The sequence below is a fragment of the Onychomys torridus genome, chromosome 5, assembly GCF_903995425.1.
Source record: "Onychomys torridus chromosome 5, mOncTor1.1, whole genome shotgun sequence".
NCBI classification, from domain to species: domain Eukaryota; kingdom Metazoa; phylum Chordata; class Mammalia; order Rodentia; family Cricetidae; genus Onychomys; species Onychomys torridus.
The window spans coordinates 12,447,484-12,514,944 of record NC_050447.1 but is presented as its reverse complement, the minus strand read 5'-3'; the positions used below and the strand labels follow the sequence as shown (position 1 = coordinate 12,514,944).

The window sequence follows — 67,461 nt, the reverse complement described above, 5'->3', positions numbered from 1 at the left end:
TGGAGGTATTAAGTACCTGGTAGGTTTTTGTGATAAGGGTGGTAATCATATCTTTGGTAGTTGGTGGGGGAGGTGGGAACATGGGAGAAAAACCCATGGATGTCTGAGATAATTGGTTGTAGGAAAATCATTGTTGCCAAGAAAAGAGTTGGGACCATAGCAACAGCATTAGGGGAATTGACAGACTGTTTTTAAAAGTTTGATGAAGAAGATGACACCTGAATTATGGCCATCTTGGTAGAGTAAGAGGCCCCATTCGTAGCCCCGCCTCCCAACTGGTAGCCTTCTTTCCGGGGTCAGTAAATCGGATCCTAAGAGCATGACACCATGAATTAACGCACTCAGGTCTAATAGTCCAGGGATTCTTAGGGCGGGAGTAATTGGCCCTAACAGTTATAAGGTCCCAGGACGAGGAAGGGCCCCAGTATGTATCACCGGTGGTTTCACAGCCCCAGGCCTTGCAATGGCGCTCAGGGCGACCACCACAGGTGTAATGACTCGAGCGGGGACAATGGTAACTGGGGCAGACATAGAGGGTGGGTCTAGTGAGGCAGGAGCGAAGGAAGGTGTTGCTACATCCAGGTGGGGCACAGGCCTGTAGGGGGCGGTTAGGCGGTGTGTGGGGAGGCGGGGAGTCGTTTTCTAGACCCCAAGGGGCCGTAGAGCCTGATGCGAGCTTACAGAGGTCTGGAAACAGGTCTGGCCACCAAGGGCCAGGGGTGACTAGGGAGGTTTGCCAGATGACATCCTGTCGCTCCGTCAACACCTGCCAGGTATAGTTTAGAGGCTGGTGCGATTGGTATTTTGTGATGGGCCAGAGAGGCTAGGCTCGGGAGGAGGAATATGAGACCCCAGGCAGCCAGCTGACTCACAATGGGCAGCTTCGTGGGTGATCTCCATCTCTTTGAGGTCTCAGTTCTTATTGTAGCTTTAGCATCTGAAAGAGAAGAAGGAGAGTCCTCAGGGGAACAGCCTGTCCCCTGGGATGTTAGGTAAATTTACAGATCTGACCAGGCGCTCAGGGAGCCAGCGTGGGGCATCATGTGCCTGATCAAGGATGCAAGCAGAGCCATGGCCCCAGATAAGTACAGGATCTGGACCATTCCAAACGCCTGTAAGGGGGTCTCGCCACATGGCCAAAGGGTGACTGGCGTCTGCTGAGGGGTGCCAATGACGGTCAGCTGCTGATTGACCTTCACCATCCAGGGTGAGAAGTTAAGGACAAAGAGAGCATGGCACAAGGGTCTCGGGGGGAGACAAAGGAAAGCTCGGACATCTTTAATCGAGAGAGCCAGGTTTTTAAGTCTGGTGGGCTCGTTCTACAATGCCCTGACCTTGAGGGTTATAAGGAATACCAACAGTGTGAAGATCTCAAATTGTTGGAGGAACCGTTTAAGTCCTCACTGGTGTAGGCCGGGCCATTGTCCGTTTTTATGTGTTTGGGGACACCCAAAGTAGAAAAGCAGACCAGGAGGTGAGCAATAACATCCTTGACGGCCTCACCAGATCTTCAAGCCTGATTTGGTTGACTCCTGCTGGCTTTGCTATCATTCTGCCCCACCATTTTATGAAGGAGTGGCTGTTGATTTAGATTTCTCCCTAACCACTGACCCACATGATTGTCGCTGGCAACAGCCACCCACATCTCGCCTTACACTCTCCCAAGTTATGGGCTCAGGCCACTGCCTTGTCACCCGAGGTGCTATCATTCCCCCTGTTTATCAACCACTTTGCAATGTCACAGACAACCTAAGTACTTCCCTTAAGTCTGGATATCTTCTCCCTGCCAATGATACTTGGTGGGCCTGTACTGATGGCCTAACACCATGCATTTCTCTTCATTTAAATAATCCCTCTGCCCCCTTATTTTGTATATTGGTTCAGCTTATCCCTAGGCTAACCTATTATTCTCCAGATCAATTCTCCAGAAGATGGGAAGAGAAGACTCTGGCAGAGACAGCTGCCCTCGCACCCCCCCATCGCTTGAAAAGGGAGCCTGTGACTGCAGTCACTTTAGCCGTGCTCCTGGGGGCATAGCCTCCCTGGTCTTATCTAATCAACATTATTCAGAGCTTAGAATTTCCATAGATGAAGATATAGCACAGCTTGAGAGAGGCATTTCCGCCCTTGAATCCTCCCTCACCTCCCTTTCAGAGGTGGTCCTTCAAAACCGCTGAGGGCTTGACCTCCTCTTTTTACAGCAAGGAGGCCTCTGTGCCGCTCTTAAGGAAGAGTGTTGCTTCTATACTGATCACACAGGAGTAGCAAGAGATAGCATGGCTAAGGTCCATGAAGGCTTAGAGAAGCGCAAAAAAGAAAGGGACCAAGAGTTAGGCTGGTTCCAAAATTGGTTCTCTGCATCTCCCTGGCTAAGCACCCTCCTGCCGTCCCTCCTGGGACCCTTGGTTGGCCGCATTCTTGTCTTGATATTCGGCCCTTGGGCTTTGTCTCGACTAACTCAATTTGTGCGCAGTCAGCTGGCTGAACTTCAGGCAAAACAAATTCAGGTTCATTACCATCACCTTGACCTCCGTGAACGAGGTCTCAATGAACCAGATACAGACTCCATATCAGCACAGACCCCTCTGCCCAGGGGAGGATGCACCTGTGCCTGGGAGCTGGAGCCCACTGCTTAGGGGATTGAGGGTGCAGCTGGGACTGCAGAAGGCAGGGAGACTAAAGTGCTCCACCATCCTGGGTGCCTTGGATGACATGCTCCATTGCACGGCGGTTATGCAGACCCTATACTCTTCCCTCCCGGATTAAAACCCGCCCCCTGTAAAAAACTGCATTGTTCCAGCTTCCTTCGGGACATGTGGGGACGCCTACATGAACCGATTGATAAACAAAAGAACTCAAACTCAACAGGGATGGAGCCTCTGTCACCCCTCCCCCATCATGGCAAAAGATTTGGGCCTCCTTTCTTTGTTTTGCTATATGTATAGAAGGGGGAGATGTTAGGGACCAAGATGTCAGGAACCAAACATGAACCATAGAAAATACTAGCTAGACCAGAGAACAAGTCATAAGCCCCTTCCCAGAGCAGTAACCAGAGGCCTCCCAAGGTAAGAGAACATCCCACAGTCGGGTGCCATGACAACCGAAGATAAAGAGCATTCCAGGGTCAGGCAGTCTAGCAACAGAATATACTGCCCCTGACCAGTGACCTTAGCCGATATCTTGCAGGTGCACTATCTGCCTCACACGTCTTGCACCCCTTCCATGTTCTACACGCCCCTTTTCCCTTTCCCTCCTTCCTGCCCCTTCCCCTCTTATGCTATATAAACCATGTGGAGAACAATAAAGATTGGCGGCTTGATCAGAATACTGTCTTGCTGCTGTCTCTTTGTGTCGCCCTGTCCTTCCATTCTCTCCCACAGGATTGGTGGTCCCGTTGACACCCCGCTGGCCGGGGCAGCAAGAAATTTAGAACAACAAGGTAAACTCAGAGGTTTTGAGATCTCCCAAGATCAAATACTTGGTGAGGGTTGTTTCGCTGAGAGGAATGTACAAGCCATTTATGATGAGCATACAATATCCCTATGCCATACAGCAGCTCTAAATGCTTGGGAAAAAATTCCAGAACCTGGAAAAGCAACTGAGGTATACACAAAGATTTTTCAGGGACTGCACAAACCCTTCACTGATTTTTTATAAAGGCTGAACACAGCTATAACAAAAGCTGTGTCAGATAAAGAATTAAGAAAAGTATTAACTGAGTCCTTGGCATTTGGCAATGTTAATGCAGAATGCAAAAGAATACTTACACCATTAAAGATCAGATCAGCTCCTTTGGAAGAATGGATTCAGTATACTAATGGTGTTGAGTCTCTTAACTACAGTAATGAGGCTTGGATAGGAGAGACAAATCCCAGAGGTGAAAGAAGGCCCTGTGGTACCAAATGTTTTAAATGTGGTACACCAGCTCATATAAGTAAAAACTGTACATGGGGTAATCGTAGAAGTAATACTCCTAGGAATAGCCTAAACAGGAGACCCCAACCACCTCCTGGATTATGTAGAAGATGTGGCAAAGGCCGACATTGGACCAGTGAGTGCAGATCAAAAACAGATATACTAGGCAACCCTTTACTGGCAGAAAACACCTCAGGGGGCCTCTTGCAGGCCCTCTAATCAAATGTGGTAAGAACATTCCCAGCCACTGTGGAAGACATTCCTCTCCAGGACAACTGAATAAACCAATGCCTAATGTAAAAACTGATACTGCAATGGATGATAAAACAGCTCTGATAGATGAATCACAGATTACATAGAACACAATAAAGCAAATATTTTAGCAGACTTCCATAAATGAACAAAGACCAAAGCTTAGAATTTGAATTAATGGTTTGGTTCTGGAGGGCCTGGTAGACACAGGTGCAGATGTGACTATAATTACCCCCAAATCATGGCATCCGAATTTGCCTCTTCAAGAGGTAGATATCCAACTTTTAGGAATTGGCACCCTATCTCAGATAAAACAGAGTTCGAGATGGGTTGAATGCATAGGCCAGAAGGACAGAGAGGAAGGCTGAAGCCGTATGTAGCAAATGTAGCAGTAAACCTATAGGGTCGAGATCTGTTACAACAATGGAATACCCAGATTAAAATTCCTACACTCTCAGAAAAGGAATACAGGCCAGTGCATGTTTCTAGGAATAATATCATAACATGCTATAAAAAACAGTCACCATCCATTCAGGCTGTACACAAACAGAGCACAAATGCTATTGAACTCTCAGAAGTACCAACTGCCTTACCTTTAAAATGGCTAACTAATAAACCTGTCTGGGTTGGACAGTGGCCTTTGACAAAAGAGAAGCTACAAGCTTTAGAACAGCTGGTTCAAGAGCAGTTAAATCCTCAACAAATTGAAGAATCTACCAGCCCTTGGAATTCTCCTATATTTGTTATTTAAAAAAAAGTCTGGTAATTGGAGAATGCTGACAGATCTGAGAGCTATTAATAAAGTAATTCAGCCAATGGGCTCCCTACAGACTGGGATGCCCTTGCCCTCTCTGCTACCCAAAGAATGGCCTATAATAGTTATTGACTTAAAAGACTGTTTCTTTACCATACCCTTACAAGAAAATTTGCCTTCACAGTTCCTAATTATAACAGTTCTCAGCCAGTCAAGAGATATCAATGGAAGGTCCTCCCACAGGGAATGTTAAACAGCCCTACCTTATGCCAATACTTTGTGCAAAAACCATTGGAGATAATTCATGTGAAGTTTCCACAATCCATAATTTATCACTATATGGGTGATATCCTATTAGCTGATCCAAAGTTAGTCACATTAGAAAGCATGTTTGAAGAAGTAAAAAAAGTTTTGCCTCGCTGGGGACTGCAAATTGCTCCTGAAAAATACAAAGAGGAGATTCTATTAATTACTTAGGATATAAGATAGAGTTATCTGAGGAGAGATCGATTAAAGACTCTAAATGATTTTCAAAGGTTGTTAGGAAGCATTTCCAATTTATTGGGTATCATGGGAATACCCAAAGATGGACTACAAAATTTGGCTAATACTCTAGAAGTGGACAAAGAATTAAATAGTCCAAGAGAATTATCAGCCGAAGTTGAGAAGGAATTGGCTCTAGTAGAAAAGACAATCGAGAAGCACATGTGGATCGTGTGGATCCAGAACTTAAATGCATTCTTGTCATATTCCCCTCCAGACATTCCCCCACAGGTATTTTGATGCAGAGGGAAGATATTATATTGGAATGGATATTCCTACCACGTAAACCAAATAAGATCTCTGATTTGATTCAAAAAGGTAAATTAACACTTTGTCAGTTGATAGGAATGGACCCAGCAGAAACTGTAGTACCTTTAACTAATGAGGAAATTTCATCACTATGGAAAGATAATGAATACTGGCAGAGAGCCTGCAAGCGGGACACAAGGAAAGCGACCACTGTACTTTGCCAAGACAGGGTAAGATGGTCTTTCAGAATTCCTGCTTCTGAAAATGGTCTGTCAGATACTCTGGGCCTGTAGCCAATTTGAATGCACCAATGATGCTGAGAAACATTAGGTGACTGTCCAGGCTGCCAGCTGTCTCTGTCTACTCTTGCAAAACTCCCGAAAGTTGCTTACATCCTTCTCCCATTTCTCAGGTATTATTATATTCCTTCTCAGGTCTTTGATAAGGTTGAAGACTAGCAGTTTTGTTACAACTTAGTATATATACATATATAATATCTTAGATAGAATATATTAAGTATTAGACTCAGGTTCTTTATGGTAGGACACCTTTTGGAATGATCTTTGTAACATGCCACCTACCCATGCTCTAGACTTCCCTGGATTTTACTATGTGTTTTTGCTTGATATTGTTTGCTCTTATTGTAATTCCAACTTATCTAGGTCATTATCCCTCATTACTCCTGGACAATATTTGATAACCATCTCTTTGTATATAGTCTTGTATTAGGTTAGAACCTTCTTATTTGGACAAAAGGGGGAGATGTAGTGGGTAGCCATCCCAGCATTGGCCTGGAAGTTCCAACCCCCATTGAGGCTTCGGTAATGGTCATGCCCACAAGGCAGGGTGGAGGAAGGAAGCAGAAGACCCAGGATCAAGAGGAGGGCTCTCTTGGTTCTGGGACGCTGGACGCAGGTGGTAGACCAAGCAGAGTTCTCCAGAGAACACCACTGGACTGCGCCATACCTTTCCCAGACGCTGCAAAATTACCCCACAAAATAAACCTCCCTTTTAACTATGTGGAGTGGTCTTAATAATTTCACCAATACCCACAGCTTATCTTCTCCTGCAGAAACAAAAGCAAAACCTTGTCCCCAATGTAACACATCTCTTGGTTTCCATTCTGAGGTCAGCACATCCTTGAAGTATATAGGCTGATTTAATTCTGCAGTTTTTTTCTATTATCCAATGTCTCTCTGCAGCTGTTGTTCCTTTCTCATTAGCATTCAGAAAATTCAAAGTTAATAGAGAATTGTGCAGTCTATTTCTGGAGGTTTTTGTTATCCCTTTCTGTTTATTTATCATGTCCTTCAGAGTTCTGTTGGATCTTTCTATAACTGCTTGGCCTGTAGGATTATATGGTATACCTGTAATATGCTTTATATTATAATAAGCAAAAAACTGTTTCATTTTAACAGAGACATATGCTGGAGCATTGCCAGTTTTAATTTGTACAGGTACACCCATGATGGCCATAACTTCTAGCAAATGAGTGATTACAGAATCAGCTTTTTCAGAACTCAAAGCAGTTGTCCATTGAAATCCTGAATAAGAATCAATGGTTTGGTGTACATATTTCAATTTTCCAAATTCTGCAAAGTGAAACATGTCCATCTGCCAGATTTCATTCCTCTGAGTACTCTTTGGGTTACATCCTGCTGGCAATGGAGTATGATTGTAGAAGGAACAAGTAGGACATTTCTTTACTGTTTCTTTGGCTTGTTGCCAGGTTATGGAAAAATCCTTTTTTAAACCTTTACTATTGACAGGATGGTTTTTTTTTTATGAAATTCTGAGGCCTTCAGCACATTTCCTATCAATAATTTATCAATCTCATCATTACCTTGTGCTAGAGGGCCTGGCAGACTAGTATGGGATCAGATGTGAGTTATATATAAAGGATGACTCCTTTTCCTGATTGTGTCTTGTAATTGAATAAGTAGTGAAGTTAATTCTGAAGCATCAGGGATTAATTCTGCAGTCTCAATATGTAATACCACTCTTTCAGCATACTGAGAGTCAGTAACTATGTTGAGAGGTTCTGAAAAATCCATTAATACCAACAGAATAGCATACAATTCTGATTTTTGAACTGAATTATAAAGACTTTGAACCACTTAAATTTTCTGATTTGTAACCTGCCTTTCCTTGTTTGTTTGTATCTGTATAAAATGTACAAACTCCAGATATGGGTTTTTCCCATACAAGGCAAGATCCAATCTGCTCTCTTTGTTATAAGATCAATTTTATTGCTTTTGGGATATTTGCTGTTAATTTCTCCCAAAAATTTACTGCAAGCTCTTTGCAAAGGTTCACTTTTTGTCAATAATTTTTCAATGTCCTCTTTAGTTAAAGGTACAACAATTACTGCTGGGTCTATTTCTGCTAATTGATGAAGTCTCAATTTTCCTTTCAAAATTACATTGGAGATTTTTTCCACATAAGTTTTTAATTTTTTATTTGGTTTATTTGGCAAAAATATCAATTCCTATATATATCCTATATAATATCTTCTCTCTGCATTAATATTCCTGTAGGAGAATGACTAGAAGGTAAAAATAACCAAAATGAAATCCAGCTTTGGATCGATACAATCCACGTGTCCTTCATGTACTTTCTGTTCTACCAAAGCCAATTCTTTCTCAGCTTCAGCTGATAATTCTCTTGGACTATTTAAGTCCTTGTCACCTTCTAAGGTTTTGAACAAATTATTCAGTTCATCATTTTTTACCCCAACAATGGTTTGTAGATGAGAAATGTCCCCAAATAATCTTTGAAAGTCATTAAGAGTCTGTAGTCGATCTCTCCTAATTTTCACCTTTTGGTATCTAATTTTTTTTGTAGCTCTTATATCCTAAATAATTAATAGAATCTCCTCTTTGTATCTTTTCAGGAGCAATTTGTAATCCCCAGCAAGGCAATATTTTCTTTACTTCTTCAAACATTCTTTCTAAAGTATCTGCATTTGAGTCAGCTAGTAAAATACCATCCATGTAATGATAAATTATAGATTTGGGAAATTTTTCATATCACTTCCAATGGCTGTTGTACAAAATATTGGCACAGGGTTGGGCTATTCAACATTCCCTGTGGGAGGACCCTCCATTGATATCTCTTAATCAGTTGAGAATTATTGTAAGTAGGCACCGTGAAAGTGAATCTTTCCCTGTCTTTTTCTTGTAGGGCTATTCAAAAGAAGCAGTCTTTTAAATCAATAACTATGAGAGGCCATCCTTTAGGTAACAGAGTAGGCAAAGGAATCCCCGATTGTAGAGAGCCCATTGGCTGAATTACTTTGTTAATTGCTCTAAGGTCTGTTATCATTCTCCATTTACCAGATTTCTTTTTAATAACAAATACAGGAGAATTCCAAGGGCTGGTAGATTCTTCAATATGCTGAATATGTTCTTCTACCAGCTCTTCTAAAGCCTGAAGTTTCTCTGTTGTTAAAGGCCATTGATGAACCCATACAGGCTTGTCTGTTAACCATTTTAAAGGTAGAGCTGTTGGTGTCTTTGGAAGATCATCAGTTTTTGTGCCCTGTTCTTGTATAATATGGATGGCTTGTGACCACTCATTAGAATAATACCTTCTAATATTTCTCTCAGAAACATGTGCTAGTTTATGATTTATTTCTGAGGTTGGAGGGATGTTAATCTGAGTATTCCATTGTTGTAACAGGTCTCGACTCCACAGGTTCATAGCTATGTTAGCCACATATGGTTTTAATTTTCTTCTCTGTCCTTCTGGACCTATACATTCGAGCGATCTTGCACTCTGTTTCAGTTGAGATACTGTTCCAATTCCTAACAGTTGAACGTTTACCTCCTGAAGAGGCCAAGTTGGATGCCAAAATTCTGGTTCAATTATGGTCACGTCAGCACCTGTATCTACCAGACCAGACAACAAAACAACATTTATTTTTATTGTTAATTTTGGTCTTTGTTCATTTATAGAAGTTTGCCAAAAATTTTTCCTTATGGTTCCTCTTAAATTTTCTGTTCTGTCTCAGTTGTTCCATTACTCTAAGTAGCCTGGTTTATTCCAATAGGCATTTGGTTATTTAATTGCTCTGAGTAAGGGTCTCCTCTACGATTGCAGGAAAGGTCTGAACTGGATTCACTGTAGGGGCCTGCCTGAGGCCCCTCTGAGAGTTTCCCAAAGACTGAGGCAAAGTATTACCTTGTCTGTCCCTTGTTGATCTACATTCATTGATCCAATGTTTTCCCTTACCAAACCTTCTACATACTCCAGAAGGAAGGGGCATTCTGTTGCCACTATTCCTTGAAGAAATATTGTTTCTAGAAGTGCCTTGTTTACTGTCCCTTTTCAAATGTCCTTGCTTTCCACATCCAAAATGGCAGGCATTGCATTTAATAGAGTATTTTTTTCTCTCTCCTGGTCTTGGGATTCCTGCTCTTCTTAATTACTAAGAATATGGGCCTAAGTGTTCCAAATAAGTTCATAAATTTTAACTTCTGTTCCTAGTTTAAGTTCCTCAACAGATTTCCACTTGACTGGCAGTCACCTTCAAGCTTCAGTTGCTGTCTACACTGCTCCAGATGACTATGAACTCCAAACTTGCTAAAAGCTGACATGGACCAGCCCAGTCAATGTGATTGTTTCCTGTTTCTACAGGGTCAGATAGGCACATGCTTCTGACAAATACCCCATTGCCCAGCCTTTGACTAGCCTTTCAGTCTTTGACTAGCCTTTCAGCCTTTTGGGGGCCCTGGCAATGGTACCCCAATGCCAGCTTGCAGCAGTTCCAGAAGAGAATGTATCATCCCATGTTCCCTGTTCAGAATAAGGCTGAAATACGAGGTCAAAAGGAAACTCCCTGGCATAAAGTCAAGATGGCCAACTAAAATGCTCATTGACATACTAGGGAAGGTAAAAGATAACATGGCCATTATTAGAGAGGAACTTGAGAAATGAAAGTGCAACTGAGAGACCAGCCAGGGATGGGTCCTGGTTCAACAGCTATCCCTGATTAACTACTTTAATTTCCACCTTAATAGACCCATTAATAGTCTTGCTTCTGGTACTAACCCTCGGGCCCTGAATCCTCAACTGGCTGCTCCAATACATGAGACAGAGACTGGGTATAATTTAGCTCATGGTACAGAAAACACAAAAATATATGCCCATGGAGACAAGGGACACCTACAAGCTGGCCATTAGAAACCCATGATTGGGTTCCATTAGGCACATGAGAAGGGGGAAATGAAGAACCAAAGCACCTCCATTTTAAGCAAGCCCCTCGCCCCAGTTTGAAACAGGCCTGAGTTTTGAATTCTCAGAACTGCTGATATAAATTCCAGGAACCAGAAAGTACAAAGTCAGGATGTCATGAGATGTCATGAATGGCCATCTGGCCATCTGGTGAGAACTGATTAATGAGGTCCTGCTGTGGCTTGAACTGCTCCAATAAACCTTGCTTTTGCATTTCGATGAGTTTATGTCTCTGGTGGTCTCTTTGGGGGTCTTGCTACTTGGGCACAACACCCAGCCCCAACAGAACATCCACACTTAGCTTTTATGTATAAGGCTATTCTTTTATTTGCTTGTTGCTTGTTTTTGAGACATTGCCCAGCTGTGTATAAGAATATTTAAGTGTATGAATTATATACACATACAGAATTTATTAACAAATAAGGGAAATGAAGTTCTTGTTACATTTTCCAACTCTATTCTTAGAGGTGGCTACCTGAGCTTTGATATGGGAAGCAATCCCCCTAAAACAGCAAGTTCCAGTAAAATACAATGTGAGGCAGAATTGTACATTTTAAATTTTGAGTTTTAGTGTTGTATGGGTGTAGGTTCAACTCATCCATGGAAAGAAGACTCAGCACACTTTTAGGCTGTGTAGCATGAGTCTTAAAGAGACTTATTAACAAAATCAAACCTGAGTCCAGTTATTGCGGTGAATGCTGGAAGATCAGAGAACCAGAACAAGCCACAGCTTCTTCAGCTGGTCTTCTTTCCTCAGACTACAAGCTTCTGAGTCCTCATCCAAATGAATCTCAGCTGAACTGTGCTGCTCAAAGCCTAACCAGCACATGCTAGTTTCTGGTCTCCATGCTTTATTTATCTTTCTGCTTTGTGCTATCACTCTCTGGAATTAAAGGTGTGAGTCACCAAGCTTTATTAGCGTGCACAATATTTCAGGGAACACAATGCCACCACAAGGATGTCTTAGCCTTTCCAGCAGCAGGGGTAATCAGCCTCTTTCGGGACTGAGACACCTTCTCTTAGCCAAGGACATTTTTATTGTTCTCCAAATTTACACTTTTAGCAAGTTGATTTACATATCCTCAAAACAGCCTGACTGAGTCTCCAAAGGGACAATGCCAAATGTAAATACTCAATTAAAGAATATCACAGATTGCTACATTTTTCCCCATTCAAGTTTTGCATATGCTGTTGGGAAACTCTCAGACAAGATCACATAGAGGACAAATGAGAAACAGCAGGTAACTGAGAAACAAGGTGGATAAAGGCTAACTAACTGCTCCCACTCTGGAGTCAGACTAGGTGGATAAAGGCTAACTAACTGATCCCACTCTAGAGTCAGATTAGGTGTATGGGTGTGTGTCACCACCCCCCCAGCCCTCCTTTCTTTTATACAACAACTGATTATTTTGGGGGTTATGTAGCCTCACAACATACACAGCTTTTCCACTATCTTTCTGTTTTACACTCTTATGTAGGTAAGCCAAAACACATTTGAAAGCTAATAAGTTTACTAATGTTAGCACAAGAATAACCCAGGTTAAATTAAGAAATCTATTAACATGATCTACAGGGTTAAATGAAGCTATCATATCTGCAAGGCTTTCTATAACATCTGCTCATGTCATGTCAGGTGACATTTTTGTAAAGATTTCCTTAATTCTTGCTGTAAACAAATCATAAATCATTTGAGAAGTATTAGAGTGACCCATAAAATCCATCTTAGCCTTTTCCCAATGTTAGTTATTTAGCGGCGCTCTTACCCCACAAGGAACACGTCCTGAACATGACAAATCCACAGAAGAGCTGTTTATTAATATAGGATAGAGGAGAGAGGTGACAGGCCTGTGTGAAGCACACATGTGAGTGAGGAGAGAAGAGAAGAAGAGAGAGACCTGTGCAAAGTGGCGCCTGCTTTTTAAAGAGTGAGCCGCACATGCGTACAGGACCACATGTGGCTACTCCATGCATGCGTGTAGGTTACATGGCCGTGCACGCTTTACACAACCATGTAAAGCCACGGAGTCCTAGCGAGATGTTCTGACCTGGAAATGGCTATTTTGAACCAGAAATAATTAGGCAGTCCTCCGGGCAAGCCCAACCATGTGGACATGTTGTAATTTTCTATCATTCCCAACTCATTTGTTCTTAAAAAAAGAAAAAAATGTGGATGGATGTAGTTAGAGTTTTCCTGCCTGGCCCAGTCAGGACAAATCTCTCTTACCCACCAGTCCCACAGTCGCTCAGACCCAACCAAGAAAGCACACAGAAACTTACATTGTTTACAAACTGTATGGCTGTGGCAGGCTTCTTGTTATCTACTTTTTCTATCTTAAATTAACCCATTTCTGCTTATCTATACTTTGCCACATGGCTTGTGGCTTACCGGTGTCTTTACATGTTGCTTTTCATGGCGGCAGCTGGCAGTGTCTCTCCCCAGTCTTCTACTTCCCAGAATTCTCTTCTCTCTTGTCCCGCCTATACTTCCTGCCTGGCCACTGGCCAATCAGAACTTTATTTACACAGAACGATATCCACAACAGATGGATGGGTATGGAGCGTCGTTTCTCTCAAAGACTGCTTCAGGCTGAATGGTAGACGTCAATTGGTTCTTGGGGGAAATGGGGAAGCTGCCTCCTGAAATCCTGGAATGAAGTCCTGCATCTGTGTCCATCCTTCATGGTGTGGCTGGTCCTGGGATGAAGTTCTGTCATGCCTTGTTCTGCAGCTGTCCGTCCTTTATGGTGTGGCTGGGAACCTTCTGTCTGACAGGACACTGGTGACATAAAAGCTTAGAGAAAAGACTCATTATTAATTTTGTTTTTGGAGTTGACTTTTATCAGAGGTAGATCTGGCCTGTCTGGATGGAGACATGTAAAAGGTGGCTGTGATGTTTTAGTACTCTGCTTGATTTTTACCTGAGACAAGCATTATTTAAGGCAGTTTATTTAAGGCACCTGTTTGTTTTGTTAATTTAGCATTTACACAGGTGATCAGTTGCTGAGTATTGAATAGTGATAGACTGTTACATCCTTACTGCCTGGATATTTTGATGGTCCCTTTTGCCTCCAGCTCTGTGTGGCCCTAGTTGGGAAAAGAAGGGGTGATACCTTATTCCCCTGGAATTGGTGACAAGGCAGTGGATCCTGGTGTCCTCTGGAGCTTGAGAGTGGAAGAGAACTTACTTTTTTGAATTAGGGACAAGGCAAAGATCATGGGCCCTGTCTGTATGCACATGAGAAACACAGGCGGTAACTTTAAAGTGAGACAATGAACTCTTATCTTAGTTGGAAATCTTTCTCATTAAGTAACTCTGAAAGTACAATTAAATCTGGTGAGGTAAGTAAGGCTGTCCTCTGTTCCTGACAATAGAAAGGAGGAGTGACATCCTAAATCTCCCAGGACTGAGTCAATGGCTCTAGTGTCCAGAAGGAAAGAAACTGATCGCTTCCCTGCTGAGTTCTGGGTTCCCTGCTGTGTCTGTAGCCAAGCCTAGGTCTGCTGGAGGTCTTAGCTTGATGTACCCATGCGTCTTGGCGCCTGCGGGCAGTCAGCTGACTGGTTGTCTTTCTAGGCAGCACAAGGACAAGGCTGTTGATGGGCAGGGCATTCGCTAGCCCATGACCTTTTTCACTTAAAACAGGGACCCAACAGCTTTTGGGAGTCAGCGAGTGCCAGCATTTGGCAATTTTGTTTTCAGGCTTCTGTCTTTTCCCTGGCACACCTTAAATGCCACAGATGACTCTTTTGCCTGTGGGGTCAGGAGCCTTGTTCTCCAGATACTTAACTTTTAGCCGGGAACAAGAGATGGATTTTCCTCTGTGTCCTGAATTTTTTTCCTGACGATTGGTGGCTTAAGGACAGCTTTTGGAAGATCTGCCAGTAGGCAGACTGTAAACCGATCCTTTGGAAGACTTGCCTGAGGCTATAAGCTGATTTTTTTTTTTTGGCTTAGGAGCCATCCTGATTATTGTAAACTTAATTGTTTAGATCTCAGCTGCTTTTAGACCCATCTGTGGTTCTCAAGGCAGTTTGAGAATGAGTGAGTGGAGTTAAGGTGAGGTAGGGCAAGTCTTAGAAACCGCCCAAGCCCACGCATTTGAGCCCGCCCACCACCAGCGCGAAAGTCAGACAGAAAAGGTTACACGTGGCAGACGCCGAAGTGGGAAAGGAGAGAAAGGGTTTAGAGCTTTAGCAGAAAGCTTGGAGATGAAGCAACTCTTATTTTCTCATTCACTGGCAGAAGTACCCGCCACACTGTTATGCAGTCAGGTTTACCAGTACCGCAAAGCTGTTAAGTGGCCAGATTTACCGGTACCCACCCCATCCACCAATGTAAGTGGGTGGTATCTGCCCTCTGTCCCATAGCTGTAGCTGAGTGAAAAATAAAAAATGAAAAAAAAAAACAAACAAACTGGGATCAGACTTCAACTCAGGCGTCCCGAGAATGAAGTAAGATCTAAGATCAGCTCAAGTCCCCCTCTTTCGTCAAGGGATGGGAAGAGCTGCGACTGCGCTGCCGTTGGTCCACCTGGTAGACCCCACACACCATTTTTGCTCCTTCCCGTCGGGAGCAAAAATGTGCCCACCAATGCCAGCACAGCCTGAGGACAACCCCCGGGATTGTCCATTGCAAACATATAGCTCAGATTTCAGCCATTAGAACAGCAGACTCACTGTGAAAAATTGTGGCAGGATCAGTAGTCGAAAGCTGCGCTTCTCATGGCTGGCGGCCAGCTGGAGGTGCGCTCTGGTTGGCGGAACAATCACAAGCCATGGTTACCTTTCTAGAGCTTTATTGAGAGAGAGAAAGCTAAGATAAAGAGCAACTCTTTCCATTTGCCTGTTCACTGGCCAGAATTAGATAACTCCCATAAAAGATTGGGATTTTTTTGTTATTGTTTAAAGCATACTTGGGCCATCTCTCAGTACAGAGATGGATAAGCTTAGGACTCTTTAAGCAAGAAGACTGCCTAAGGGAGAATTAGGACTGATCCAGTTGGAAGCCTTATTTCCCAAGTCTGCAGCGGAGAAGCAGAAAAATAAAAAAATAAAAAAATAAACGTGATCTGGAGCTAAGACCTCCCGGAGGCCTGACTGATCTCGGGCACAAGCCGCCTTATCAGCTTGTCAGTTGATAAGTGGGGGCCCTGCTGTGTGAGGCAAGGACTCCCCAGGAGCCCTTAACGCGCTCAGTTGCCCTGTGGGGCGCGAAGAATGTGCGGGCTTCACACAGCCCCAGGACGCACCCAACGGTGGTGGTCCTATCACGAAAAACATCTCAAGCTGCAGACGTGGGAGGTGGCTGGAAATTTGGGCCTGCGATGGGGGCCGACTGTAGCCAGTGAAGACCGTGGTCGGGGGTTCCCCCAGTTTCAAGAATAACCAGTGAGGCGCCGGACGCTCAACGGTCGTTCTCACGTTTTCAGGAAACCAGTTACGCTAGCTGAAAAGGGGAAAACTCACCAATCAGTAGCGGTGTTGCATGCAGTTCTGTGTGACCAGGCTAATGGAGAGTGATCTATCGCAAATGGAGCAGAGTTCCCAGTTTGTGCAGCGCAGTTTCCGTCCCCAGTTCCCGGGTTTCCAGGTGCAAAGTGCCCAGAAGCACCTGTTCCCTCACAGCACCAATGTTAGTTATTTATTGGCGCTTTTACCCCGCGAGGAACACATCCTGAACACAACAAATCCACAGAAGAGCTGTTTATTAATATAGGATAGAGGAGAGAGGTGACAGGCCTGTGTGAAGCACACACGTGAGTGAGGAGAGGAGAGAAGAGAAGAAGAAGAGGAGAGAGAGAGACCTGTGCAAAATGGTGCTGGCTTTTTAAAGAGTGAGCCGCACATGTGTACAGGACCGCATGTGGCTACTCCATGCATGCGTGTAGGTTACATGGCCGTGCGCGCTTTACACAACCATGTAAAGCCACGGAGTCCTAGCAAGATGTTCTGACCTGGAAATGGCTATTTTGAACCGGAAATAATTAGGCGGTCCTCCGGGCAAGCCCAACCATGTGGATATGTAATTTTCTATCACCCAATCCTACTTGCTTTCTTTAAACTTTAAAGGTGTAATAAATAAGATGAAACATTCCAATCACATCTTAATTTCATCTGCTCCTTTAATATTTCTAACAGATTTCCTAACAATACAATAGTTTGTTTTAAATCAGCTAACTCACTAACCATCTCACTATTTATCTTATTTTGTTCAGTCCGAAGTTCGTTAGGGTGGCCATGCCAGTCTCTGCCAAACTCAACAGTGTCTTCTTTATGAAGCGCCATTCCTGCTGCTGCTGCTGTACTGTCAGTGCAATAATTCCCATAATCACTGCAAAAACCAGTCCAACCATTTGTCTTGTCCTCTTTTAATATTCTTTCAGCAAGCTTTTGCACCAGGATCATCACAGGAGAATCTTGCCATGACCTCAGTAACCATACCAGTATCCACCCGAACAACAACATTTGGCACCCACACAAGGCTTGAAGAACAGCAATTCCAGACACTTTGAAGGACTGAGGAAATTTGCACTAAGGATTGGCAGGGTCATGGGAAACTTCCATCTGCAGAGAAACGGTATATGCAGTTGTTTAAATGCCTATTAAAAGGACACGGAATGAAGGTGAAGGAAAACAGCTTACAGAGCTTTTAACTACAGAGGTATTAATTAAATGGCATTGCCATTGGGTTCAGGCAGCTGCTCAGGTTCGATTAAAACTGATGGTATGGAATCAAGTATTGCGAGCTTTGAGAAGAACTTACTGAAGAGGAGAGCTCATACCATCACAAATCTGGCCTTTCTGTAATATAATTTCAATCACTCTAGAGCCGTTGCAGAGTGAGGAGTCATATAAAGCTGCATGTGAAGTAGAACAGGAAAGTAAAAGGGAAGACACTCAGTACTGCTGACTGGAGGGCCATCCTCCAGGCAGCACCAGAGTATGCAAAAAAAACAAACAAACAAACAAACAAACAAACAAAAACCAAACAGGAATGTGGCCAGGAGAAGCCAGGCCTGGCAGAGAGGAGACAGAAAGAGAGACACAGAGGAGGGGATAGAAGGGGAGAGGGAGAGGGAGAGGGAGAGGGAGAGGGAGAGGGAGAGGGAGAGGGAGAGGGAGAGCGAGCGAGCAGGGGAACATGGTGCCACCTTATAAAGGTCAGGACGCATTTGCATACACAGGCCCACAGGCAGAGATTACCTGATCACATCCGTGAGACTATGTGACCATGTAACCATGGGGCATGGGTCACGCAGGACTATGACCTGGAAATGACTAGGTGGAGATGAGTAAGTGTTCCACTGGGCATGCATGACCATGAGGCATGGTTGGAATTCCTATCATCCCGGACTCTTTTCTTCTATAAAAAATGGCAGATGAGTGGGTATGGGGTGTCATTTCTCCCAAAAACTGCTTCCAACTGTCTTAGAGGTGTTGGTTGGCTCTTGAGGGGAAAAGGGAAGGGAGCTTCTGAGGTAGACAGGTGTTGTGGGATGGTGTGCCCTCTGATGTCTATTGCTCTGGAGCTGTGCATCCCTCTTGGCTTGGCACTCTGGCAGCTTTTGTATCTGGCAGGATGCTGGTGAAACAGGAAAAGCCTAAAGTAGGTCCGACCTGTCCAGATGTATTTAAGCTGGTTTCTGGATCTTGGGAAAAAATTGAACATATTAAGATGCAGCCATGAGAAAATTAGTGACCATATGTGGTATTTAGTACTCTGTTTGTATTGGTTAGTGTTAATGGGAGAGACAGAGAGATAGCAACATGTTAAGCTTTATCAGAGACAGATTATTTTAAGGTACCTGTTTCCTTTACTATTTTAGCATCCAGGAGACAGGTGACCAATTGCTAAAAGCATTTAACAGTAATAATGGTTATATTAAAGTTTGTTTTTGCAGAGCCCAGATTGAAGTCTGTTGTTTTGTTGTTGTTGTTGTTGTTGTTGTTGTTGTTTTTCTTTTTCCAGAGCTGAAGATCAAACCCAAGGCCTTGCACTTGCTAGACACTTTTGCGTCTAGGGGTATAAATACATTTTAGCTGTTACAGTTTCTTACTTGATGAACTCTGGACTCCAGTTCTGTGGTAGTCCTGTACCATTAACAAAACAGTGAGTTAAAACAGGGAACTGGGGAGAGAAAAGCTTGTGATGCATGAGAACTTATTTCTTTGGAATTAGGGACAAGGCAAAGATCAGGGCCCTGTAAACACAGGTGGGTGGGCCTGGAGTAAGGCACACGGAAGGGAGCAATGAAATGAAAGCTTCTGTCTTAGCTGGAAATCTTTTTTTTTTTACCTGGCTTCTTCCATCCTATCCCCTCTTCTCTCTATAAAAGCCCATTCTAACTCTGGTAACCATGGCTCATGACTCTTCAATCAAACAAAACAGCCCTGACATGCTTTCACTCTCATCAGCTCTATACAGAGGAACCCTGTCTCAAAAAAAAAAATTAAAAATTGAAAAAAAAGCCCCACTCTCTAGTTGCTTATGAAGTCCTGACACACCCAGATGATTTGTGTTCATATTTCACACAGAACATATACAAAGTAATCTAGAAGAGAGACGTGTCTAGTGTTTGTGGTGGCCCAGGACAATTAGGGTTGTTTAGGATTAGCATAGCAGGTGTAGGTCAACAGTACGGACTCAGATTGCAAAGCTGGGGTGCTTCCTGTACCCAGACATCCCTGGGAGCAGTGTGGTGGGAAGTGCCTGTGGAACTGTGCCAAGTAGGGCACCTGGGAGGTGGGAGGGGACCTAGGAGACTTTTGGGATGGCCCTGCGTGAGGAGGGGACTCAGGCAGAGGTCCCCAGGAGTGACCTCACTTCCTTAACGATGACACAACAATGCAGAACCCTGCAACCAGGCAGCCAGCTGCTAGAGACAGCCTAGCAGGCTCATTTGTCCTGATACTCTAGTCAGAGTAGGATGTTTTCTTGCTGTCTTGGGATTACTTGAAGCTCAGACCCTAAGAAAGAGAAAAGAGGAGGCCATGGTGGAGGCCATGGTGGTACCCAGAGATCCCAGGTTTGCTCCTGGCTCCAACGCCTCTGGCCATTTGGCTGGAGAGAAATAAACTCCATTCATGGCAGCCTGGAAACAATCCAAGTGTCGTTCACCATGCTTCTGTCGTGCTCCTCATGGCAATTCCATTGGTGATTCCTACCACCTGTTGTCCCACATAAGTGACCTGGGCAGCTACGGTGCTCATCTCCCCAGTGGAGCCAATCAGGGTGTGCAGGACTTATAGGGTCACAGACCTGCTTGTGAGAGCCTCCTAGGAATGAAGGGAACCCACCCATCAGTCACCATGGCATTTTTCATGGGAAAAGATCACACAAGCCTCATTTCTCTAGAGGCAAGTGTCCAGACATTAGAGAGTCCACATCATAGCTTAGGAGTTGAACTTCAGCAAGGTGTACGTAGTGTGGGATGGTGTGTGTGTGTGTGTGTGTGTGTGTGTGTGTGTGTGTGTGTGTGTATGGCAGGTTGTACAGGAAGTCTGCTGAGAGATCTCAGTCCTGCCTGGGCCAGATTAAGCTTCCTGGTGAACATGGAGTCAGAGTGCCAGTCCAACAGAGCAGGGGCAGGGGACTGTCTCTGACAAGATAGTACAGGTAACTGAAGATGGTGAAATATTTGTGGAAAATTAGATCTTGACTTCGAGCCCTAGAAAGAGCTTTATTAGCTACCAAGGACTCTAATTTGGGGTTTCCAACATCCTCAGAAGACTGCAGGCACCAGTGTCCCTGAGGAGAGCCGAGGCCCAGGCTTCACATGCTTAATTCTTCAGGTGTACAAATCCTGTCAGGGATCTGCACAGCCCAGAGCCATGCTGCCTAATGACCACTCCTGCTGGGCAGGTCCCTGAGCTGAGAAGACCAGCAGCCCTCCCCTTTCCCATCTCCTGGAGTTGGCTGTACTCTCCAGTGCGGGTGTTGGGGCATCAAGGCTTTGCCTTCTCTCCCTCAGGGAAAGGGATCCAGTCCCAGTGGCTCATGCATAAGCTCCTGTATGACATCACTGGCATGGGCACACTGTAGCTCAGGTTGGCTTGACTAGGAACTCCTATCTAGTTCTGTCTGGCATTGACATTATGGCAATTGTCCTGCTTCAGTCTCCTGCTGAGATTACAGGCATGGGCAATGTGATTGCTATTCTTGGTTGTCAACTTGAGTACACCTGGAATCAACTAAAACAAAAATGGCTTGGCATACCAGTGAGGGATTTTTTTCCTTAGTAAAAATCCTATGAAGTGGGCAAATCTACTTCTAATCTAGACCTCTGAGGTGGGAAGAGCCACCTCTGATCTAGACTACACCTTCTGCTGGCAGCTTATATAAAGGACATGGAAGGACACTTGTTCCCTCTGCCTACTTCTTTCGGCAAATACTGAAGACCAGCTGAGACATCTACCCTCATGGATGAACAACACTGGATTCTTGGACCTTCCACACATAGGCAGTCACTATTGGATTAGCTGGACCACTGCAGCAAGCTCCTCGACCAGCGAGGAAGAACGACCACCATTCGAGGATTCTTCTCAAATCACACTTTATTGGAGCGCCTCTTGATTGAGGGAGAGTGGGAGGTGAGGGGCCCCAAGAACCAAAAGGCAGCTGCTTATATAGGGAACCAAGTGAACGGGTCAATCTGTGATTGGATCCCGCCAGAATGCAAGCACGGGGAGCCACGGGATAGGCTGAGGACATAAGGCCAAATTACCATATAGGCGCATGCGCAAGCCTCGAGGCGCGCAGCCCAGCAAGCATAGCCAAATATGGAGTTGTTTACAGCAAAGCTGTCAGGAAGTTGGTGCCATCTTAGAATGGTGGCTCCCTACAGACCACAGCATATAAGCCATTCTAACAAAATCCCTTTCTCTCTCTCTCTCTCTCTCTCTCTCTCTCTCTCTCTCTCTCTCTCTCTCTCCATATATATATATATAGATATATTAGATATAGATATAGATATATAGATAGATATAGATATATATATGGAGAAATTCATTCTATAAGTTCTGTTGCTCTAGAGAACCCTGACTAATACAGGCAAACTGGTTTGGCTTCAAATTTATTTCCAAGATAGGAAGAATGATTAGGATGGGGATAGTTAAATGCAGTGCTAATCATTAGGAAATCTCATCACCTCTGTAGCAATATGCAAGTGTAGGTTATTGAAATATTGAAGAAAAATAACAATTTATTTGTTATTTAGTAAGTGTATCAAATGGAAAGGGAAATTGACTAGTATCATGGACATAAGGGACTTTGTGGATCATTAAAACAAAAATGGAAAACTCTAGGTGAGAATAAGGTTAATAGTACTTACTAGATATGTTGACAATGCTAGGATCCACATAGAACACACACACACACACACACACACACACACACACACACAGAGAGAGAGAGAGAGAGAGACAGAGACAGAGACAGAGACAGAGACAGAAACAGACAGACAACAGACAGACGGACAGAGACAGACAGACAGAGAGAGAACTCCAACATTTTCTGTCACGCCGGCCTCGACCAGCAAGGATGACGCAACAATGGGATTCTTCTTAATACAGTTTATTCAGACCCTTTGTTAGTTGCGTTGTCTCTCCCTGGGGCAAGCCTCTCCCAGCCCCTAAGTAGGTCTGGGCTACCAACCCCAATCAGCCACGTGGGCACTGTCCACAGGTCCACGCATATGCCAGCGGCACACGAATCCAGCCATAGCCAAATAAGGAGCTGTTTACCACAAAGAGTGTTTGCCATCAGGAAGGCAGAGGGTGGAAGCCAGCGCTATCTTTAGGGTGCGGCTACACGCAGCTCTCTACAGTTCCCCCTTTTTGTTTTACAGAGCAACAGGCAAGAGTAGAGGTCTGATCTCTGCTAAAATGGAACATGTACTAATGTTTGTCCAGGCGTCGTCCACCCAGAGAACACTAGACCCGTCCGATACCCTTTTCACAGAGGTGGGAGTTAGGGTACCAACCCACATGCAATCAGACTTGCTCTTCTTGAGGTCAGCGTATCATAACCTCAAGTGCAGTGCACAGGCCTCGCGTCCTGTGCCTAAATATCTTTTAAAGTAGCCAACCAGGCTTGGGGGGACTGTCCTGCATCAATGTCCATAATGGCTTGGATAATCATGGCTGCATGGCGACGCTGTGAGAGCCTAATACGACAAATGCACCACAAGCATACTAGGGAGGTAAGCACCAGTAAGCCTACTAGGGCTCCTATTCCCGCCCACTCCTTCATGTGAGCCATGGCTGTAGCAATCCAGGAAGATAAACCCTCCACCAGTCCGGTATCCACTCGGGTCGAATTCACCGTGACAATAGCCACCCTCAGCTGGTCCATCAGGTTATCAAACTCTCCAGTCCAATTGCCTAAAAGATAACTCGACAACCTTTTAGATAAATCTGCAGCATGGGTAAAATTATTATATGGGACACTAGTCACACATAACCCTTCATACTTCCATTGGCAGCCAAGTTGAGCAATCTGCAGAGGGTATCAATTTGCTCTTGAACCAGGTCAATTCTCTGGTTGACCACCATCAATCCTCCTCATATTTGAGCATTGACAACCTTTTGCACATCCAGAACATGTGCCACATTGGCAGAAAGATTATTCAAGGTCTGTGCCGTCTGTACAGTATGACTCATGGCAATGGCGGCTGTAGCGGCTCCAACAGCAGCCAAGGAAATAGCTGTAACAATGGCGGCAGTAATGCCAAAATCTCTTTTTCGTCTAAATAGGGTCATAGCATTAGGAGCATCAACTGGCATAGGCACCCAGCGAGGCATACAGGTAATTATGGCATAATCATATTTAGAAGCATTCCAGCATTGAGTATAAAAACAGGTATTATTATGGCAAGATACAGGCCTCTCTTTGCTCACTATAAACAAGAATGGAGGATACACACAAACTGGAGTAGGATTATAAGTAATATTAGCCAGTGGCTCAACTCCATCATACGCACAGCCTGTATCAGTTTTGGCAGTGATGCCTGTGGATAACGGGCCAAGCACAGAATCCCAGGAGCCCCAAGGCTTGGAGCTACTCCATGAAAACTGACTAATCCCATGCACTCCCCCAGCAATCATAACTAGGGGCTCTAAATTCATGCAACTTCCATTAATGCCACACAATAGCCAATTATCAAAAGGATTAGAAATATACAACTGAGAGGGATTTTGCTCACTATAATTACTACCTGCAAAAGTCTGATTAAAGTCTGTGCTTATTCCAGGAGAAAAGGTGAAACTCTTTCCTTGATTGGCCCAGATCACAATACAAGACTGACAACCTGTCCAGGGCCAGACGTTCCCTCCATCTTGACCCCAACAAAAGGGGGCCCATTTTGGTTGACCAGGTGTATCATTTCCCAACGCTTTAGCAGGCCACCATCCAGACACCCAAGAGGCATTGGCTGAAAAACAAGGGCCTGGTCCAGGCAAATCAAACCATCCAGCTGTCTGGTTATATATCAAGACACACGGGGAAACATTTGATCTGTTTCTGACAATTTGGAAACAAAGAATTCCGTTTAAATCAAAAGACCTATTTTCTCCTATAGGAGCTTCCTCTGGGTCCATAGGGAGGTATGGAACATCCATACTTTTATTACTACCGAATAGCCATGGGAATAATATTGCATCATGACGGACTGGCATTGGTCTTGGGAACACTGACAGTATCCCCCATCTCAGGTCCGCCATTCCCAGCTGAATCATCATTAGCGCGAACAGAGAGATCACTGTCCTTGCAGACATGTTCTTCCTGGCACTGGACTCTTCTCATGAGGCGCTCAGGAACCCACACCGGGTCTTGCTGATCCTGTGGAAAAACACAAACAGAACCTCGTGCCCATGTCAGCACAGGATCAGGTCCGTGCCAAACATCTGTCAAGGCATCTTTCCATTTCACCATTCCTTTAGAAGGACTGTGCTGACAATGATGCCTGTCTGCAGCAGAACAATTGGAAGCATCCAAATTCAAAATTTCAGGGTAAATAATGCAAGAGAGAGTCTGTCCTTAGGGGTACGGCCATAGCCTATTCCCCCTTTTTGTTTTTGAAGCAACTCCTTCAAGGAGCGATGAGCACGCTCCACAATGTCTTGACCTTGTGGATTATATGGTAGGCTATGTACAAGTTGTACATTTATCTGTTGACAGAAGGAAGCGAACTTCTGTCCGGTATATGCAGGACCATTGTCTGTTTTTAACTGTTGAGGCTTACCCCATGCTGCCCAAGCTTCTAAGCAATGAGCAATAACATGAGAGGCTTTTTCTCCTGTCATTGGGGTGGCATGAATGATTCCAGAACAGGTATCAACAGATACATGTACATATTTGACATGTCCAAATTCAGAGATGTGTGTAACATCCATTTGCCATATTTTTAGTGGGAGCAGACCACGAGGGTTAACTCCTAATCTAGAAGGATGATGAAAAATGACACATTGGGGACAATCTAGTACCACCTTTTGTGCATCCGCACGTGAGATAGAAAACTTTTGTTGTAATGTCCTTGCATTAACATGAAATTCTTTGTGGAAAGCATGTTCTCATTGTATGGCAGAAGCCACAAACATCCATTCCTGTCTAGTACACTGGTCCACTATATCATTGCCTTTAGCCAATGGACCTGGCAAACTGGTATGTGCGTGGATGTGTTGCACAAAAAAGGGATTCTTACGTTGCCAGATCAGTTTCTGTAATTGGCCAAACAATGAGCTAACAGGGCTAGAAGATTTGATGGGCCCTGCACATTCAAGGCTTTTCAAAGCATTAACAACATAACTAGAATCTGACACTAAATTAAATGCAAATGGACAAGCCTTGAAAACTTCAAGAACTATTGAAAGCTCCACCTGTTGAGGTGCACCTGGCAAGAATTGATGCTTTACAGGTTCATTAGAATCCACCATATAAGCACCACAGCCTGTCTTAGACCCATCTGTAAATATAACACTCGCTCCTGGAATGGGCTGGGAAGCAGTTACCTTAGGGAAAACTATAGGATGTTCTTTAAAGAAAGTTAATAGTGGATGTTTAGGATAATGGCAATCTATGTGTCCTGGATAGGTACAACGCAGTATTGCCCAATCATCTATGGCAGCACATAATACCTTGACTTGAGTAGAATCATAAGGAACAACTAGCGTTCGTGGTGATGTTCCAAAATATTGTAAACATTGTTGAATACCCTGTTGCGCAAGTAATGCTACAGCAGTAGGATAATACTCAATTGATTTTGCAGGTGAGATTTTAGTATAAATCCATAACAAGGGTCCTTTTTGCCATAAAATTCCCGTAGGTTGTAACTGGGTAGGCAGAATGCACAGGGTAATATCATCATTATTTTGCACTCTTTGAAGAAAAGCCCTTTGTAACCTATCCTCTAATTTTGTTAAGGCTTCTCGGGCTGCATTGGTTAGTTGTCTCGGTGAATCCAAGGCTGCATCTCCAATTAGAATATCATATAATGGTTTTAATTCATAATTGGCCATTCCTAAACTTCCTCTTATCCAATTTATATCTCCTAATAATTTCTGAAAATCATTCAATGTGCAAAGATGATCCTTCCTTAACTCTACCCTTTGTGGCATGATATGATGATTAGTTATTTTAGAGACAAGATAATTGACAACTTTGCTCTGTTGCACCTTCTCAGGGGCGATACAGAGTCCCTTTTGCTTTAGCAGTTCTACAAGCGAACTATATGCTTCTTGAAGAATGCTCTCCTCTTTAGCTGCTAACAGTATATCATCCATATAATGGAGGCATCTCAAGCCAGGAAAACGTGTTCTCAAGGGTTCTAAAGCAGTAGCTACAAACAATTGACACATAGTAGGACTGTTGGCCATGCCTTGTGGCAATACAACCCACTGATATCTTTTATAATCAGGTTCCTCATGATTAGTGGACGGTAAAGTGAAAGCAAATCTCTCACTGTCTTTGCTATTCAGTGGAATGGAAAAGAAGCAGTCCTTAATATCTACCACAATAATAGGCCAATTTTCAGGCAAGGCTGACAGCAATGGAAGACCACGCTGTACGGGTCCCATAATTCTCATTTGCTCATTTATAGCTCTAAGATCATGTAACAATCTCCATTTTCCTGATTTTTTCTTGATGACAAATATGGGTGTATTCCAGGGAGAAAGGGAGGGTTTAATGTGCCCTTCCTCCAATTGCTCTTTCACTAATTGATATGCAGCATGTAATTTCTCAGAGGAGAGTGGCCACTGAGGAACCCACACTGGCTCCTCCGTTATCCAGGATATGGGAATGCCCTCCTCAGTGGCCCCTAGGAAAAACCCAACCCTTGTTTGGGTTTCCTAGGTACTGCTTGTATTGGCTCCTTTCTGCCTTGTAAAAACTTTCCCAAGACAAAATCAGGATGACACCCCATGTTTTTCATAATATTTTTAGTTTCTTTGGAATATTCATTACTCAACTGAAAGCCCATGGATTTCATAAGATCCCTCCCCCAGAGGGACACTGGAAGCTCAAGGACATAGGGTTGCATAACGCCAGAGTGACCTTCGGAATCTTGCCAATTTAACAAATTTGCACTAATATTAGGAACACTGGCATAACCCAGTCCCTGCAATGTTTGTGAGGAAGCCTGTATAGGCCAACCTCGAGGCCAATCTTTGCTAGCTATGATACTGCGATCTGCTCCTGCGATCCACTACAGTATCCAAATCTAGGTCTCTTCCCAATTTCTCCCAGGAAGGCACTGTGAGGCTTCCTGAAATTGCAAACCAAGGAGCAACTACATCACACTGTTGCAGAAACCGCTCTAGGGTGTGTTTTTTTATTTTCAATTTCTTAGAGAGAAGCAGCTCATTAAGAGCCAGAAAAATTGGGTGCGAGGAGGAAGCGCCCATGTTAGTATATTTCTTTTCTTTCCTCAATTTGAGAAGTTTCTCGGAGGTTTCTCGGAGCCTTTATGGAACAGCCCCAGCCCTCCGGTTTCACTTGCTTGTTTTGTTATTCAAATTACCCGTCCGCTATTGTTGCAGAACAGGTTTCACCTGCTTGTTTTGTTATTCAAATTACCCGTCCGCTTTGGTCGCGGCGCTATTGAATTACCCGCTTTTGTCACGGATCCTAAATTTTTTTTTGAGGACTTACTGGTATACCGCCTGACTGTAAAAAGTTCTGAGTCCCATGGAGAGACGTGGGAGTGTCCCCGTACGTTCGTTTCTTCGTTTCCCCGTACGGACCACCACTTGTCACGCCCACTTCGACCAGCAAGGATGACGCAACAACGGGATTCTTCTTAATACAGTTTATTCAGACCCTTTGTTAGTTGCGTTGTCTCTCCCTGGGGCAAGCCTCTCCCAGCCCCTAAGTAGGTCTGGGCTACCAACCCCAATCAGCCACGTGGGCACTGTCCACAGGTCCACGCATATGCCAGTGGCACACGAATCCAGCCATAGCCAAATAAGGAGCTGTTTACCACAAAGAGTGTTTGCCATCAGGAAGGCAGAGGGTGGAAGCCAGCGCCATCTTTAGGGTGCGGCTACACGCAGCTCTCTACAATTTTCCTGTCACCTTTTCCTCCCTTCCACTTCCCATGTTTGAGGATGTTAAGTGCATATTTCTGAAACAGGAAAACTAAAGGGTTATTGGGAAGGAGAGTTGAGTGGGTGAAGAGTGCACATGGCTCAAATACGAGGTTGTGTTCTAACAAGTGTAGGGCCCTGGAACTCCCATGTTGGGTAACTGCTACCCTGCTTGCTGATCTTGACCAGATGTCCTCCCTATGTTGATTCCACCATGCCAGTCTCCACCCTCCTGAATGCTCACCGGAGGTTCTTTGTCTGTGTATCCTGCATTTGGGTGTTAACAGCTTAGATGTAAGATTGTAAACATCAATAGCGAACTTCTGCCCTCCAGGGGTTCCTCCATTGTGCTGTAAGCCTGTATTTAAGGCCTCCTCCTTCCTTCAATAAATGGCATTCGGCATCTTGCTGACGCGAATGACCCTCCGTCTCTTGTCTCTGTTTTTCAATACACAGCCCCTCTCTCGGACATGGTGAACCGGTGGTGGTAGGGCAGGCGCTACCGCAACAAACAATCAAGCATAGACAAGTTGTGCCCTGGATTGGGGAGTATTTGAAATGAGGGGTTTAAAAGGTCCTTGAGTGAGTGTATGTAGTGAGGACCTGTAGGGGCTGTGAAGCAAGATTCTGTCTCCTGGACAAGCACTTCCACCACAGCTAGGGTCTGGAGGCAGGATGGCCAGCTGATGACCATGATAGCTGTTTGGAGAAATGTACAATGGGCTGTATGTGTGCTTCATGCTTCTGGCAGGGTAGTGCAAAAGCTTAGCACATAGAAAGGGACAGAAAGGCTTGTGTAGGTCTGGAACTGCAGGTGTAGAGGACAGAAGGACAAAGGGAGGGAGGGAATGTGTGTGTGAGTGTGTATGTGTGTGTGTGCGGGGGGGGGGGGGGAGGGAGAGAGGGAGAGGGAGAGAGAGAGAACCCAAAAGTTTTTCTGTCACCTTTATTGGAGAGTTGTGTGGGTGAGGAGTGCACATGGCTCAAATACAACAAATCCTATCATCCTTTCATGATGAAATTAAAGACAAGGGCTGTAGAGATGGCTCAGTGGTTAAGAGCATTGCCTGCTCTTCTAGATGACTTGGATTTAATTCTCAGCACCTGCATGGCAACTCACAATGGTCTGTAACTCCAGTCCCAGGGAATCCAACTTATTCTTATTGTAGTAAGAGTCATTCAAAGATTCTCCAGTCTGATTCATGTTTTGGTTTTAGTAAATTAGAGGCTTTTTATTACAAAAGACTGACCAGGACAGAACCAGAGAAAGTTCACTAGTAAGGCTCTGGCTATTATTAGTCCAATGATTATAAAGGCAAAACCCACAAAGCTGTAATTTTGGGTACCCAAATTATCTCATTCTGTCTGGGTGCTGGAATGGCTTGATTTTGTAACAGACGTTCAGCATTGAAGCAAGCGAGCGTTTAATACAAAAATGGAACTTAGCATTTAGACTGTTTAATCTTGTGAACTGACCCTTGTAAGAATAGCTGTGGCAAGGAAATATTTTGCAGCAATCAGCAGCTGTTAAGAATAGCCCAACTACACCATGAAATTGTCCCCTTCGGGCTAGCAGGAAGGGTATATTCAAGGTAGGCACAACTTCCTTATGGCATATAGAAGCTAAAAGCAATTTTGTTTTTACAAGCCTAGCATAGTACATTATTCTCTAAACATAACGTTCACCATCACACCCTTTTTCTGTTGAAGGGACCAGGCAGGCACACAGTGCACAGAAGTACATGCAGACAAAAACTGGACACATAAAAAAATAAAAAGTAAAAAGTAAAAAGAAACTGAAGGTCACACACGCAAAGCTCTAGGTGCCCACATAGTGGCCCACATCACTGTTCCCAGCCCTGGGGAGGCAGAGGCAGGCTGATCTCTGTGAGTTTGAAGCCAGCCTGGTCCACAGAGTGAGTTCCAGGAGCTATGTACAGAGACCATACCTCAAACAAAACAAAAGCCAAACAAACAAACACGCCAGAAGAGCAAGCATGAAACTTTATTCTTGTGTTTGGAGCTGTAGTTTCCAGGAGGGCTGAGGGGAGGACCATCTATCTCTGTGTCCTGTCCTCCTGCTTCAGCCTCTGAACTACTGGTTATGCCCCAACCTCACCCCTGCTGGGTGTGTGTAGCCATAGGGCTGAGACTCAAGACTTCTTGCATGCTAGGTCAGTCTCTGTGAACTCAGCAAATCTCTCAGCTCTAAATTCTTTGATACACACCATAACTTCAAATATGAGGTAAGCATCCAGTGATGTTTTATGAGAAACAGTTATTTTGACTCATGGGCATTGTTCATGACATACCCAAGCTCCAGAATTTTAACTCATTTGTATATAATTTGAATTTTGGCTTTGAAACTGTTGCCTCCCATAGCATATTGTATTATTCTTATAGGTTTAGATCTGATTTTTTTACTCAAATTCTTAATAGTTTTAAAATGGAAAATTCATAGTAAAGCAACTAGCAAACAGTAGATATAATAGTATAAGAGTTTGAGTTTTTGTTTAAAGGGATGAAACTATAAAATGAGAACTTTTTAAAGAACTTTTTTCATAATGCAACAAGGAAGTAAAAACAAAATTATAAATCATGCAAGGGACCCACTCCTGAATGCCAGGGCAAAGGGCAGGCCACATGTGCAGATTGTAAACAATACTAAAAGCATCCTGGGAGAAAGGACAAAAGCGAGATTTCTCTGAGCTGTCAGTATATATAGACAAACACTGTTACTGGCTGAGAACATTGCCTGGGAAGCAATGGGAAGATGTTTATGTTCTTTCAGACAGGCTCCTCAGCACGTTGAGGTGATCCCATAAAAGTCTGATATCTTTGTAGTTTTTTCACCATTGCAAATGCCTCGTGCCCTATTGGTACAAGGAGACAGCACAGGACAGACAGCTCTTTCAGAAGGAAATGAGATGACGTAATGGAGCTCTGCCTTCCACCTTTGGCTCCCTTGATCACAGTCTTCTGACTCCATTGATGATTCAGAAGATGAAAAGTTTTCTGCTAACCACTTATTCCTCTGCACTGCCCCTGCAGATTCTGTTAGCTCAAAAGTAAGAGTATCTTGAGGCGTACCTATTTCTGTCTCTTTGAAGTATCAATATATTTCTAACCCTTTAGACCCAGAGTTGGTGATAATTTTCCTTGGAGCAAAATATGTGCAGAATATGATCCTATTCCCTACAAGATACTTAGGGACAAGCCATCTCCTCTTACAGACCTACATCTCCATGTATGATGGGATTGTTGAGAGGGATAGCTGAAACAGAGCATCTGATCCCCCAGGACTATTCCAGGTCTTGTTAGAACCTGCTGATGAATCCCTTCATTTCAGGACTTGGTGGCATGAAGAGATTGTGTCTCCATCTGGCCTTTATTAGAAATGCTGTCCTTTGACAACGCTAGCAGAGAACGTCAATGGGCTCTACACTCAGTTCAAACAGCAAAAGGCACCTGAGAGGATAACATGGAGCCTGCAGTGACTCTGGGTCTCCAAGCTGCTTCCTCCAAGAGAGGAGAGTCTTCATGCTCTTGGGACTCCTTGCCTTATGCCTGTGGTCTGTTTTTGTTTCTGCCTTACCAAGCCTGGATACTCTGGCTTTTGTTTCTACTTTTAGGTTGTACAGACACAGATACCACCACTTTCTGAGTTCCTTAGATGTCTGGTTCAAATGTGCTTTGGATATGGATAATATTAAAACATATGTTGTCATGTGATGCTTCAGCTCACTGAAAAGCTGGCTTTGAGATGGGATTTGACCCATCTACTTCAGACCCAAGCATGTTTATCTCAAAGTTTCTTTCAAACTCTGAGACTAAGGCTATCCCTTTGACTCTGTGACAGGCAGGGAAGGGGGGAGGGAGAAAGAGAGAGACAGAGACACAGAGAAACAGAGACAGAGACTGTACACTTGTGAGCACATCTGGTGATGGTAATGAGAACTACTCTGTATGTTTATCGGTGCTTCTCTGTCCCTGCTTTGAACCTTGAGCTATCTTGGAATAAAAGCTTCAGAGAATCCCATAAAAGGGCTATGGAGCAGTAATCACCTGATTCTGTCAAATCTCAAATTCCTCTTCACTTCCTTGGCTCTAGTCACTAGTGAGTCTTGTTAAAGAGAAACCTCAACTGAGAAAAGGCCTCCATCTGATTAGCCTGTAGACAAAATTGATGTAGGAGGGCCCATCCACTGTGAGTGGTGGTTCTCGGATGTATAACGAAGCAGGCTGAACAGTCCTGGAGAGCAAGCCTCTAAGCAACGTTCCTCACGGCTTCTCCTCCAGTCCTGCCTCAGCTCCTGCTTTGATTTCCCTCGGTTTTGGACTATCATCAGGAAGTGTAGGGTGGAGTAGATCTTTTCCTCCCTGTGGTGGTGGAACACGAAGGGCTGCCATAGACTCCTGCGTTTGAATGCTTGTCCTATGGAGTGACTCTACTCGGGAGTGTGGCCTTGTTGGAGAAAGTGAGTCACTGTGGAGCTGAGCTTTGTGGTCTCATAGGTGCTCAAGCTAGGCCTAGTACACAGTTGCTTCTGCAGCCTGCAGATCAAGATGTAGAATTCTCAGCTCATTCTCCAGTACCATGCCTGCCTGCCTGCATCCCACCATGATGATAATGGACTAAACCTCTGAAACTGTAAGCCAGCTGCAATGAAATACTTTCCTTTATAAGATTTGCCATGGTCAGCAGGGTGGCGGCGGCACAGGCCTTTAATCCCAGCACTCAGGAGGCAAAGGCAGGTGGATCTCAGCATGATCTCCAGCATGTGTGGCCTCTTGCTTAAGGTGGGCAGGGTTGAATTTCCCTAGGCTTCTGTTGCTCCTCCAGAGAATGAGGCCTGGGGGCGGGTTCAGAAAGAAGCAAGTCCTCTGGCTCTGCTGGAAATTGGGGAAGGGGGTTGAGGTCAGTGGGGAATGGAGCTATGGTGAAGTTTCCAACATAGGGGAAGTTGGGATTGCAGTTGAAGAGCACATAACTGAGATAGTCTGAGAGTGGGGCCTGACTTTGAAGCAATTTGCAGATGACTCTTGGAAAAAGGGCAGGGTCCTTAGCATGTGGGAATGTGGTGGGGTCAGAGATACAAGATACACACACATCGGGATCAGAAGCTTGGAGTAGGGTTGGTACTGAAGGGTTGGTACTTCCTGGGCCAAGGTCCAGGCTGTAGGCGGAACCTGATATCTGTGGATCTGGGTTTTGGGGGCTTCCTGGCATACTTCTCACTGATCCAATCTTCCCACCCACCTTTCTTCAGCTGAAGTGGTGTGCTTGGGTTGCCGTCTACTGTTCCTTTATCAGCTTTGCGAATTCCCAGAGCTTGGAGGATGCTGGGGACCAGCCTCAGCAGTTTCGAGGGTCTCAAAGGGCAGGGATGTCTGGCAGGTACAAGAAAAGACTCGGACACACGAGTTGGTGCAAGCTGACAAGTCTTGTCAGATGTGGCAATGTGCGTCTTCTCTGCTTCCTCCTAATCGGACTCAACCCCAGTCTTTTATTGTAATAATACAAGGAAAATTGGGGATGAGAAAATTCAACAGGTGATTGGGTATTTCACAATAGTTTCAAAAGTTCTTTTTGGAAATCAGCAAAGTGTACCCTGTGCCCATAGAAGTTCCCAGGCAGAAAGCTAAAACATACTAGGTTAATAATTATCATAACATCTGAGGTTAGCACCCCAGAGGCCATCTACTTGTGGTTTCTGAGAAAGCACAGAAATACAGGCAATGGTTTAAGGTGCCAGAGTGCCAGCTTCCTCTCAGCTTAAGCTCTTCCTTACCTCTCTGTAATTGGTCAAGTTGTCATCTAACTAGTTCTGGGCAACTCTTGTCTTTTATCCCATCTATACGTCTCTCCATCTACAGTTTTCTGCCACCAGCTTTCTGGATTTTTTTCCCCATGACCTGCATAACAGCTTTAACTCCTGCCATTGTCACGATCTCAATGTCATTTCTAATTTCATGGAAACCACTGCAGGAGAGAGAGAGAAAATCATAAAGAACAAATAGAGTGGGAGGATCACAAGAACCAGTAACAGTTGGATGGGTGAGAACATGACATGCATTTGCCACAAGGGACACAAGGGTTGTTTTCTCCCTGGCTCACAGAAGGCATGTAGCTGGAGTTTTTCTGTGTCCACCCAGCTCCTGCAGCCACTTAGACCCAAGTAAACACACAGAGATGTATATTACTTATAAACTGTTTGGCCATGGCAGGCTTCTTGCTATCTAGTTCTTATTATCTTAAATTAACCTATTTCTATTAATCTATAAGTTGCCACATGGCTTGTGGCTTACTGGTACTTTACATCTCACTTCTCATGGCCGTGGAGGGCAGTGTCTCCTGACTCAGCCTGCCACTTCCCAGAATTTCCCTCTCTACTTACCTAGCCTATACTATACTTCCTCCCTGGCTACTGGCCAATCAGCATTTTATTTATCAGTCAATCAGAGCAACACATTCACAGCATACAGAAAGACATCCCCAGCAAAGGCAGGCTTAGTAGAATATCCAGCATGGTAGGCCCGGAAAATGTCCTCCTTCTCGGGTACCTCCAGCACAGATTGCACTGGCAACATGTCGGGCTTTTCATATATGCCCTCTCTGGCAGGAGGACACTAGGCAGATCATGAGTAGCTTCATGTGAGGATCCTGAGTAAGGGGATGGGGTCCCATGCCTGCTATCTAGGACTGACACCTCTTTTCTGTCTCAGGCTCTCAATCTCTGCCGTGGTGATGTCCTATCTGCAGAATCCTCAGCCCATGACGCCCCTGTGGTGATGCCACTAGAAGGCTTGGATCCTGGACTCCTGCCCACCTTCTCTCTGGCCTAGCCTTTGACTGCTCCAGCCTGCCCTTGGCTGCTGTGTAAACTCGCCTGAGTGTTCTCTCTGGTGGCCCAACTGAATGGAGGGAAGATGCCCTTTCTTTGGGGTCCTGCTTCTGCTTTGACAAAGGGGTAAACCCGCAGACTTCCCTTTTATCTCCCTCCCCTGGCCACTGTTATGAGAAACACTGTTCATGTTTCTAGTATTCACTTGTTTTCTTGTTGAAACCAGCTGATAAAAAATTTTCCACTCTGGATGGCGTGTATTACTTCTCTTTTGTTCGTGGGGTGCTCTGCCCAGTGAAGACCGGCCTGTGTGCCCTTACCCTCTTGAGCTTTTTTTTTTTTTTTTTTTTTTTTTTTTTTTTTTACCAGTTAATGTTCACATTTCTTAAGGCTCATGTCTTGTGTTATGCATCAGGGGCAAGACAGTTATTTCCACATTAGGGTGACTGTTGTCCCAACCAACCTGACTAATCTTGGTTTTGTTTTCTTTTTTGTTTGTTTGTATATTTATTAACCTACTTGTTTATTTTGAGGTGCTGGGTATGAAATTCAGGATTTTATACGTTTTGCACAGCTGCAATACTGTAGAGCTACATTTCTAGGTTTTATTTATTTGTGTATTCCTATATGCCTCTGGCAGGCCTGGCAATCAATCCTGCATCCTAGGATGGGAATATTCGTGCCCTAAACTTCAGCATGCTTAGATTACACCTACACACCCACACACCAAAGTCTGGCCCTGGGATTTCTCATTAGAGCAACAGATTAATGGGTAGACTGGCTGGGTTTGGGAAGGGTATGGAAGAATCAGGGTTCTTCCTCCCCTACAAGGCCCTGTCAGCTCACAAGGGGATCAGCTTCTGTCCAGACCCGGCTGGGTGCCTCATCTCTGTCAGTTTGTTAAAGTCCCAATCCTCAAGCTGGGAGGTGGTGGTGCGCGCCTTTAATCCCAGCACTCGGGAGGCAGAGGCAGGCAGATCACTGTGGGTTCCAGGAAAGGCACAAAGCTACACAGAGAAACCCTGTCTCCAAAAACCAAAAAAAAAAGAAAGAAAGAAAGAAAGAAAGAAAAAAAAAAAAAAAAAAAAAAAAAAAAAAAAAGTCCCAATCCCCACAAAGGAGACCAGAACTGTTTTCCACTCCAGCATCTAGACACGCTTGGCCCCTACAGGACCCAGCCCTAAAGAGAGCGCGATATCCTAGAGTCCCATCTACACTTCCACTCCTTAGGAAACACTGCTGTCCACTGGAAAAGTCGAATCCTTTGCTCACACTCATTATCAAAGCCTTACAGCTAGTCTTCAGCCAAAAGAGCCCTGAGTGGAATTGGGGTTGCAGGGACAGACACAGTCCTTCCCTGTGCTCCAATTCGTCAGTACATAACTCCACAGCCTCAGTTTGTAGGTGGCCGAGGCCCTGCCCCCTTCCGCGCTGATTGGCTGGCTCGGGTTCTAGGGGCGGAGCGTTCGCGGGTACTTAGCTAGGCTAGGGAACCCTGCAGAATTGGCATCCCTGGAACTATGGGCATCCCACCTTTTGCCTCTGGTGTCTGTGCTGGTGGCAGGAGTGCTGGGTGGCTCTGGATGGTCTCCTGCACCCTAGGTTCGCCTGTCCTGCCTATTTCCTTTCTCTTTTGGTTGTTATTGGCCACACCTGGCGCTTGGGCCACGGGTTACAGGGTGAAGTGGGGCCTAAGGGCGGAAATGTACTTGGGCTAGAGTTGAAGCAGAGGTGTGGGTGGCACTGATCCATAGGTGACTGCTGCTGATCTGATGGTGTAGTCTAAGTGCGTGCATTGGGTCTCTGGAAAGGTCTGGCGTGCGTCTGCGAACAGGGCTGCATGTGATTGTATCCACTTCCTGTGACTCCAGCTGGTGTGCTTGGACTTTGCATGCATTTAAATGTGATTAATGGGGCGATAGATGAGCAGTCACTCCAGACAGGGCTCTAAGCTTGCACAGGTTGTGCTTGCTATGGTTCCACTTGCAAGGACTCGCTTTTTGGTGACAGTGCACTCCCCAAAGCCCCTCTTGGGGCAGCAATGCTAGAAACCCTGCCTTGCAAATCCTATTACATCACCTGAAAGAGCTTCCCCTCTTCCCTTTCTAGAGTTATGTGAGCTGGGGCGCTCATCCCCAGCTTCATCTCTGTTCAGGTTGCCTGGAGTCCTAGTTTGGCCTATCAGCTTCCTGGCTCTGGGTGCAAGTCAACTCTATACCATGCCTCCGTGTGGTGTCCCTGTCTGTTAACTAGAGCTAATATTGCCCCACATCTCAGGCTGGTTGCCAGATGTCTGCAGTGCTTGGCTCACCCCAGCTACTACTAAAGTTGTTACTTTATGAAATCTGCTCCATGGGGTCTGTGCAAAGTGGGAATTGTGTCTATGAGCACAATACTCTGTGTGTCCTACCTGAGGCAGCCTGGGACAGATTATGGCTCTTTGACCTGTCACTCCAGACTCAAGACTTGTGCTTGTACTCCCTGCCTGCTTTGTAATGGTGGCCATCAAGCCTACGGTCTTGAACATGCTAGGCAAAGATTCTACCTCAGAGCTCCCAACCTGCTGGCTTCTCAACTCTCGGATACTGACGGGGAATGTGTATGTTCTGGGGTCTCTGTGCAGACATGTCCCACAGTGAAGCCAGGCATGCTCAACGTGCACCTGTTGCCTCATACACATGATGATGTAGGCTGGCTGAAGACAGTGGACCAGTACTATTATGGCAGTGAGTAGAGAGTGGGGGCCCCTTCTAAGTTTTTCAGGGACCTGGACATTGGGATGAGAACAATGAGTCATCTGGACTCTTGTATCAAGGTATGTCTCCTAGTGGTCCCTCACTGCCTGACCTTCATGTCCACAGTCCTAAATGATATTCAGCATGCGTCTGTTCAGTACATCCTAGACTCGGTCATCTCCTCTCTACTGGAGGATCCCACCCGACGCTTCATCTACGTGGAAATGGCTTTCTTTTCCCGTTGGTGGAAGCAGCAGACAAATGCAACACAGGATATCGTACAGAAACTGGTGCGCCAGGGTGAGCATGCCCCAAGAAGTGAAAGGAGGAAGCTCAGTCCAGCTTGATCTCTGAGATTATTTATTACTGTTATTTATTGGGACACTGTCTTATTACATAGCCCTTCCTGGCCTGGATCTTGATGTGTACATCAGGCTGGCCTTGAACTTGTGGAAATTCTCCTACTTCCCTAGTGCTTGAATGAAAGGCCTGGGCTACCAGGCATCTCCGGGATTTTTATCACGTCATAGTGTGTTCACACTGTACCTATAGTTCTACCTGCTTAGAATCTCTCTTCATGTGGAGACCTGTGTCTCACAAGGCCCTGACTCCAGTGGCTTCCCAGGAAGTCAGTCATGCAGATGTAAGCACCCTGGCTTGGAAACTCCCTTCCCCTCCAGATTCAGTAACAGTATGGTCTGTTTTCCTAGACTTGCCCAAGAGGGCCCTGTTCCTAACAGATACTCTTTCCCCCTTACATTCCTTGTACAGGGCGTCTGGAGTTTGTCAATGGTGGCTGGGTGATGAATGATGAGGGAGCCACCCACTATGGTGCTATTGTGGACCAGATGACACTTGGGCTACGCTTCCTGCAAGACACGTTCGGTAGCAATGGCCGTCCACGTGTAGCCTGGCATATTGACCCTTTCGGCCACTCTCGAGAACAGGCCTCTCTGCCCAGCCATCCTATTTTCTTTTGGACCTGCCCCTTAGCTTAACTTCAAGTGTTCGTCTGGTTGCTCAAACCCTGCCCCTCTCTGGCAATTTCGGGGACTGGACACTGGCTTGCTGAGACCCCACCTCTTGGGTGAATTTGACTTCTGTGAGTTGAGTTCAAGCCCTGGTCCGTGTCCCAGGGCACCACAGGTGTGAACTGCTTTGCCTCTCTCCAGCTGGTTTGCTCCCTTCCCTTGAGCCTGCTAGGGTTGAGGCTACCACTTGACAGTGGCCAGTGTTGCTACCCTGCTTTAAAACCAGCTGCATGTCTGTGCTGACCATCCCCACCTCAGACAGCAGAGTGGAAAAACCTCCTTTTTGCTCTAACATAACCAGGGAGGTGGAAGGGGGTTCAGCTTTAAAGCTGCCTCTTCTTTGCTGACCCTTCTCGAGCTTAGAAGAACACATCCAGGCTTTGTGGGACCCATGCCTGTAATGTCAGCACTTGGGGGGCTGGTGCAGGAGGACTGTGAACTTGAGGTTAGCATGGCCTCAGACTGAGACCCTGTCTCAAATAAATCTAGCTTTATTAATTTATTTTTTTAGTTGTATTATTTAATATATATGGGTGTTTTGCCATGCCATGTATTATTTAACACACACACACACACACACACACACACACACACATACATACACACACACATATGAGTGTTTTGCCTGCATGTATATCTGTGCACCATGTATGAGCAGTGCCTGCAGAGGAGGGTTGTAGGGTTGTAGGATCTGCTGGAACTGGAGTAATGGATGGTTGTGAGCCACCGTATAGATGTTGGGGTATTGAACCCTGGTCTTCTGGAAGAGCAGGTAGGGCTTTAACCACTGAGCCATCTTTCCAGCCCCGGCAAAACCTAGTTTTAGTTGTGCATGCTTCCTCTGTGAATTTCCCAACTGGGCAAGAAGGACCTGCACTCACCCACTCCATCCCTTCTTCTGCACTTCAGATGGGCTTTGATGGCTTCTTCCTTGGGCGCATTGACTATCAAGATAAATTTTTTCGGAAGAAGGAACTGAAGATGGAGGAGGTGTGGAAGGCCAGTGCCAGCTTGAAGCCCCCAATTGCTGACCTCTTTACTGGTGAGGATGTGGGAGGGTAGGGGAGTCACACAAGACTTCAAGCTCAGAAGAGTCCAGGGGTTATTTTGTGATAAGCTGTGATTATCCTAGAATTTTAATGATTTTTGAGCTGGGCTCTGTGTGTTCTTTTTGTACTAGCCCTTTCTAATTCAGAAGTCTGTTCTGGGGGGACATGGCAGGCTCTGACCCCAGGGCAGGTCTGGGTGCTGAGTCCAATCTGGTTTACAGGTGTGCTCCCCAATAATTATGACCCACCAAAGAACCTGTGCTGGGATGTGCTATGTGCAGACCATCCCATAGTGGAGGATGCTGAAAGTCCTGAGTACAATGCAGAAGCTTTGGTCAGTTACTTCCTGAAGCTGGTCTCTTCACAGGTAACACAGATATGTAGACCATGGGCCATAGCATGCAGGCACAGGCACCTAACCTTTCCCAAAGCCCAGGGGAATGCCTTCAAGGGATTTCCCTTTGGGATTTATTCTTCATTAGAAGGATACTGAAGGAGCTGGAGTGATTGCTCTGCACTGAAGAGCACTTGCTGGTCAATTATGAGGACCAGAGTTCAGATCCCAGCACCACCCACATTATAATCTAGTTCTCAAACTTAACTCCTCTCTGTCCCTTCTTCTGCAGTTTTCTCATTGTTCTCTCTTAGTTCTTATTCTTTTGTTCTTACCAAGCATGTATGTGTGTGTGTGTGTGTGTGTGTGTATGTGTGTGTGTTAATAAATGGGATATATTAACTACTTGTTGTAGATGTAACAGTCTTATTAAATAAGAAACACAGAGCCAAATGCAGAGTTAAAAGCCCAAGAAGTCAGAGCAGTAGCTAAGAGCTGAGACTAAAACCCTTTCTTACCCTTCACTGCCATCCTTCCCCTCAGAAAGAGGCCTACTTACTGTGTATCTGTCTTTTTATTGACTTTCTGTTCTGCCTTCTCATTGGTTGTAAACCCAACCACATGACCTCCTCATCACTGCCTGTCTATACAGACCTCTAGGTCTCTATGGTTGGTATTGAGATTAAAGGTGTGTGTCTCCATGCTGGCTGTATCCTTGAACACACAGAGATCTGCCTGTCATGTGATTGGGATTAAAGGTGTGCACCACCACCCGGCTTCTGCTGTGGCTTGCTATTAGCTCTGCCCCCCAGGAAACTCTGTTTATTAACATACAAATAAAATCACATTTTAGAAAAAAGGAAAAATGTTATAACTAATATAATAAAAACTATATACAAAAGTACAATAACCATATACCATATATACAAGCAATAAATACCTAAACAACGTCTAGTCCATTTGCATTTGACAAATTCAGAGAAAGTAATTCTATTATTTATCCTATTTTGGTAAGTCCAAAATGTACCTGATTCACTTTCTATCCTAACTTATTTTACTAACAGAACTATCTTATAACGTCTTTCAAATTTATATGCTTACTTTTTAGTGCGTTTCTTTTCTAAAATTCTTAACAAAGAAAACTATAACTATCTAAACTTTAACCATGACTATCTAATCTTCAACTATAAGTAACTAATTTTCAACTCCCTCAGAGACCCAAGAAGAAAATAATATTACCTAACAAAAATAAAAACAGAAAGTACATGCAAGCAGCTTCCAAAAAAAATGTTAGTTGACAGAAACAGCCAGCTGCCTGGACAGTCACCTGAAGTTTCTCCGCAGTGTTGGGGCATCATCTTCAGCCTATAGGCTTAGCGTATCTGACAGACTCATTTGTGAACTAGGATGTACACAAGGTCAACAATCAACCTCACATTTAGTAAGAGCAACCCATGTACCAGAAACACCTGAATTCCACTAGTGTCATGTCATGATTCAGGATTTTAAATTCTGGAAATTTTGTTGATGTTTTTTTTTAATTCAGCTGTCCATTCTTCTTGGCTGTGTGTGTGTGGTTCATCTTGGCATCCTGTTCTTCTCCATATCCCTCTATTAAATGCCAGTCTATCATTGAGAGTTTAGACTCTGTCAGCTTAGTTACTCTTCAAGAACAACTGTTTCAGCTGCTGTTCCACTTCACATCAGAAGCCATCTGTCCACTGCTGGTTCAGCTGCCTTTGAACAAATGGGCCCGGTACCTTTTCTGGATTGCAAAGGCCACTTCAGGGATGGTGTCATATTGTCCTGGACTCAGCAGATGCCTTTTGTTAAAGCCACAACCACACTTATCTTGGCAAGAATTGGTAGTCCTTTGTTTTGTGTCCTGTCTGTCCTGTTTGTCAGCAGTTGATTCGAGGATACTTTGTTGTCCAGTGGCTAACTTTTGCCACAATGAAAGTTAACTTCATATGCAGTTTCTTCAACGCCCATATTTTCTCTGAAGTAGATTGTTACTGCCAGGAGCCGACATGTTTCACAGACATAACAAAAAAGAAAAATTTTCTAAGTTATTAAAACATTTTAAATGCCATATTCTGTAGATCTCTGAAGGGTTTGAAGATGACCTGACTATCTAAAATAGATATGCTCAATCTTGAAAACATACCTAATATGACTATAAGTTCTATTGTAATGTCTAACTACTAACTTTCATTTCTTTTTATCCTAATAGTTGGTAATAATAACATTCAAGATCAGCAAATTGCATTACATTGTTAAATGAACTGCATAAGTACAATATCTTGAACAAGATTAGAAATATATGTATAGCATTTTCTAACAATATCAATCTCAATATATACCATTTGTATACAATATACAAAGATCCAATCCAATGTAAAGTATTTAAAAATTGTAATTGTCTTTTAAAATAAATTCAATAATCTATCTTTTTATCTATATTGTATCTATATCTTCTCTTTATTTTTCTGAGTAGATTCAATAATCTACCCTCTATTCTATCATTTCTTTGTATCTTTTTTTTAAACAATGATCTTAACTCTAATCTCCTTTGCTTAACCCTTTCCTAACCCTTAACAACAACTTGTAACCAACCCTTCTAAACAATGAAAATTATCCCAGACCCAAAAAAACCACCCGCCCCACACCACCTCTTTGGGAATGTGGGAATCATCATATTCTTAAAATTGCTTCTTCCTGGATATGGGCGAAGGCATCTTTATTCTGAAAAGAAAAATTTTGGGTTAATTGTCAAATTCTATGAAAAGTAGCTATATCCTTTGTTGTCTAGTCTGTGTATAATGCCAAAGTTCAGGGTTTATCTCAAGTCCTTATTCAAGCAGTCTTTGAAACCAGATCATCTCAGCTAGCCCTCTCAAAATTGCTCTGAGCACTTTGTAGTCCAAAGCTGATATGTAGATGATGTTTGTCAGCTTAGTAGTAGTATTATTGTCCATGTGGAATTATTGTTGTTGTGGGGCCCCATCTTCTTCCTGGAGACTTCAGTTGATGTTAGGCCTGGCCGTGATTTCCTGCAGAAAACTGATAAGAGATTTGAACACAAAGACATGTATAGGCAGCTAATTGAAGCCTTTTTTTCTAGAATTAGTTAGTACTCTATATGACCATTAATATCTTAACAAAGTTTAAAATATATATATCTTGTAAATTTTGATTAAAGAATCTGAATAGAATCAAAGAATTGAGATTAGTAGTAATAGAATAGTCCCTTAATTAAATTGGTTTTTCTCCGCCCCATATAAGAAGATGACTCTTTCTTCTGGCATGATACAAGGACTTCACATTTTACTTTAACAACATGCTTGAGTTTAAAGAAGGAGAGAGCCATTCTCCAACTCCAAACCAACTTTAAATTTTAATTGAACTGGGACTACAAGAAGACCAATAGTGTTAAATTTCTTTAGAGAAGAGCAGAAATGAACATTTAGGAAGACTTATGAAATTTTATAGATGATATACCAATAGGGCATTTTACTCTTTTTTCTTGGGACATTTTTATTGATGATTTGTCCTTTTTCTTCAGATATCTCATTTGTCCAGAGTTCTTCAGATTCTGTAGCCTTCATTCTCCTCAAAGACAAAAACAAAAACCTTTCCCTAAGACTAATTTTGGGGAGGTTCCATTTTGACAAGTATATCTGATTAAATGTAAAGGCATGTGTTAATGGTCTAAGTTAGTTTAAATTGGATGGTCATGCTGGTTGATGAACTATAACCTCTTCTAATTAAGAGGTCTCTTTTGTTCAAATGGAACCTTTATCAATTTTAATGGTATTCACAGCTTATCTTCTCCTGTAGTAACAAAAGCAAAACCTTGTCCCCAACGTAACACACATCCTGGTTTCCATTCCGAGGTCAGCACATCCTTAGAGTATATAGGCTGATTTAATTCAGTTCTTTCTGTTATCCAATGTCTCTCTGCAGCTGTTGTTCCTTTCTCATTAGCATTCAGAAAATTCAAAGTTAATAGAGCATTGTGCAGTCTATTTCTGGGGGTTTTTGTTACCCCTTTCTGTTTATTTATCATGTCCTTTAGAGTTCTGTTGGATCTTTCTATAACTGCTTGGCCTGTAGGATTATGTGGTGTACCTGTAATATGCTTTATATTGTAATAAGCAAAAAAACTGTTTCACTTTACCAGAGACATATGCTGGAACATTGTCAGTTTTAATTTGTGCAGGTATACCCATGATGGCCATAACTTCTAGCAAATGAGTGATTACAGTATCAGCTTTTTCAGAACTCAAAGCAGTTGACCATTGAAATCCTGAATAAGTATCAATAGTATGGTGTACATATTTCAATTTTCCAAATTCTGCAAAGTAAAACATGTCCATCTGCCAGATTTCATTCCTCTGAGTACCCTTTGGGTTACATCCTGTCTGACTGTAAAAGGAACAATTAGGACATTTCCTTGGCATGTTGCCAGGTTTTGGAAAAATACCTTTTTAAACCTTTACTATTCACATGATGTTTTTTATAAAATTTTACAAAATGAGGCCTCTAGCACATTTCCTATCAATAATTTATCAATCTCATCATTACCTTGTGCTAGAGGGCCTGGCAGACCAGTATGGGATCGGATGTGAGTTATATATAAAGGATGACTCCTTTTCCTGATTGTATTTTGTAACTGAATAAATAGTGAAGTTAATTCTGACTCATCAGGGATAAATTCTGCAGTCTCAATATGTAATAGCACTCTTTCAGCATACTGAGAGTCAGTAACTATGTTGAGAGGTTCTGAAAAAAACATTAATACCAACAGAATAGCATATAATTCAGATTTTTGAACTGAATTATAATGACTTTGAACCACTTTACTTAAATTTTTTGATTTGTAACCTGCCTTTCCTTATTTGTTTACATCTGTATAAAATGTTCGAACTCCAGATATGGGTTTTCCCCATACAATTCAAGGCAAAATCCAATCAGCTCTCTCTCTCTTTTTTTTTAAATAAAAAAATTGTATTTACTTAGAAGCATTCAGAATGTCAACAAAACAGCTGCAATTTTTTTTTTTTTGCAATTACAGAGTGGTATTCAGTTAACAGAACAACAGTTATCTTCTTATAAGCTGCATCAGAGACAACTGAAAATGAAAACAAAAACAAAAACAAAAAATAAAACAAAAACAAAAAAACCCTACCATCCCCATATAGAACTAATTTGTGCTGTGCACCAACAAGAACCTGCTTTAAATTTCCATGCCAGTTTACATATCCCAGACTGTACCAGGCAAGGTTAGTGGCTACTGAAAATACCACCAGGACAGGGCTAGCTAAAGACACATTCGATAGTGTGTTAACTATACAAAAAAAGACACTGTACAGTTTAAAAACAAATCTTACACAGCCTAATATTTCATTTTTTTTTCTTTAAAAGGAGTGAGTTGTGTACAGGGGGTTAAATGAAAAAACTGCGCTAGAACCAACTTATTCATCATCATCATCTTCTTCCTCCTCGTCTTCCTCTTCTTCCTCCTCTTCCTCATCCTCTTCATCCTCCTCCTCATTTCCTCTTCCTTCTTTTTCTTGCTCTTTTCAGCCTTGAGACCCCCTTCTAGGCCGCATCGGGTTTTCCTTTAGCTCTGTAGCAGCGATATCCTTCTCATACTTCTCCTTCAGCTCGGCAGCCTTCTTCTCGCAGGGCTGCCTGTCGTCAGCAGCGGTGTTGTTCCGCATCTCCCCCAGCTTCTTCACAACGTCCCCGATACTCAGAACAGAACAAGAAGAAGGAAACTCAGTTTCTTTTTCTCCTCTTCCCATCCACCCCCACCCGCTTCTCTTCTACATGGTCCTTTTCCGTTCCTCTTGTTTCTTCTTTAAAAAATGTTTAGTTATTTTATGTGTATGGGTATTTTGTGTGCATATGTATCTGTGTACCTTGTACATGTCTGGTACAGAGGCCAGAAGAGGCCATTGCATTCCCTGAACTGGAGCTCCAGATAATTGTAAACTGCCGTGTGCTGTTGGGAATTGAATTTGGGTTCTCTGGAACAGCAGCTGGTGGCCTTAACCACTGAGCCACTTCTCTGTTTGTCAAGAGACAGAAAGAATCTCACTCTATATCCCTGGTTGGTCTTGAAGTCACAGAGATCCACCTGCCTGTACCCTTGAGTGCTGGAGTTAAAGTACTTCCTCCTCCTCCTCCTCCTCCTCCTCCTCCTCCTCCTCCTCCTCCTCCTCCTCCTCTTTCTCCTCTTCCTTTTCCTGTTGGGATTCATGTATGAGTTTCATATATGCTTGGCAAGGGCCTCACACTCCAGCTCACTCTTCCAGTTTTTTTTCTTTTCTTTTTTTCTTTTTCTTTTTTTTTTTTTTTTGATTTATGTATTTATTATGGATAACAGTGTTCTGCTTGCATGCATGCCAGAAGAGGGGACCAGATCTCATTACAGATGTTTGTAAGTCACAATGTGATTGCTGGGAATTGAACTCAGGACCTCTGGAAGAACAGCCAGTGCTCTTAACCTCTGAGCCATCTTTTCAGCCCCCCTCTTTCAGTTTTAAAGACCCTTGTGATTATTCTGGGTGTCTAGTTTAAGGTCAGCTGACAGAAATTCCAATTCCCTTAAAATTAAAAAAATATATCATTTTGTCTCCAGGCATGGTGGCACATGCTTTTCATTTTAGCACATGGGAGCAGAGACAAATTAATTTGCCTTTTGGTAGTCTGACAGTGCTAAAAAATCCCAACCACCCCCCCCCCACAGTTTCTACCTATAATGGCATACTTAACTTTCCCATAATTAATTAGTTAATTAATTAATTGTTTTTGAGACAGGATCTCCTGCAGCCCAGGCTGGCCTCTGCTTGCTGTGTAGCTGAGAATGACTTTGAACTTTCTCTAGGCCTGTACCTCTGGAGGGTTAGGGTTACAGGTGTGCTGGGGGTTAAACTCGGCTCTGTAGGAGCTAGGTGAGCACCGTACCAATGGAGCTACACACGCCCAACCTCTCCCTGTTTTCAATGATAAAGTTGGAATTATTTAAAAAGTTTTGTAAACCAGCTAGGTGCAGCTGCCCATGCTTCTTGTCCCAGATACCAGGGAGGCTGAGGCAGGAGGATCACTGAACTCAAAAATTGTAGGTCAGCCAGGGCAGCTGGATAACATGGGGAGATTGTCTCAAACAAAACAAATGAAAAAGAAGAAAAATTGTATAAAATTATAGGATCATCCCTGAAATCCTTTTAAGAGTGACTGACAGTGTGTGGTCTTGGCCAAGACATGTGCCCACATTTGACTACTGTTTTGTACTCAGAAAGGGTGTTTAGGGGCTGGAGAGATGGCTCAGAGGCTAAGAGCATTGGGTGCCCTTCCAGAGGACCCATACAGTGGCTCACAGCCATCTGCAATTCCAGTCCCAGGGAACTTCGGACTTTCGAGGGCATCAGGCATGCAGGTGGCGTATGAACACACATGTAGGCAAAACATTAAATATAAACGTTAAATAAAGAAATAAGAAGAACAACAACAAAAAATGTAGAGAGCTCAACCTGTTGGATGCCTGTGGGCCCTGGGAAGGTCCAGATCCTGAGGCTCACACACGCCTTTCCCCAGCAGCAGGCAGAGGGGAGCAAGGTCCATGTTCTCTACTCCACCCCTACGTGTTACCTCTGGGAGCTGAACAAGGCCAATCTAACCTGGTATTTGAGGCAGGGGACTGGGGAGCTTGGGGTGGGGTTGGCGTGCTCCCTGGGTTGTGACTGCTCTCAATGCCCTGTGCAGGTCTGTGAAGGAGGATGACTTCTTTCCTTATGCCGACGGCCCCCACATGTTCTGGACAGGCTATTTTTCTAGCAGACCGGCTCTCAAACACTATGAGTGCCTCAGCTACAACTTCCTGCAGGTGAGTGAGCATGTGGGGACCCAGGAGGCCCAGAGAAGCTGCTGCCTAATATAGCCCTTTCTCCTCCTCAGGTATGCAACCAGCTGGAGGCACTGGCCGGTCCTGCAGCCAACATGGGACCCTATGGCACAGGAGACAGTGCACCCCTTAGTGAGTGTCGTCTGTGGACCATGGAATTGAATGGGATGAGAGAGGGAAGGGTTGAAGCTAGAAACCAAAAGCATTCCTAGGGCACTTTACTTTTGGTGGTGCTGGGGATAGAACCCTGGACCTCTTGAATGCCAGACAGGACTGTACCACTGAGTGCTGAGCTACATCCCTAGACTTTGAGGTTCTACTTTCTTTTTTTTTTTCTTTTTCTTTTTCTTTTTTGTTTTGTTTTGTTTTTGTTTTTCGAGACAGGGTTTCTCTGTGTAGCTTTGCGCCTTTCCTGGAACTCGCTTTGTAGACCAGGCTGGCCTCGAACTCACAGAGATCCTCTGGCCTCTGCCTCCCAAGTGCTGGGATTAAAGGCATGTGCCACCAATGCTCGGCGAGATTCTTTCTTTTAAATTTATTTTTATGTGTTTTTCCTGCATGTGTATTAGTGCACCACATGCATATCTGGTTACTTTGGAGGCCGAAAGGGTGTGTCACATTCCCTAGAGCTGACGTTATAGACATATAGACACTTATGATATTGGGAGTCAAACCCTGGTCCTTTGAAAGGTCAGCCAGTGCTCTTAGCCCGTGGGCCATCGATGGCTCCAGCCTTCCAGACCATTCTTAAATCTCCTAAGAACCCTGTTAACCTGCACCCGACCTTTTGTGTGTGCGTCCTTGGTGGTGGGGCTCAGAGTTCTTTGGGAGATGGCATCCCACTGATGTTCTGTTGGCAGAGGAGGCAGTGGCGGTGCTCCAGCACCACGATGCGGTCACTGGTACTGCACGGCAGGGCGTTGTAAATGACTATGCACGGCAGCTGGCAGCAGGCTGGAGACCCTGTGAGGTGTGAGGGGCAGGACTTTGAAGGAACTAAGAAGGGCATGATCCTGGGTGATGGGAGGGCCCCAGAGTACTCTTAGGGGTGGGATTTTGGGAGGAGGAGGAGGGGCCCGTGCTTGGGAGAGAAGGGGTGGGGCTTACAGGAAATGGGACTGGATCTCAGTAGGAGAGATTGGGTCTTGGTAAGGGCATGACCAGGCTTCCAGGGGTGCAGACCTTGGGTGCAGGTCTTTTGGTGATCCTCACCAGGTTTTGGTGAGCAACGCTCTGGCGCAGCTCAGCTTCTACAAACAGAACTTCTCCTTCTGCCGCGAGCTCAACATCAGCATCTGCCCAGTCAGCCAGAACTCAGAGCAAGTGAGTAGGGCTGGGAGGCAGGTGGGACAGGGGAGCTCCAGAAGGTGAAGCCTGCAGTGAAGGGGATGGAGCGGTTGCATAAGTTATGTTTGGGGGGATTTGGGGTACAGGAAAACTGGGACAGGATAGTTCATCACAGGGGGCACGGCTTGTCCTGGAAGGCCAGGACCGGAAGATGCTCCGCTAGGTGGGTGTGGAGGCCTGTTGTGACTCTGCCCTTCCTGCCATAGTTCCAGGTAACTGTTTACAACCCCCTGGGCCGGAAAGTGCATCAGATGGTCCGACTGCCAGTCAGTGAAGGCATCTTCTTTGTGGAGGACCCTAATGGAAAAACTGTGCCCAGTAATGTGAGCCTGCTCAATGACCCCCCACTTCCCAATGCGTTTCCCCCAGACCTTGTAGATATCTCTGTGCGTTTCTTCCTCTTCTGTGTGTCTCTCTACATCAGGAACACCCTCCCACAAGTGACAGCCCTTCAAATGTCCCCTTGGAATTTGCTCTCCCTTTCTGATCCTCTCCTTTTTCTTTCCAACAGGCTTTCATGTATAGCCCAGGCTAGCCTCCAACTTGTGATCTTCCTTTCTTAACCACTTGGGTGTTAGGATTGAGGGTTTGGGTCACCTCACTGTTCCCCCAGCAGATGTCCTGTTTATGGACAGCCTCTTCACTCCAGGAGGTCTCCTTTCCTGAACCTCTCAGCCCCCTCCTGTCTCTGCTTCCTATTTCTGCCCAGACTCCTAGTCTCTCTGTATATACCCCCACCCTCTCCCCTTCTCTCTTCCTTCCTTCCTCTTCTTCCTTTCCTTCCTGTTTCGTCTTTGGTGAACCAGGTATAGAACATGCTGGGCAAAGGCTCCTCTTCCTCTCCCTGTCACACCTAGGTTTCTTCTTCTGTCTATTCCTACCCCCCCCTACCCCCCAGGTTGATGCTGGCACCCATGACTGGCTTTAGAAGTGTCTTCGTGACTCTTGACTAGTGGCCTCTCTCTCTCAAGGTGGTGATACTTCCCAGCTCCTACAGTAAGAAGTACCGATGGGAGCTGGTGTTCTCAGCCTCAGTGCCTGCCCTGGGCTTCAGCATCTACTCTGTGGTCAAGGTGACTGTCCATAACTCCCAGGCTCAGAGCCTTCCGGCCAGGCCCAGGAAACCCAGGTCCTATGTCTTGGCCATTGAAAATGAGGTGAGATGTTATTTGAATCTCCTTGCTTGCCTCTGTGACAACTTTAAAGAGTTATAAAAACTGCTTGGATTCTGGGTCAGTGGGTTCTGGGTCATTCTTGGTTTATACTCATCTCTCCTGATTGTGTGTTCTTTAGTGAGGAAAGTGACCTTTGATCCTCACTTTCCTTTCTGGAGCAGTTGTGTAAACCTAGTGTAACCATGAGATTAATATAGGTATGTCAGGGCCCATGACAGGTAGGTGTTCAGGGGACATGGAAGGTGATGTGTGATATTTTGTTTGTGTTCTGACAAATAAAGCTTGCCTGGAGATCGGAGGGCAGAGCTAGCCACTAGTTAACCATAGAGGCCAGGCAGTGTTGGCACACACTTATCCCAGCACTCTGGAGGGGGAAGCAAGAAGATCAGGAGTTCAAGGCCACCCTGAGCTACACGAAGTTGAACGAGTCTAAAGAGAAACAGAGCCAGGCAGTGGTGGTGTATACCTTCAATCCCAGCACTAGAGGGGTGGAGACAGGAATATAAGGTGGGAGACAGGATCTTGCCCCCATTCAGTCTGAAGATTTGCAGAGGTAAGAAGTTTATGGTGGCTGGCTGCTCTGCTTCTCTGATCTTTCAGCTTTCACCCTCAATATCTCACTCCAGGTTTTTCTTATAAGACTAATTAGGATCATGCTTCAGGAAGGCTTCTTTGATAAGGAGACAACTGAAGGCTCAGATTGTACCTCAGTGACAGACACTTGCCTAGCACCTGTGAAGTCCTGGGCTCCATCCTGAGCACCACAGAAACAGTTATAAATGAAGAGCTAGTATCTTAGTTAGGGGTTTTACTGCTGTGATGAAATACGATGACCAAAACCAATTGGGAGGAAAGGGTTTATTTTGCATACACTTCTAGGTAACCGTCCATCACTGAAGGAAGTCAGGACAGGAACTCAAGCAGGGCAGGAATCTGGAGGCAGGAGCTGATGCAGAGGCCATGGAGGAGTGCTGCTTACTGGCTTGCTCTTCATGGCTTGCTCAGCCTGCTTTCTTATAGCACCCAGGACCACCAGCCCAGAAGTGTCTCCACCTCTCATGGGCTGGACCTTTTCCCATCATTCACTAATTTAGAAAGTGTTCTCCAGGCTTGCTGTTCTATCTTACAGAGTTATTTTCTCAATTGAGGTTCCCTCTTCTCAGATGACCCAAGCTTTGTGTCAGGTTGACATAAAACTACCCAGCACAGCTGGAGAAATGGCTCACCAGGTTAAGAGCATGCACTGTTCTTGCAGAGAACCCAAGTTTGGTTCCCAGTACCCAAGTCTAGCAGCTCATAACCAACTGCCTGTAAGTCCAGGTCTAGGGGGACACAGTGCCTCTGGCCTTGTTGGCATCTGCAATCATGTCCACACACACACACACCCAAATATATGCATAATTACAAATAATTATCATAATCATAATTACTGTAACTTCACCTCTAGGGGGACACAATTCCTCTGGCCTTGTAGGCACCTGCAATCATGTCCACATACCCACCTATACACATAATTAAAAAATAATAATTACTGTATCTCTAGGTCTAGGGGGACATAATGCCTCTGGCCTCATAGGCACCTACAATCATGTCAATATACCGGCCTATACACATAATTAAAAAATAATAATATTAATTACTGTAACTCCAGGTCTACGGGGACACAATTCCTCTGGCCTTGTAAGTCCCTGCTATCATATCCATTAACCCACCTAGATACATAATTAAAATAATAATAATTAATCTTAAAAAATATGTCCTGGCAAGTTGTAGTGGTCAATCCCTTTAATCTTGGCACTTAAGAGGTAGAGGCAGGTGGATATTTGTGAGTTCAAGATCAATCTGGTCTGCAGAGTGAGTTCCAGGACAGCCAGAGCCACAGAGTGAGAGCCTGTCTCAAAACCAAAACCAACCAACCAAACAGAAAAAAACCAACCCCCACCCCAAAAAACTTAAAAAAACCCAAAACCCAGGTAAGTGAAAGAAAGCAAAGCAGATTGTCCCCAGACCTGGCATATTTGCTATGTGGGCTCCGTCTTTCATAAAACATACTAAAAGTTGTATCAGGATGGTGTGGACCTCGGTATGGTGCAGTGTGTCTGTAGTTTTGATACTTTGTGGGCACAGTTAGGCTTGGTGGGGCTTGCTGGTTAGCCAGTGTTGTTGAGTTGGTGAACTCCAGGTTTAGTGAGAAACTCTGTCTCAAAAAACAAGGTGAACAGCCTGGTCTACGTAATGAGTTGAGGCTAGCCAGAGGCACATAGTGAAAACCTTGTTCTAACAATAAAAATAAAAGTGGCTGAAGGGATGCCCAGTGGTTGAGAGCACCAGCTGCTCTTCCAGAGGACCTGGGTTCAGTTCCCAGCACCCACCTGGCAGCTCACAAATGTCTGTAATACCAGTTCCAGGGGATCTGACACACTCACACCAGTGAATGTAAAATAAAAATAAATAGATCATTGAAAAAGATTAAAAAATAAAAATTATGGTAGAGAACCATTGACACCTAGCCAGCTTCAGCCCCTTGCCTTCATATGAATCACATGAATGTACACACACAAACACGTACTCAGGCAGACATACCACACACAAAAGTTATATGATGATACTTCTGTGAAGATAAGTAATGTCCATGCAAGTCTCTTTATGACATGTTCAGTGTTACTATTCAACTTTTCTTTATATTTTAAAGGAAATGGAAATGTTCTTCAACATTTTGGGACAGGGTTTCATAGGGTCTAGACTGGCCTTGAACTTGATGCATAGCTCAAAATGAAATTGAACTCCTAATCTTCCACCTCCACCTCCTGAGTGCTGGATTATAGGCATGTGCCATTATGTCAGATTTATATGGTGCTGAGGGCAAGCACTCTGCCAACTGAGCTATGATCACTATTATAACAATATTTCTGTGAGCCACTGAAAGCCTTATGGGTTCTGGCATTCAGCTCATGGGTCAGATGAAACACTGGTCAAGCTCTGGATCAGGTGAGGACTGGGGTCACTTTAGAATACAATAGTTGGCTCTGCTGCTGTGAGGTTACAGACTGGATCACTATAGAATTGAGGGTCTCTGCAAAGGGCTGAGTTAGTGCTAGAGGGCCATGGTGGGTTAGAAGTGGCCAGACATTAAAGTTGGCAGGAGCAGCTGAAGCTTTTGCTGCCAAGGAGATGCTTGTTCACATGTGTGCTCCATTTCCCCGCCTAGTACATCCGGGCTACATTTGACTCTGGAACAGGGTTATTGATGAAGATTGAAAACATGGAACAGAACATCTCACTCCCTGTGAGCCAAGGCTTCTTTTGGTGAGGAAGGGCTGCTATGTCAGGGCTGGTTGGTGCACAGAGCTGGGGTTGGTGAGAGCTGAGGCCCGTCCCTGATGCTCACTTACTCAGGTCCCAGGTACAATGCCAGCACTAGGGATGAGAAGAGCACTCAGGCCTCTGGTGCCTACATCTTCAGACCCAGCCATCTTGAACCACTGCCTGTAAGCCACTGGGCTCAGATCCATCTGGTGAAGGTCTGTAGCCAGAATTATGAGTGGGTTTGGGGGGTAGGGGTGGGAATGTGGAATCTGGGAACAGGATGTGCCACATGTAAGTTGTGTGTGGGAACGATTTCATCTTCCTAATTATTTTAAATGTTTTTTGTGTGTTCGTGTGTGTGTGTGTGTGTGTGTGTGTGTGTGTGTGTTTCTGTGTGTACATGTGTGGAGGTTAGAGGACAATTTGTGGGAGTCTACCACATGGGTCCCTAGGATAGAATGTGGGGTCATCAGGCTTGGCAGCAAGCACCTTTACCTGATGAACTATCTCTGCTCCCCAGGAAGGTTTTCCTATGTAGCCCACCTGTCCTCAAAGCTCTTGATCTTGCCTCAGCCTCTGGTGTGCTAGGATTGCAGGATTGCCTCACCATGCCTGGCTTTAATTCTCCTTTACATATGGAGTAAAGGCCCAGGCTTCACTGCTGACAGAGAAAACCTGCTTCTATAAAGATCTGTCAACATGTTCATGTCCATTCCTCGCTTTGGAAATTGGAGGTGAAGGGGGTGGCAACATATAATTGCTTAGAGTTCACCAAGGTCTATGAAATGGTTTGTCTTGGAATGTAGTTTAGATCACTTGCATATGAGTAAAGGCCTGAGTTCTAGCTCCAAACCACCATGACAGGGAGGGGCTGTTACAAGAGCACGGGAGGGGGTGGGGTGGCAGAGGGAGGGCTGAGGCAGGAAGATATGAGGTTCAAGGCCTGCCTAGGCTATGTAATGGTACTCTCCCCCCACTCTTTCTACACACACACACACACACACACACACACACACACACACACACCTTGCAACAAAAACATTTATATATTGGTATGGATTTGATAATTCACTCAAGTGACCCCTAATGATTTTCTGATGTTTCCTTCTGGGGAGGGAAAGGAGTTGATGCAGGCTTCTGAGGCTCATATTTGATGTGATTCCCCTCTAAGCAAATGTCTACATACCTGTATTAAAATATGGTTTAGAGGCCAGGCAGTGATGGTGCATACCTTTAATCCCAGCACTTGAGAGGCAGAGGCAGACAGGTCTCCAAATTCGAGGACAGCCTGGTCTCTAGAGTGAGCTCAAGGATTGCAAGGGATACACAGAAACCCTGTCTTAAAAACAAACAAAGAAGATTCTTTTCTTCCTGGCCATGCATGGTGGTGCATGTCTTTGATCCCAGCACTGAGAGGCAGAGGTAGGTAGATCTCTGTGAGTTTGAGGTCAGCCTAGTCTGCATAGTGAGGCCCTATCTAAAAAAACCAACAACAGCAATAGAAACATTCTTCTAACAGAATGTCTGGCTGGACATCCAGGGAGGTGGAGGTCTCACATTTGCCAACATTTCTTCGGTCTGGTTCTTGTCCCTTGAACTTCTTTAATGTTCCTCACGGTCCAAACAGACACCCAGGCTCCGGCCACCACGCCTGTATTTGAGCCAGAGAGAGGGAAAGGGTCATGCACTGTTCGTACTACCTTGATCACTTTCCGTGGGGCAGATTGTGGCCGCACAGGTCCTGATAGCACAAGGATGACTAGACATGCAAAGCTGGAATCCTGTTCTAAGGAGGGAAGATGGGGCAATAGTGGCTAGCAAGTATATGTGGATTCAGTCAAGGGCTGTGTGGCCTGTTGGGCATGGTAACACACACCTGAAATCCCAGCACTGGGGAGGTAGAGGCCGCAGGATCGGGAGTTCAGGGCCAGTTTTCAGTTTTGACTCCTGCAGAGTTTGAGGTTAGCCTGGAGTACTTGAGAACTCTATGTCAGAATGAAAAAAAAGAGGTGAGCTGGCCATGGCCAGGCTCTGGATTCCATCAGCAAGGGGCAGAGGTGAGGGAGTTGGGGTGGGAGGGTGGAGCTGGTAAGAAGGTTCAGAAGGTAAAGGTGCTTTCCACCAAGCCTACCTGTGTGCAATCCCTGAAACCCGCATGGTGGGAAGGGAAAGCCAGTCCCTGTAAGTTATGCTTTGATCTCCACATGTATCTTCCACACAAGAAAACAAAAGACACAGTGAGAACACCATACTGAGTTAGTCTGTGAGGTGGATGTTAGTGGGATATCCCTTTTGGGGATTCTTGGCGATTTGAACGTGGCTCACACCAGCCCTCCAATGTGCCTGTAGACAGCCTTGGTGCAGGAAGTACACCAGAATTTTTCAGCCTGGTGTTCTCAAGTGGTTCGCCTGTACCCAGGACAACGTCACTTGGAGCTGGAGTGGACGGTGGGACCAATCCCAGTGAGGTCAGTGGCATATTTTCTGGAGTGGGGAGCAGACACAGTGGTGTGTAGGAGTCTCACAAGGGTCCTTTTCCACCGAGCACAGAGATAACTTGGGGAAGGAGGTCATCAGCCGCTTTAAGACCCCGATGAAAACGAATGGAGAGTTCTACACGGACAGCAACGGCAGGGAGATCCTGAAGAGGAGGTGGGGAGGGTGTCGTGGGGAATCTGTGGTGTGTGGGATGTGGTGATGGGATGAGGGTGGGATGAGGAAGAGGAAGCAGGACTCCAAATCTGACCATATCACACCTCTTCCCAGACGTGATCATCGACCCACTTGGAGATTAAATCAGACTGAACCGGTGGCTGGAAATTACTACCCTGTCAACACTCGTATCTACATCTCGGTACCTGCCCTGCCACTGCCTCAGACTAGGAAGCACCTCCCAGATCCCTGGGGCAGGGTGGGCTCCCACCAGGGACCCACATGCTCAGTCCCCCTTGCACCTAGGATGGGCACATGCAGCTGACCGTGGTGACCGACCGTTCCCAGGGGGGCAGCAGTGTGAAGGATGGCTCCCTGGAGCTCATGGTGAGAGGGGAGCCCCATCCACACTGGGTTTCTCCCATAAGGCCCAGCTAGACCCAGCCAAGCTTGGAGGCTGTGGTTGGTACTATGTCCTGTCTGTGACCTTGGTTCCTCCTCTTCCCTCCCTCCCTTTTTTGTGCTGGGATTACAGGCCTGCATCACCATGCCTGGCTTTGGGATTGTGCTTCTAAGTTCCACTTTCCCTCCTCTTACCCAGTCCTTGCTCAGGCCTTGACTTGTCCTGTGATGATGCTCTAGTTAAGCACTTACTTACCTTCTTTGTCCTGGACTCTTGTTGGTTGGGCCTCACGTCTGCTGGGTCCCTACCAGCAGATCTGATCTTGGTCTTCAGTTTCTGTTGGAATTCCTGCAAGCCTGTACCCAGTTTCTGAACGGGGATCACTTGCTCTTTCCTCACTCTTTCCTGGCCACTCCTCACAGGTGCACAGAAGACTATTGGCAGATGATGAGCGCGGACTGGCTGAGCCCCTCCTGGACTCAGGGACTGGGAAAATTGTGAGAGGGCGCCACCTTGTGCTTTTGAGTTCTGTTAGTGATGCAGCTGAAAGGCACCGCCTGCTGGTGGAGAAGGAGGTCCTGGCCCCTCAGCTGGTGCTGGCTCAGGGTGTTGGCAGTCCCTATTACTCCTGGGCAGCACCAAGGATGCAGGTGAGGGACAGCGAGAAGGGCAGAAAGGGAGATCCCGAATGACGCCTTCTAAGCCCCTCTTTTCAGGACTGAGCTCACCCCCGGTTTAAGTCTGTCCCCTTAGGAGTGAGCTCCTCCATGTTGTAAGCAACATGCTTCAGTATTGAGTTTGGCCTCATCAGTGCCCTTCCCATTCAGCTTCATTTCCTGCAAGTCAGTGCTGATTGGCAGCCAGGCTCCGACCAATCCCCTTAGACTTAGCCCTTCTTTCTGCAGTTCTCTGGGCTCCTCCGGGACCTACCTCCCCAGGTACATCTGCTTACACTGGCCCGCTGGGGACCAAAGCTGCTGCTGCTGCGCTTGGAGCACCAGTTTGCTGTGACATAAGATTCTGGGTGGCAACCTGAGTTCCCCTGTAACCCAAGATCTGGGCCTGAGGCTGTGGCTTGGTTGGAGTCTGGGGGCCACGCCACAGCTTGGGCCATACAGAACAGGGTGGCCTGTTCTGCCACCCAGGGCCGTGGTGTTATCTGGGCCTAGGAGGCTGTGTCTGGGTTGGTGGCTCTATAGTGACCACGGTTCAGGTTGATGGATGTGGCTCCTGTTGCCACCAAATGCCATGAGTCGGATTAGCCATCTGAGACCAGGTTGGTGTCCAAAGGCCAGGATGCATCCAGATGAACCGCTATTCAACATCATGGTGACATCCAGGCCAAAGCTGTAGCTGAGGGCCATGTCAGGATCTGTGGCCCTACTGCAGCCAGGCTCTGTGCTGATGTCCGATGCTCCTGTTATCATAGAAGGCCATGCAGACACTTGAGGTCGAGGGCCATGTTGGTGTCTCAGAGCCATACTGCTGCTAGGGCAGTGGTGACATCCAGACTCAGCTGTTGTTGAGAACCATGTTGGGTCCATGGTCCTACATCAGCTGGGGTCTGTGCTGTTAAGGAGTTCTGGTGAGGATCTAGTGAGGATGGTGTACCAGAAACCAGAGGCCTTGAACCAGACCAGTGACTCACTGCAATGAACATTTGCCAGTCAAGCTGATGGGACTAAGTGGCATACTGGATGGCACACCGAAGCCTCCAGGGCCACCGGGACCAGTGAAGAGGTGTTGGAGAGGCAGGAAAGAAGGAGGAGGAGCAAAGAGATTTTTTTTCCTTTTCTATTCTTTTCTTTTCCTTTCTTTCTTTCTTTTTTTTTTTTTTACTTTTGTGTTCTTGATTACTGTGTTTTTTCTTTTGTGGTGGGATATGGCAGGGATGAGGGGAGGATATGGGGGGAATGGGGATGAGCAGAATTGGGGTGCATGATGTGAAATTCCCAAAGAGTCAATAAAGAAGTTAAATAAAAAGATTTGTTCCAAAAAAGAAAAACTAAGGAAATTACAGGAGAGAGAGAGAGAGAGAGAGAGAGAGAGAGAGAGAGAGCTCAAATTAGAGAAAGAAATGGTGTATAGAACTCCTCAAAGACAAAGAGAGAAGAAACTCTCCACAACATACAGCAGTCACGATGTCAAAAATATAAGTGAAAAAAATAATTGTAAAAGCAGCTTGAAAAAGACAACAACTCACATTCAAAGGCAGAAAGATCAGAATTGCCCCAGATTTTCCATCTGCCTTCACAAAGGCCAAAAATACATGAAATGAGTTACTTCAAGCTCTGAAAGCAAACTGCGACCCAAGAATTCTATATTCAGTAAAGCCGTCTTTCAACATTGATGGGAAAATAAAGATATTTCAAGACAAACACAAATTAAGGCCATTCATGACAACCAAGCCAGACACTGAAGAAGGTTTATAATGGAATACCTCACAGGGAGAATGGAGGGCAGCTGTCTTCATGTGAAGCATGAGCACACACTTTATGAAAACAATAGATAAGCTAGACTTGAGAAAGAAACAACCCCTTCAACACAGCAGCTCAGCAAACCCTCAAAACCAATATGGGAGAAGAAAAAAAAATACCAATAATCCAGCAAAACAGAAGAACATCACCTCACAAATTTAGAGGAAATAGCAAGCCCCTTCCTATAATAATCTTAAATGTAAATTGTACATGGTCTTTCTTTCCTGCCTGTCAGCTTCTAAGTAACAGACTTAGAGATTGGATATGAATTATAAATGATCAACTGATATCTCAGGCTTGTTACTAGCTAACTCTTACACTTACATTAAACCATCCTTCTTAACTATGCTTTATCACATGGCCTGGTACCTTTTCTCAGTCCAGCATGTCCGTCTTGCTTCTCTGTGTCTGCCTGTGACTCTCTGATTCTGCCCTCCTTCCTGCCCCCGCACCCCAGCATTCTCCCTGTCTCAGGCTGTCTCACCCAATCTCTTTCTGCCTAGCTATCAGCCAATGAGCTTTTTATTAACAATGAGAGCAACACATTTTCACAGTATAGAGGATTTTTCCACAGCAGTAAATGGCCCCAGTTTACCACTGAAAAAATACAGACTGATGGACTGGGTTAAAAAGCAAGAATCAACTACACATTTTCTCCAAGAAACACACTTAGCCAGCAAAGAAACAAAATCCACAGTGTCAAAGGATGGGAAAACAAACTACCAAGTGTGATGGCTAATCATGGTTGTCAACTTAGCTACATCTGGAATCAACTAAAACCCAAGAAACTGGGCACACACGCAAGGTCTTTCTTTGAATAGATCATTTGTGGTGGGATCATGTGCCCTAACTCTGGATCTTTTGAGGTCAGAAGAACTACCCTAAATCTGGGCCATATCTTCTGGTGGCAGCCCATAGAATAGGAAATGGAAGCTGGAAGCTTTTGCTTTTTGCCTGCTTGCCCTCATTCTTGCTGGCAAGCTCATCTATCCTGTTGTTGAAGCTTTCCTTTGCTGGGATTATTTCTTCGGAATTTCAACACAGATTGAAGACTAGCAGCTCTCTAGGACTTCCTGGGGATTCCATCTGCAACTGGGATTGCTGAGACATCCAGTCTGTGGATTGATAAGAAATACACATTTTTCTCAGCAGCACACATAATCTTCTCCCAAAGTATTCAAGCCTCAACAAAACAGAGAACAAACAACAAAACTAAGATAATTCCTTACATCTTATCAGATCACAATAAAATAAAACTAGAAATCAACAATGAGAGAAATGACCCAAACCCCAAAAATACTTGGAGGCTGAAGGATGCATTGTTGAATGAACAGTTGGGGATCATTCAAGAAATCAGACAGGACATTTTAAGATTCCCAGAAACTAATAATAATACAAACAGAACCTGTCAGATCTCTGAGACAGCCAAGGCAGCCCTAAGAGGAAAGTTTATAGTAAATAATGACACTGCACCCAAGGTGACTCTTCTACTGGGTTCTCATCTGCTGTGTCCTTTTCCTCCACATGGGGGCAGTGGTGAGGCTCAGCAGCTGGAGGGAAAGATGCACTGCTTCTCTTGCTGGCAAACTTTCAGAATAAAGGAGGTGACATCAGTGATCCCAAGGTGCATAGAGCTGAAGGAATCTGTAAGAAAAAAGTCAAGAAATCAGCAAAGAGGAGTAAAGGAAGAAGTAACACACTTGCACATGATTTTAATTACTGTGAAAATGCTCCACTCTGGGCCCCAGGGGTGCTGTATGCCTTTAATCCCTCCCAGTACTTCAGAGGCAGAAGTAAGTGAATCTCTGTGAGTTCAAGGCCAGACTGGTCTAGAGGGTGAGATACCAGACAGCCAGGGCTGTACAGAGAAACCCTGTCTCAAAGAAACAAAAAAAATAAAACAAATATGAAAAATTGGAAGAAAAAAAAAGTCCCACTCTGTAGTTCATTGTGGAGTCTTGAAACATCTAGACGATTTGTGCTCATATTTCACACAGAAAAAACACACAAAGTAGAAGAGAGACGTGTCTATGGTTTGTGGTGGTCCAGGGCAATTAAGGTTGTTTAGGATTAGCATAACAGGTGCAGGTCAACAGTAGGGACTCAGATTGCAAAACTGGGGTTCTTCCTGTACCAAGACATCCCTGGGAGCAGTGTGTTGGAAGGGCCTGTGGAACTGTGCCAAGTAGGGCACCTGGGAGGTGGAAGGGGACCTAGGAGACTTTTGGGATGGCCCTGTGTCAGGAGAGGACTCAGGCAGGGGTCCCCAGGAGTGACCTCACTTCCTTAACAATGACACAACAATGCAGAACCCTGCAACCAGGCAGCCAGCTGCTTAGAGACAGCCTAGTAGGCTCATTTGTCCTGATACTCTAGTCAGAACAGGATGTTTTCTTGCTGTCTTGGGATTACTCGAGACTCACACCCTAAGAAAAAGAAAAGAGGTGGAGGCCATGGTGGTACCTGGAGATCCAGGGTTCGCTCCTGGCTCCAACACCTCTGGCCATTTGGCCAGAGAGAAACAAACTCAACCCAGGGCAGCCAGGACCAGGACCACACAAACCAGGTAATCACTCTGAAATCTCAGAGTTTCCCCAAATTTCACTTTGGGGGTTTGGCAGGGTAAAGGTTCAGGAAAACTTGGAATGATAATAGCCAATCAGAATGTTGCAGTCCTGTGCCTGTTGGAACCATCCACCTTGATCTCTCCTCAGGTTGAGAAGGAGTCTGCCCCAAAGGACCTGAAGGAGTCCTGTAGAAAGTCCTGCTTCAGTACTTTGGAAGAGGTGGTGATTCACCTGGTGATTTCCCGGCAGATTGGGGACCCCTCCATTGTTCTCACGTTCATTTTCATATATCAAAGGTTTGTCACTCCCAACAGGTGCTGAGCCTGCTGGTCAAGCAGTGAGTGCCCACCTGCAAGCCCAGAGGCCTTAGACCCTCTTGCTGGTTATGGGAAGCTATCTGCCTTTCTCTGAGCCTCCCTACTTTCTAGGGCATAGTCAGGACCCAAAAGCATGACAGCAGAAGGTGCTTCCTCCAGGCTCTGTCCTAGGGACTGATGTGTCCAGAGCTTAGACTCTAATAGAGTGTGGGTGTTCCTCCAGGCTCCGCCCTAGGGACTGATGTGTCCCGAGCTGAGACTCTAATGAGTGTGGATGTTCTCTGCACCTTCAAGAAGCTCTCTATCCTTGGCCCAGTTTTTCTGAGCCTTGATCAAAGCACTTCTTCTATTGTAAAGGAGGTTCTAGAATTCCTATTGGAGAACCAAATAGAGATGTGTCCAGAGTGGAGACCTGTGGAGGGTAATCCAAGAGACCTCATGTGCACTGAGATGTCTGGATGGAGATGTTTGTGATCACCCACTGCACAAACATATTTGAAGCACCTACTTACTGTATGAGGGTGAATTCATAATTCTGAGAGCAGACAGGACTTCTAGGCTCTGGACTTGGATTCCTCTCCAGGAATCAGGGTCTCCCTAGAGGTCTTTTGGATGGGGACCTGGGACTCTACAGGTGACATCCTTCCTGGTCTCCTCTAGGTATGCATACTTCTACCCTGATTGTGAAGAGGATGAAGAAGTTATGGAGTAAGTGGGCTTTGCAACAAGAGAAAGGCCTTGGCTCTCCAGAGTTGGGTCATTTGGGTTCTAAGGGTCAGGGATGACTGATGCTTGGGTCTCACACTCCTGCTTTCTATCATACTGATGTCAGGGTATTGCCTGGGGAGTGAGAAGAATTGCATGGCAGGGTCCTTGCTAGTGGGAATAGAGAGGAAGCCTTTGGCCTCTGGTGCCCCAGGCTCTACCCTGATCTCAGCCCATGTCATCCAGGCCTGGTCAGCTGTGCTCCATTACAGCCTGAGAAAAGGGGGTGTAGAGCTCCCAGCTCACATGGATCTCAGAGCTCTGCTCACTGTGCTCATTTGCATAAGGGCTGGAGATCATCTACCTTGTAGTCTCTCATGCACGGAGCCTTGAGTTGGGCAGCAAAGGAGAGTCCAGGTCACTGACTGTGACGTCTGTCCCCTAACCCAGGGCCATCTCCACCCTCCTGATCATACGGATTGAGAACTTCCCTGAGGATTTTTGCCAGGCATCAATCCTGTCCATTCTGAATCAAGTGAAGAACTACTTGATTGCCAACATTCCCCATTCAGATGTTCTCATCCGTGTCAATGAACTCCTGACCCAGCTGCAGGCAGAAGTGGCCAGTGACTCAGAGGCCAGCACTGAGGAAGCCTCAGGTAGGTGCTTGACACCCTGTCAGGAGGATTCAGTACCTGGAGTGCTTGGGGGATCCTTGAGAGTCTCCTCTTTGCAGGAGCTGTTACTGGACTCTAGCCTGGGCACATGTCCTTTGGCGAATAGGATCTGGGATTCCAGGCAGACATGGTCTCCTCTGTTTGGAAAGGCTGAGGAGGAGGTCTCATCCTGGCCATGTTGTCTTCCTCTGCACTCTACTGCCTCTTCCTCTTCTAGAGATGCCTGCATCAGCAGCACATCTGTCTCCATCCTTAGATCTGGGGAGCCGCACATCCACAGATCTCAATCTTGAAGCCTGTTAACCAGCAACGAAGACAGCTACACCAGAGCTGGAGACCCAACAACCAACAGAAGTTCCCGTGACACCAGTGAGATGTGGTAGCAGCAGCTGGGTCACCACATGGGTTAGCAGCTGGGGATGCTGTGTGTCATCGTGTCAGCAGATATTGCAGCTTTTGCACATCTGACTTTGCTGCAGTGGGTCTACCTCCCCAGGGAATGGCCCTGCCACCAGTTTCCCTTCTGCGGAACCATCAGCATCTGCTCTGCAGACAGCACCAGTTCTCTTGTTCCCCACAGAACCCCTCCCAGATCTGAACTCCAGCATTCTCAGCCCCACAGCCAGCCTCCCACCCCCTGAGTAACTGTTTTTATTGTTCTAGATATTTTTGATATTGTCTTAGTTTGAGTATTGAGTATATAGGTTTTAATAAATCATTTGTTTTTCATGGTCTGATTTGTGGTTGTGATGTCCCCTCAGCATGCCTGTACGGGGCCTAGCAGTTTCCCTGAGCAGACCACACCAGTTCCGTGAGAGGCTACATAGAGACAGACCATCCTGGAGAAAGGGAGGCAAAGCCACTGCTTTGACAGAGACCAGGTGAATGCCCGAGAGAGGTGCTAGAAATGCAGATAGTTGTGGCTGGCTGCCGTTTGCTGGGGTCCAAAGAGCTCGGTCATGGGCTTAGAGGTCAGGCTGACCAGGTGTCCTTCAAAGGGTTTCTGCTTTAGTTTCAGGCTTCTGTAGCTGGATAGCAGTACTATTTCAGGGTCTGATGAGGACAAATTGCAATGTCCCCAGGTCCCTGCTTCCCATGTGCACAAGGCTAGGCACACACTCACCATTTCCCACACTAAAGACACAATGTGAAGAGAGGAGTGGCCATAGATTTCAGGGGTGTTTGATGCTATGGACAATGTTTAAACCATGCTTGTTTTCTTGAAGTAATCCTTAATTTTTCTTCAATGTTGGGACATTCTATGAGTAACAATGTCAAGGTTTTATTTACATTTCCTCCTGTTTATGGAATGACCTGGAAACAATCCATGTGCCACTCACCAAGCTTCTCTTGTGCTCCTCACGGCAATTCCATTGGTGTTTCCCACCAACTGTTGTCCCACATAAGTGACATGTGGGAGCTAAGGTGCTCATCTCCCCAGTGAAGCCCATCAGGGTGTGCAGGACTTATAGATATCACTGAAGGGAACCCACCCATCAATCACCATGGCATTTTCATGGGAAAAGATCACACAAGGCTCAGTTCTCGAGAGGCAAGTGTCCACACATCAGAGAGTCCACATCATAGCTTGGGAGTTGAGCTTCAGCAAGGTGTATGTAGTGTGGGATGGAGTGTGTGTGTGTGTGTGTGTGTGTGTGTGTGTGTGTGTGTGTATGGCAGGTTGTACAGGAAGTCTGCTGAGAGATCTCAGTCCTGCCTGGGCCAGATTAAGCTTCCTGGTGAACATGGAGTCAGAGTGTGCCAGTCCAACAGAGCAGGGGCAGGGGATTGTCTCTGACAAGATAGAACAGTTAATTGAAGATGGTGAAATATTTGTGGAAAATTAGATCTTGACTTCGAGCCCTAGAAAGAGCTTTATTAGCGACCAAGGACTCTAATTTGGGGTTTCCAACATCCTCAGAAGACTGCAGGCACCAGTGTCCCTGAGGAGAGCTGAGGCCCAGGCTTCACATGCTTAGTTCTTCAGGTGTGCAAATCCTGTCAGGGACCTGCACAGCCCAGAGCCATGCTGCCTAATGACCACTCCAGCTGGGCAGGTCCCTGAGCTGAGAAGACCAGCAGCCCTCCCCTTTCCCATCTCCTGGAGTTGGCTGCACTCTCCAGTGCGGGTGTTGGGGCATCAAGGCTTTGCCTTCTCTCCCTCAGGGAAAGGGATCCAGTCCCAGTGGCTCATGCATAAGCTCCTGTATGACGTGACTGCTGTGTACTCACCATGGCCACTCCTGCTTCCCTGCCAGGCACCTTGAATGATTTTCCTTTTTGATTGACTAGGAGGCAAATGAATATGTGGGAACTTCTGCTATTAAGGAGTCCTGGTAATGCTCTGCTTGGTGTCTTCCCACAGCAGTTTCTAACTAAGGGAAAGCAAATATGCCCACCTTCCAGATGGTGCAACATCTAGTGTCATCCATAACAGTTCATAGTGATTGCAAGGGGACCTCACGTCCTCCAGGGATAGAGTCTTGGTTTAATGCTAGGAGGTTATTCCTAATCTTCATTGTTTGTGGACCCCCTTAAAAGTAACCCTGAAGCTGGGCACAGTGATGGACTCTCCTCATCCTAGAACCTGGGAGGCTGAAGCAGGAGGATCAGGAGTTCAAGCCCTTGAAATTAGTTCAAGGCCAGCCTGGACTGCATGAGACCCTATACCAATAAAGTGAATGTGAGTGTAGTTCAGTGCTTACCCATTGTGAAGCCACACCATCCCCACAAACAAACAACTGTCCATGCCATTTTGTTCATGATCAGGGTTTGCCCCATATTTCCCCATCCTCACAGATCCAAGTTTGGAAAAGGTATCCTCTAGTGTGGCCTGACATTTGAAATGGATATCCTCACACTGGGTGGAGGTTTTGAAAGGACCAAGCAGATGCCTTAACAGGCTGCTCAGTCGTCTCTCAGAGATCAGGCCTCAGTTGCTGAGACTGAACAAGCAATTTTTCAGAGGGCCATGAACAAACACATCACTGATGCCCCTGCCAGCAGGGACACGGTGATTGGACACACCAAGCCTGGGCCCCTGAGCCAGCCCCCACAGTCAATATGTACTGGACAGCCAGCTTCCATAGCAGCTCAAGGACAAAGCCTGGGACTTGTCCAGGCCTCTCCCAAAATGGATAACTGCAACCCCCAGCTAGTCCTAGCCAATTAATAGTTACTAACATGATTAAACCAATCTGTAGTCTGTTCCTATCCAGTCTGTAGACCCCAACCGCTGCCCCTTGCTTTACTCCCTTTCAATACCCTGCCCATTTGCATGAGACCCTATACCAATAGGGTCTCTCCTTCTGAGTCAGATGATGGAGAGACCCGGATTAACTCTCAACAGTAAAAAGACAGTTTGCTTTTTCATCAGATTTGGTCTCTTGATGGTCTATGGA

At 45.2% G+C, this 67,461-nt stretch overlaps 1 protein-coding gene across 1 annotated transcript; it reads left to right on the top strand.

Annotated features, from left to right (window-relative positions):
* The first annotated feature begins 35,623 nt into the window (after nt 1-35,623).
* Nucleotides 35,624-64,363, top strand: LOC118583889 (lysosomal alpha-mannosidase-like). The gene is given in 26 exon segments (XM_036187636.1): nt 35,624-35,630; nt 36,712-36,845; nt 37,997-38,099; nt 38,235-38,408; nt 38,880-39,055; nt 40,049-40,181; nt 46,131-46,269; nt 48,296-48,416; nt 48,488-48,566; nt 49,295-49,404; nt 49,650-49,757; nt 49,988-50,104; nt 50,753-50,938; nt 54,165-54,262; nt 54,360-54,477; nt 56,612-56,730; nt 56,813-56,914; nt 57,029-57,116; nt 57,221-57,301; nt 57,740-57,967; nt 58,223-58,339; nt 58,341-58,448; nt 62,509-62,657; nt 63,339-63,386; nt 63,834-64,042; nt 64,278-64,363. Coding segments are annotated over 26 exon segments (3,138 nt in total).
* The last annotated feature ends 3,098 nt before the right edge of the window (nt 64,364-67,461 follow it).